Source organism: Loxodonta africana, chromosome 12 (genome assembly GCF_030014295.1).
Source record: "Loxodonta africana isolate mLoxAfr1 chromosome 12, mLoxAfr1.hap2, whole genome shotgun sequence".
NCBI classification, from domain to species: domain Eukaryota; kingdom Metazoa; phylum Chordata; class Mammalia; order Proboscidea; family Elephantidae; genus Loxodonta; species Loxodonta africana.
Genome location: NC_087353.1, coordinates 43,291,100 through 43,362,214, shown reverse-complemented (window position 1 = coordinate 43,362,214; position 71,115 = coordinate 43,291,100). Strand labels below are relative to the sequence as shown.

At 49.0% G+C, this 71,115-nt stretch overlaps 1 protein-coding gene across 2 annotated transcripts; it reads right to left on the bottom strand.

Moving 5' to 3' along the window:
- Positions 1 to 36,708: 36,708 nt before the first annotated feature.
- On the bottom strand, positions 36,709 to 61,847 carry FOSL2 (FOS like 2, AP-1 transcription factor subunit). 2 transcript variants are annotated; one of them, XM_064295173.1, is made up of 5 exons: positions 60,840 to 60,936; positions 55,635 to 55,732; positions 49,527 to 49,778; positions 44,525 to 44,632; positions 36,709 to 42,062 (listed from the first exon to the last, which is right to left on the bottom strand). In XM_064295173.1, the coding sequence occupies exons 2-5, from the start codon at positions 55,635 to 55,637 to the stop codon at positions 41,544 to 41,546; spliced, it is 882 nt and encodes a 293-aa protein (XP_064151243.1). In that variant the 5' UTR covers positions 55,638 to 55,732; positions 60,840 to 60,936; the 3' UTR covers positions 36,709 to 41,543. The 2 variants fall into 2 exon arrangements, with proteins under 2 accessions (XP_064151243.1, XP_003411999.1); XM_003411951.4 differs by lacking the exon at positions 55,635 to 55,732 and having other exon boundaries at positions 36,857 to 42,062; positions 60,840 to 61,847.
- Between the last annotated feature and the right edge of the window lie 9,268 nt (positions 61,848 to 71,115).

Below are 71,115 nucleotides of genomic sequence, written 5' to 3'. Positions count from 1 at the left end.
TTTATCTACCCTTCTTGGCTTATTTACTTATGGTTACTTACTACAAAATGACTTGTAGGGCAATTAATAGCATCCATTTTCCACCTCATGAAATAGTACATGAAATAATAGAGGGAGTCCCTGGATTACAAACCAGTTCCATCCCTAAATCTGTCTTTAAGTCTAATTTGTACCTAAGTCAGAACAGTTAGGTACAGTTCATATCTAACGTCAGGTAGTCAAATGTTTGTCTCAGAATATAGTATACAGGGTACTTTTTATGCATAAAAAACATTAAAGAAACACCTTCAGATACACTAAAACATTTAACATAACAATACCGCAATAATAGTAATGTTTTCGTGTACATTTGTTTTTACAAACCATTATGTTTACCTCAAATTTTTAATATAATAGGCTTTTCAGGGGTTGGTTCGTAACTACAGGTTGTAGGTAATTCAGACATTCGTAACCTCGGGGCTGCTTGTAGTCCTTGTATTCATTCTAATATTATTGTTCTCCTTCCTCAGAGACTGCCTTTTATTCAGGTATTTGTGATATATTTGAGAGAACGGTGAATATTCCATCTCTTCTCTTCATGATCCTACAGACATCGACTTTCTAGACGAAGGGCCCTTATTTATTTTTTCATTCTCATGGAAACGTGTATCACAAGAAAGTGGCAGTGACCTAGAGGCATGCTCAGAATGGCCAGCTCCTCATAACATGAGCCAGAAATACCTCCATGACAGGTAATGAAATAGGCAGAGTCTTAGGGGAAAGGAAAGGAGGGGTACAAACAGAGTGAAACCAGTTGCCACTGAGTCGATTCCAACTCATGGCGACCCCAAGTATGTCACAGTAGAACTGTGCTCCATAGGATTTTTAATAGCTAATTTTTTTCCTGAAGTAGATTACCAGGCCTTTCTTCTGAGGTACCCCGGGTGGGTTCGAGCTGCCAACCTTTTGGTTAGTAGCCAAATGTTTACCCATTTGCGCCACCCAAGCACTCCAAAAGAGGGGTCAAGGAGAGAAAATAGGATGAAGGAGGAGTGATATCCCCTGGGACTGACTGGGGCTTATGGCTGGAAAGGTCACCTTTGGGGCTCCTGCCTGAACATCTGAGTTCTGCTGGGGGAGGAAGGCTACCTCCCAAAGGACTGTGGGCACCCAAGCGTGAGCATATGGGGGAGGGCAGTGCCCCCTCCCCACCCACGCCAGAACCAGGGATGCCTCGGGTATGGAGGCTTCAAGACCAAAGCCTTCTGCCAGGTTCCCATACCCCGTGCTATTCTCCATGGCCCAGACCCTCTCAGTAAAACGCCCTCCTCCTTCCCCACCTGCATCTGTCCTCCCAGCTTCCTACTCAGTTAGCTTGAAAGCACCAGGATCCTGTTATTTGCAGCAGAGTCTCCTCATCCAAACCAAAGTGTCCCACAGGAATCTTACCCAGTTCTCATCTGGGGCTGGGGCTCATGATTCTGTCTCACAATTACCCAAGAGCCTTCTAATTGATGAAAACCATGACAACACTCTATGACAGTCTGGACCAGCATTGCCTTATTTAGATGAGCCGCCCCCGGAGGAGAAAGAAAAGGAAGGAGGAGGAGGGGGTGAGAAGCAGATAGGAGCAAAAGGAGAAGAAAGAAGGCATGGGTGATTCTGAGAATTAAGGGTAACTTAGTGATGTCATCACAGTGAGCATTTTGCCCAGGTCAGTGGGTGGGGACAAGACACGGTGACTTGGGCTCTGTGACTCATTCATAAGACTGAGCCCCCAGGACCCAGGAGAAGTCATTCATGTAGTAATTCATTCATTCTTTCAACACATGTTTATTCCTGTTGTTACATTTCAGACACTAAACCAGGCAATGGGGAGGAGAGACAACTGACAGGACTGGGAACTGATGGCCTAGAGGGGAAGGTCATTCAGAAGCAGAGTGTAGGTGTGCCAGAAAGAAACAGAGCTGTAGAGAGGACAGGGACGTGGCTGACAGGGGTCAGGAGAGACTCCCCACGGAGGGGAGGGCATGTCGGAGATAAGTTGTGTAGGAAGAGTAGGCGGGAGCCAGACAAAGGGAGGGGAAGGGAGTTTCAGGCAGAGGGAGGAGCATCAAGTTTGAAGGCACAGAGGTGGGAGTGGGGTGGGGAACTGGAGTCATTCCTGAGAGCGTGAACAGAGAGGTGGTGGGAGAGAAGATTGAAGAGGCCAGCAAAGCCAGACCCTAAAGGAGTTGAGATGCTGTTCTACAGGCAGTAAGGACCCCTGGAGGCATGACCAGATCCCCTCTTCAAGGAAAGGACTCTACGTCCGGAAGAGGCAAGTACAACTTCCATAGATTAACAACTGCCTCTCTCAGTTAAAATGCTCACCTGCTAACCAAAAGGTTGGCGGTTCAAGTCCACCCAGAGGTGCCTTGGAATAAAGATCTGGCAATCTACTTACAAAAAATCAGCAATTGAAACCTCCATGGAACACAGATCTATTCTGACACCCATGGGGTCGCCATGAGTTGGAACTGACTAAGTGGCAACTGGTTTGGCTCTCTCAGTGAGAGGGTACCAGGGCCAGGCCTGTGCTGGAGGCCTTAGCACATGGATCCTCAGAAGTAGGCACAATGTCCCTCATGACATATGAAGAGGCCGAGCTTCAGTGGGTGACATGACTTGCCAAGGTTCCTTAGCCAATAAGTAGCAGAATCAGAAGTCAAGGCTATCTGAGCTCTTAACCACTTCCAAACCAATCCCCACCACCACCAGGCCCCCTGCTTCAGCTCCGCGTTCCACCATTTTCTACAGGTCCTTCCTGGCCACTGCCAGTACCATGAATGCCTTTAAAAAAAAAAAAAGCCAGGCTTCACTGGGACATATTGCCCACCCAGCCTGACCCTTCACCCATGTCCTACCTGATCCCAGTAAAGGACCAGAGGCCCTGGCTTCCTGAGTCGGTGCCTGTGGGCTCATAGCTGTGTGGACGCCCATCATCTCTCCTGGCTCAGACCTCCGTGCCTTCTGGGAAGCCACCAGGGCTTTCTCCTGGGGGAACTGGAGCCAGGTCCTCCTCTAGGCCACAGCAGTGACCAAGACGACAAGGGCCCCCAGGAGGGACTCTCATCCCCAGAATTCTCTTTTTGAGATAGGAAATCCAGGTGGGAAATACAAAGATGGACCCTGGATGCCAAGAGGTTGTTTCAATGTAAACAACAATGGTATCAGACATTGCTCAGGTACTTGACGGCTCCTGTTCCAACTCAGAAAGAAGGAAAGACCATGTCAACCTGGCCTTGGACATTGACATGGCCAGCATTTCCTTGCTGGTAATAAATTCCCAGACACATTTTTGCTTCTCCCTCTAACATTTAATCTTGGGTGTATTTCAAGGGAAACGCAAATCTGCCTGCTTCTGATTCATACCCGCTGAGCTCATCAAAACCAGAATTATTTGGTAATCGTTGCTGGGTTTACTGGACGACCTCTGGGATCTGTAAAAAATCTCTGTTCTTCAGAAACAGGAAGTTTCAACAGGGGTTGATTGCGAAGACAAAATTTGAATTCTCTCTGCCTGTTAGAAAGGAACTGTATTGGTGGCTCTTCCTTCCCTCAGTCAGTGGACAAACGTGTGCTCCGTGCCTACTGTGTGCAGGTGTGGGGAATGCAGCCATGATGTTTTTAAAGGGGCTTTTAATCTCAAGTAGTCATTTTCCCACAACCAAGGCTTTCTCTTTGGTCATTATCTGAGGGTAGTGTCCAAGATGAGGTGGTTTAGGGTGCATTTCCTGAGCATTGGAGACTTGTGAAGGCAAGATGATTCAGGGGGACAAACACTGGAGCCACTGGATCTGGATTCAAATTCTGCCTCCTTCACTTAGTAGTAGCAGAATTTACATGACCTCGCAAGCCTCAATTTCCCCACCAGTATAACAAGAGTACTAAATGCCTACCTCGCAGATTTTTGTGAAGATTCACACAGATAACACATATAAAACATAGCACAATCCCCAGGAACATAGGTGGTGCTCACAAAGTGGAAGTTCTCTTCCTAGGTATGTTTCCTGCAGGGTTGCCTCTTCCAGGGAACTAACGATGCATTCCAGTGGCCCTCTGGGAAGTAGCATACTGGGAAATATAAGAAACTGAGGTAAAGTGTTAAGATGCCAGACTCTCAGCCAATCCAGAGCCAAAATGCCTGATGGCTGGTTTTGCTCCTTAGACTTGGGCCACAGACCCCGGGGGCCACCTCGCACAGTTTTGGCCAACCCGCTCACCAACTCTTCATCCTACATTCAGTTTCCTTGGGTGAGTGCTGGGGGCGGGAGGGTGGGGGAGTGTTGGTTATAGGACAGGGTCCTGGGGCCCCAGCACTCATCCATGTCAGTCCAGACTGAGCCAAGCTGGGGAAAGCTGATTTTCAAAAGAAAACAAGTTCAAAGCTTGGCAGAGTTCTGCATAGGGGAAGCCCTCAGGTCCAAAGGTGTAGGTGCCGTCACTAAGGAACCTGGGTTCTCATCCCAGTTCTGATAGTTCCTGACAGTGGGACGCTAGCAACTCCCATGACCTCCCTGAGCTGCAGTTCTTTGGCTATAAGATGGAGATGGTGATAGGCTTCCCTTGCAGGGCCAAACAGAATAAAGTACTAGACAATTGTGAGTTTATATTTTATCAGTAAGTCAGAAAGGAGCCCTCCTTTCTGGCATCCCTCCTGTAGGCTACCACGACTTTCTCAGCTGCCTAGGAATGAAGAGAGGTGTTCTTGTTGCCTTGGTCTCCGGTTTCCTTAAGGTGCCAGCATTCCACACACACACCTCCCTCTTGTGAGCAGTTAAGGGTCCGTCCCTTCTAGTACGAGCAGCATTTCCAGCTTTGGAGTAAGAGACATGAGGGCACTTGCTGTGTTCTGGTTCATTCTGGACCACATAACCTCTCTCAACATGGTGCCACTCCCACCCAGAGTGCTCACCTCCTCCCCCCCTCACCGAATGACTCAGACTCCTGGAAACAGGACTGATGACTTCTGCATGAGTAAGAGGCCCATGCGCGTCACAGCCTGGCTGCCAGGAGGGTGAACAAGTTCAATATTCCCTCAGGGCCACTCTGTGGGGAACAGACATGCACCAGGAGCCCATGCCCACAGGAAGAGGGTCCCAGGACCCCAGAGAGGGGCCAGGCTTTACTTAGCAATGAACCAGAACCTGACCCTCTGCCACACCCCGAAGTATGATGATGGCTTCTCAGCTTGGAGTGACAGCCCCCGCACCTTCCTGGCTTCCAGAGCAGTCAGCACAGGGGCTTTCACTGAGCCTCAGGAGACAGTGCTGCCCTGGACCCAGGTATCCCTGGCCTTACCCCACACAGCTAGGTCCAGGGGCAGCCCTGAAATTGACAACCCAGCTATGCTGCTTTGAAAGGGCCCTAACCCTGGGCCCAGCCTGCAGGGTGTGTGTGTACAGTGGGTGTGCGTGTTTATGTTCTTATGCGCACCCTGGTCCAGAAATTCAGTCAAGCAAATATTTTTTGTCTGTTTTCTATTTTCCATGTGTCCCACTTTTGACCATTTGGTTGAAATGAGATCACAACAAAGGAATGCATTAATTCAGTGAGGTTTTGGAATTTCTATTTTACGTTCTTGGAGTCACGGTGCAAGCTGAACATGTTAATATCAGCAAAACAATATGCACACTGGACTGTCCCAGCATTTAATAAATAGGGCTGAAGCATCAGTTTCCCCATACCTATAATGGGCGTAGGAAGGACATGAATGGCACGGAGCATAATGCCAGTACTGTGAAGCACGAGGTAGCCCCACCCCAACGTTCTCTGCAACCAGGACAAGATGGTGTCCTCTCTCTGAGCCTCAGCTCCCTAAATGGTCTCTCCCATGTGGGCAAAGGGGGTCACCTCAAAGCTCTGCTCCTCACAGATCCTGAAGGGCGTGGCCTGGAACACACAGCAATGTCCTTTGAGTTGCTCAAGATGAGAGTAATGTTGTTAGTTGCCATCAAGCTGGCTCCAACTCATGGTGACCCCATGTACAACAGAACGAAGAAATATTGCCCTATCCTGTGCCATCTTCATGATCGCTGGTATGCTCAAGCCCGATGTTGCAGACACCGTGTATTTTGAGTGCCTTCCAACCTAGGGGGCTCACGTTCCAGCACTGTATCAGATAATGTTCTGTTATAACCCATGGTGGTTTCACTGGCTAATTTTCAGAAGTAGATTGCAATCCTTCTTCCTAGCCTATCTTAGTCTGGAAAAAGATCCACTAAAACCTGTCCACCATGGGTGACCCTGCTGGTATTTGAAATACCAGTGGCATAGCTTCCAGCATCACAGCAACACACACGCCACCAAGGTACAACAAACAGACAGATTGGTGGTGGACTGCATTAAATAGAAACAATTAATTAATATATTTCAGGACAGAGGAGCTGGAACTCAGAACATGTCATGAGGATGAATTGTTTGATGGAATTTTGACATCCTAAGTGCAGGGGCTGCAACATAGTTGAGGTGGGAACACGCTGGCCAGAAATGCCCCGGTTCCTTCCTGCCATCTCCTTTCCATCAGAACAGATGGGTCCTCTCCCCCAATATCACTCTCTGTTAACATTAGACTTAGTCATTTAAATGTAGCTTGCAACAAGTTTTATCTAAAGCCAGAATAAACCTTAAGCAACAAATTCAGGTGTCCAAAAGTTATTGCTTTCTTTCCTTCCCTGTAGCTCAGCTGAAACACCTCTTCATCAGAGTGGCAGAAAATTAATTGTAGCCAATTCAGGAATCTCTCCCCTTTCCTTAGTGTTGCGAGTGATTTTCAGGTAGCTCACAGAAAGCCAAGGCATGGGAGTGGCTTTCTTTAGGACCTCCTGTCTGTCCTGGAACAGCCACTGTCCTTGGCCCCACAGCCCCTCAGGACACAGCTGGCCACACTGACGGTCCAGGACTCATTCTGCTGCTCCTGGGCCACCCAGGGATAGGATGTAAGGCTACAACATCCTGCCCTGAGGTCTTGCTGGCTCTCTGGGGCCCTCACCCAAGGTGTAGGAGTATACAGCTGCTCTGTCTCTAATTCTCTCAGTTCTTCCCTCTTCACTCAGCCAAGCGGACTTTTCTCTAGTCTTAGAAGCATCGCTGGCTGGAAGTGGGGAACAGAACTACTCCCTATCATGCTGTTTTCCCCAAACTTTGTGTCTCTGTTCCCCGAAGAATTTGGGCTTTGAAAACCAAAGCCAACAAGGCCCCTTTTTTTCTCCCCTGCATCCTATTGTGTCCACCTCCCCTTGGCAATCAGCATAATACTGCTTGAGTGGTGAAAAGGGAAAAGGATAAATGCTGGGGGGATGCTCGTAATTTCAGAAATATACTACCCCATGGAGGATTTTCACTACCCAATTTAGGACTTGCTGGAAGGGTACAGTGATCAAGACAGTGTGGTATTGGTATAAGGATTGATGAGATCAATGGAACAATAGAGAGCCCAGAAGTAGACTCACACATATGTGGTCAAGCAATTATCAACAAAGGTGACAAGGCAACTCAATGGGGAAAGGAAAGGTTTTTAAAAATTTTATATAGTGCTAGAGCAACTGGATATTTGTATGGAAAAAAAATGAACATTGACAGTTAACTCACAACAGATTCAGAAATTATTCTGAAAGGATCATAGACCTAAACCTAAAACTACAAAACTTCTAGAAGAGAACAGAGGAGAAAAATCTTCATGACCCTGGGAAGGCAAATATTTCTTAAGCAGGTCATAAAAGTCACAAAACAAATAGAGAATACCAATAAGTCAATAATAAAAATAAAAAACCCAATATGTAAAAGATAGCAAAAGACTTGAACAGACATGTCACAAAAGAAGATTACAAATGATCAGTAAGCACATGAAAAACTGATCAACGTCATTATTAATTATTAATTAGGAGATGCAAATTAAAACCAAGTGCAATACCATTCCACACCCACTAGAAATGGTTAAATTTAAGAAGGCCAACAACACCAAATGCTGGTGAGGATATGGGACAACTGGAACTCTCATAATTGCCGATGGGGCATAAAATAATATAACCTTTTTGGGAAGCTGTTTGGCAGTTTCTTATAAAAGTAAACATATACCTACCTTATGATGTAGCAATTCCACTTCTAAGTATTTACCCGAGAGAAATGAAAACATGTTCACAAAAGAACTTGTAAAAAAATCTTCATAACAGTTTTATTCATAATAGCCAAAAACTGGGAAAAGGTGGATGAATAAACAAATTGTGATAACTTTATACAGTGAAAGATTACTCAGCAATAAAACTCAACAAACCACTGATAGATGCAACAACATGGATGAATCGTATCAACATTCTGTTGAAAGAAGCCAGCACAAAAGAGTACATACTGTATGATTCCATTTATATAAAGTTCTAGAACAGGTAAAACTAATCTCTGATGATAGAATCAGAACAGTGGTTGCCTCAGGGTGGGGGTGGGGATTGACAGGAAAGCGACAGAAGGGAACTTCCTGGGGTGATGGAAATACACTATAACTGAGTAGAGTCATGGTTACACAGGTGTATACGTCTCTCAAAAGTCGCATAATTGTACACAAAAGATCTGTGTCTCTCACATGTATGTAGAGTGTAACTCAATAAAAACCAAAATATGCTACCACATAAAACCTAGCAAACTTGATTCATAAGGATTCAAAACACAAGCCACTTAATTCCTTTAAGCAATATTTAAGTAGTCTCTAAAATAAAACAGGTAAGTATGGCTGCGTTCTTGCTCTCATGGCACCTAAGCCTTGACCTTCCCCCGTTTGCTGACTGTCTCGCAGCGGCGTGGTAACTTTCCATGTCACACCACAGTGGGTTTTGAAGGGAAGAAGTTCTCGACTGCTGTTCTGCTCGTGCTACTGTGATGAAGATGTTCTAGAACTACTTTCTGATTAATTCCTCCCAAAAGAACTTGTTTTTTTGTGTCTCCATATTGTTCTCCTCCATTTCCATCCCACTCTTGGGGCCCAGACACCATCCTGTGTATTCAGTAAGTACTTGTCAAGGTGAATATGACCCTCCTATATCCCATCCACTGAGCCCTGTAGGAAACCTTGGTGGTGTAGTGGTTAAGGTCAGCAGTTCAAATCCACCAGGTGCTCCTTGGAAACCATATGGGGCAGTTCTTTGTCCTACAGGGTCGCTGAGTTGCAATCAACTTGACAGCAACGGGTTTGTTTCTGTTTTTTTGGTGGGGGGGCCTAAAGGGCTGGGTTAGTGAGGGGGCTGCCTGTAGGGATCATCGGCTCAGACTGATGGTCTGTGCTTGCCACATGAACCCCGTGACAAGGATGCTGTCTAGCCTTCCCTCCCCTCTGTCCCAGGCTGAGGCAAGATGGCTCCCTGTATATGACTACAATGCCTAACATCTTGCATATTTTGCAGCTGATCCAAGAGAAAGTGGCATTGGGGAGGAGGTTGTGCAGAAGGGAAGCTTGAACTTTCGAGAAGGTTGAACTTGCTCTCTACCTAAATTGCTGCTGTACCTGTGCACTCAGTTTCCATTTTCTTCATTCCACTCCACCCCAGCCCAGTGTCTTGTCTATAGCCACCCACCTCATGGTGGGCCTGGAAGATGGCAGTGGAGAAGTAAGTGGGGGTGATGTGGATGTGAGGGTAGAACCCTGGTCTCCACAGAACTGCCTGGCACTCAGGCCGAAGAACATTGTGAACCCTTTTAAATTTTAAGCAGCCTCTGCCCACCCTAGCTTCCCAGAAAGTCAGGGAGTGATGGAAGCTAGAAGGTTCAGGAGACCTCACCCATGAGCCTGTGTTCTGAGAACCTGGCCCTGCACAAGCTCAGCAAGTCCCTTAGAGGTTTGGAGGAGGAAGAGAAGGCCCCAGCATCCAGCGCTTAGCTTTGCCCTCAACCCTGACTCCTCCCCAAGGCCTGAGGAGGCACAGGTGTTTTCCAGATGAAAATGAGTGAGAATCCCAAGCTGGAATCTGAGTTTTTAGTAACAGGCTGAGATGAGCATCGGAAGTGCTGTTGGGGCTGGGATGAGGGTATCTTCACAAGATTGACCTGGCTTGAGGGGACAGGCGGGCCCTGCGGGGTGTGCTGTGCGTGTGGGGCAGAGGGAAGAATGTGGGTGACAGGAGTGTGGTGAGCGTCTTCCTGATCCCCTGCACTGGAGCCCGAAGCCGTTCAGACTGGACTCCACCACTCACACCCTGTGTGACCTTTGACAAATCCCCATCTGTTAAAAAAAAAAAAAAAAAGGCGGGGTCAGCTAGCCCAGGGTTTCCTACACAGAGTTCCTCAGTACACACTCAGGTAAAAATCTCTGGCTGTGGACTCTGGGATAACCCCTCTGGTTCTGCTGGACAAAGAACTGAGACTGAGGGAGGGGTAGGCTGTGAGAGGGCCCAGGGACTGAGGTGACCCAACTTGGGCCAGGTGGCCAGGCCTCTCAGTCAGCCTACCCCGTCCACATGAGGGCTGATGTGGATGGTGGGATGAGGGTGGCAGCAGCTATTAAGCCCAGGTAGAACGAAGGGAAACAGAAAGGGAATCCATGGGAAGCAGGGCATCATAAAACGAACTGCCAACCTTTTGGCTAGCAGCCATAGCTCTTAACCACTACTCTACAAGGGTTTCCATTCTGTTCGTTAATTTAGCCTAAGTAAGAGAGACAACATGGTGGGCACAGTCCCCATCACCCCTGCTGACTTGGCCCCTCTACCTCCCCTTGGTTCCTAAAAGCACTGCTGGGACAAGAAAATGCATCTTTGTGATTCACAGAATCTCGAGGCCTTTAGAATGGACTGCTGCCTTGTGGGAAAGGGCAGAAGAACTGACATTTATTAAGCATCTCCTACGTGTTGACAGCTTTTTTTTTTTTTTTAATACCACTTGGTCTTCATAATGCCCTGAGTATGGAATGCATCATTCCCTTTTGGTAGATGGGAGAATTGAGGCTCTAAAATTGAGGGGTAACCTAAAAAAAATTTAAGCTCTGCGTTCCTTACCTTACTCTCTTCATCATAATATGTGATTGTCTCACTTGCAAGATGGAAAATACTTTTAGATTTTCTACTCTAACTTTTTAGTTAGCAGCTATAGCTCATAACCACGTGGCGTAGTGGTTACGAGCTATAGCTGCTAACTAAAAAGTTTGCCGTTGGAGTCCACCAGGTGTTCCTTGGAAACTGTGTGGGGCAGTTCTACTTTGTCCCATAGGGTCACTATGAGTCAGAATTGACTCGACAGCAACGGGTTTGGTTTTTTTTTTTTTTTTTGGTACTCTGATCCTGCTTTATGGCTACTCCCTACCCTAGCAATATAACCTCCAATTCCTTCCAACAGCCTTCTTCCCTCATTAGCAGTGTAAACCCCTTCCATTGAGTCAGATTGTAAGGGTATGGCTGAAGAGTGCTCTCCCAGAAGAGGGAAGGTAAGATTTTAATTTTTCTGACATAAAAATTAGAAAAATAATGGCAAGAAGAGAAATTACAGTGTGATGCACCTTTCAGCTATAAAGCAGCTATGTCCTCTCTAATCTTCACATTGACTCTGAGGGTTGAGTCCTAAGAACCCACTCTTACATATGAAGGACCTGGGGCTCAGAGAAGTGCGGTGAGTTGGCCATAGCTATTCAGCCAGTATACGAGTCTCAACACTGGGGCTTTTGACTGCAGATTAGGGAAATCGAGATGACAGTGATTTGCTTGAGCAGAGACCAGTTCCCAGCCCCTGAGCCTCCACCCAGGGCATGACAGTAGAAACCACAAATAGATTTTGGGAAAAACCCAAAGTAAAGTGGGCTTCTACCCCGCTTCCCTATTTAATTTCTGGGGAGAAAAGTCCATAAAGTGTGCTTTGTTCCAACATGAGGTGGCCAAAGCAGAAATGGCAGGTGTGTTTAGATAGAAAAGTCACCTGGAGTTGAAGCCTCTGGTTCTCTATGGTCTGGTGGCTGAGATTTAGAAGTTTCTGTAAAAACAGGTGGCATATGCAGAAGGTAGGAGTATAGGCAAGAGGGATTTGTAGCAGAGGCTGGATGGCCCAAAGCTAGGGACTAGACAGAGGGTATAGGTGCAAGAGCTGAGGGCTAAGGGCTGAGTTTCCGGGGAGCCATCCTTGTTCATTGCCTGGACCAAGCAACTAGACCATGAGTTTCACTAACTCAGCAGGACAAGACAGCAAGAGAGGCTATATGGACAGTATCAACACCAGCACCAAGGTGAGATGCCACCCTTCTGTGGAGGTCAAAGGAGTCTGCAGCGCAAGACATCATCGCAACTGCACATTCTTCCCCACCTCCACCACATTACATGAACCTGTGCCCAGGTGCTGCTGAGAGAGGGGGGCAGGAAAAGCGGTAGGCCAGACACCTGAAAACCTGTTTACCCCAAAGAGGTGCATCTGCCTGTAAAAGAATTTTAAATCAGAAGAGGCTGTGTTACCTTGAACAGACAAGGTTAAGATTTTTTTCCTCTGATGCTGAACAGGTGCTCTGGCAAGGTGAGGTCAGATATAGAAAATAAAGAAGCACCATTTGCACACCTGAGTCACATGTTTTGACACACTCCTCTCCCCAAACACACACACACACACACCCCGTATGTAATTATAAAAGGTGTGAGGGGTAGGGAGATTGCTTTAGATTGATGGGTTCAGGGAAGGCCTTCTGGTCTGGAGTAATATTTAGGATGAAATCTAAAGAATAACAGCCAAGAGAGAACATCCCAGACAGAGATTACAGAATGCACATTCCCCTGATGGAAGAAGGAGCCTAGCGTGCTCAGAGCTTGGAACAACCTGTGTCTGGAGCCCAGGGAGAACTGAGCAGGGGCGTGAAAGCAGTGGCTGCACTAAGAGGTTTGCCTTTTATTCCAAGGACAATGACAACATTGCCGTGTTTCCAGCAAAGGAGACAGTGAGCACCTACTGCCTGTGGAGACTGGATTAGTGATGTCAGGAGGGCAGCTTCACAGAGTTTGGGGCTCAGAGGGGAGACGGGCTGGAGATAGATGGGAAGTTGTGTTGACAGGAGATTTCCCAAGGGTTGCTGTTCTTTTAATATCCCCAAGGCCTACCACCATGAGCCACAAAATTGTCTGGCAAAAGAAATACCTAAATGAATGAATTTAGCCAATGGCTTCGCTTGTAGCCTGGGTGATTATAATATTAGGAAGAGATTCCAGAAGAACAGCATCCATCCAGGGCCCATCCCACTCTGCAGTCTGATGTTTCCAGATCACCCCTCTATGTTGCTAGACCTCAGGAGCATCCGGAGTGACTCCGAAACCAATTTCTAGAATCTCAGATTTCTTCCCAGGCCCCCCTTCCCTTGTTCTCTCGATGGCTTTCCCATCAAGACCACAATCCAACTGCTTCCAAGCTGGAAACTTCCCAACTAGCAGCAGACCCAGAGGCCAGATTCCAGGTGCTCACACAAGTATTCAAGCGATGGATAATGACAGACCCACCCCTGGGTACCAACCAAGCTAAACGCTCTGAAAGGCAGGAGAATGGCTTCTCCAACAGAGAAATAGTCCGTCAAAGACACACAATGGTAAACAGCCGTTACTTGGAGGACTGTCTAGGTCCAAAACAGCCTGAGCCGTCAGAGATCTTTGCTAAAAGCCCTACCCATGAAAAACAAGCAGGTCCGGGAACTCCACCCTTCCATCATCAAGCCCTGTGCCAACAGTTTTTCAATCTAGAAAGCAGGCCAGTGGGCTGCAACTATGTTTCCGGGCAGCGAGCCAGAGAGCAGGAGGTTCATCGTCAACTGAGGCGAGGCCGGGGACAGCTAAGATGTGAGGCCCACCCCCCGTACGCAATCCCTGTGTGACTTCATAAGGCTCCTGCTTTTGAAGATGGGGGGGCGGTTTAAAAGGAGGGAGGCAAGAAGCCACTTTTACATTTCACCCCCTTAACTTGCATCATCTTTCCCAATACAATAGAGTCGGGGGTTTAAAAGTGTTGACATGTCTTGGAAATACTTAGAAATACCCTCTCCCTCCCCCACCCCCCCACCCCACACACGCACACGCACAAAGCTGAGCATTTGTTTTTTAAAGCAAACCCGGGGGGGAGAACACTGGAGGCGCGCAGCCTGCAGGGAACTCTTGCGCAAGCCCACCGCCCACCCGCGTGGGTGGGACCTGCCCACCGCCTCACCTCGCCTAACAACAACTGCGGGCACACCCTGCTCATTAGGCCCCGCCACGCCTGGCCGCCCAGGCTCTTGGTTTAACCAGAATGCCAGGAGCGGGTGGCGTCTCCTTGAACTCTGAACAATGGGCTGTGAAGGAGTTAACCTAGGCCCAGGCCTCGGGCTCCAGAGAGCTCACCGCTGGCGGGATCCTCCCACAGGCAGTGCCAGGGCCTGTAGGTCCAACAGCCGACTCGTGTCCTGTGGGGGCCACCGGGGAGCAGCCAGGGGCCCCCAAGGAAGCCGGGCTGAGCTCCAGGCCATAAAAATAGACTCTTTACAGGCTGCCTCCCTAAGTGGAGGACCAGCAGAGCAGACATTAGCTCACTTCTGTTCACTGTCCCCCCAGGCAGGTAAGGATGAGACTTGTTCCTGCTTTATAGCAGAGGACAGGCAGGCGGAGCCTGGGCACAACCGGGCACCTGCCCTATATCTGGCCCCCACCTGGGCAAACACCCCTGCCAGGCCGTGCTGCTGCCCCCTGGGAATCAGCGCCGCCGTCTCTGGGTGGGACCGTGCCCCAATCAAACAGGCTGCGTGTGCCCCCTCCTCAGCTCACACACACATCCCAGAAAAGCCGGCCCGTTTCCCTTCCTTCTCAAGGGCTGCCGCCGCCACCTGCCTTGCCCAAGGCTCCCTGGGCAGGGCCTAAGGCCGTCACCGCCACTGCCGCCCTCGCCCTCGTGGCCTGTGTGGCATGAGGAAGGATGGGGCTGCCCAGCCCCACCAGGGAAGTACACTCACAGGTGTCTACTAACTCAGGATAAACCGGATTAGCGTTAGGCAGGTGGGGACATGCTGCTATTTGTGGCGGCTCCTGGCCTTTCCGCTCCTGTAACACCAGTGAGTGAGGGCGGCAGCCACCTCTGCCCAATCACAGGACTCCCTTGCGCCTGCCAAGATGGAGCCAAGGAGGGGTCTGGGAGGCAGCAGAGGCCGATGCTTGGGATCCCAGCCTGATCACTAACCAGGGGCAGTCTGTCCTTCCCGGGCCTCACCTTTTCAATGAGCGGGTTGGATTCAATGAGATCCTCTCACTTATTAGTTTCTCTGTGCTCACTTGGTTGGCTCCGCACTCCTGATCCCTTCAATGCTTCTCTCAGTAAAACCCTGCCTCATTTGGGGTATCAGAATTAACCACTGTCTAAATTGAAAACTGGACAAGGAGGGACAGTGGCAGTGATGAACAGAGGCTGTGTGGGTCCAGCTCCACCAGCCTAGGGAAGAAAACTGACTGGCACCCTGAAGGCCCCCAACCCAAAGCCGGACCTCAGTGGGCACACCACATTCTTTTGTTGTACCCAGAGCAAGAGCAGAGCCAGTGTCTGGGGCTGGTGGGCCCAGAGTCCTACCCTTGAGATGTGGGCAGAGCGGCTCCGTGGGCAGCCATGCAAGGGGGACTGTGAGCCCACAGTGGGGAGCTCTTCGGGTACCAGGATCAGCCACAGGGCTTGAGGAGGAGTCCACAGGCTTGAGGAGTTGGTCCAATACTGAAACCAACTCCAATATTATTCAGCCATGAAGAGAAATGAAGTCCTGATACATGCTAGGACATGGGTGAACCTTGAAAATGTCATCCTGAGTAAAATAAGTCAGACACCAAAGGACAAATATTGTGTGATCCCACTTGTGTGAAATATCTAGAATACACAAATAGACACAGAGGTTTATTAGAGGTCACCAGGGGCTGAGGGGAGGAAAGACAGGGAAGGTATTGCTTAAGGGGTACTGAGTTTCTGTTGGGGGGATGAAAACATTTGGAAGTGGTTGGTGGTGATGATAGCATAGTGAATGTGATTAATGCCACTGAAGTGTACACTTAAAAATGGTTAAAATGACAACTTTTGGTTTTATATGTACGTGTAACCACAATAAAATAAAACAAACAACTCTGCCACAGACTTTTCACCCACTAACTAGGGAGGCCCAGGACAAAGAAGTTCAAGCTCCAAAGCTTCTTTGTTTACCGTTTAAATCAGTTAATCATTTATAGAGTGTGTTTTGGTTTACAAAGTATTTTCCATTAGTGATGTCATTTCATCTCATAACAACATAGTAAGATACTTTCTCATTTTATAGGTGGGAATACTAAAGCTCAGAGACTTTAAGCAACTTGATTAAGGAATCCCCATCAGCAAGTGGTAAAACCAGGGCTGGAAGCTGGTGGTCAAATGACAGGACAGTGCTCTATCCAGGATACCATGTCCCTCTCTGCAGACCCCAGGGACCCAGAAACACCTCACCAGGACTCAGCCAGTGGGTTGAGTCGCTTCCAAGCAGTCTTGTGCAGCCCCTCCATCCTGCTGCTCTAGGCCCATGTGCGGGTCGTGAAAAAGAACGTAAAGCAAAGCCGCTCCATGTGGTGGGCCTGAATCTTGGGGCAAACCTTCCCCAAGCTTGTAAAGGGCTGACTTTCTTTCTGTTGCTAGACCCCACAATGTTCTCTCTCAGTTGGAAGAGACCCATTTAGCTGCCTTCAAATATCTGAAAAGCCATGAGGAACAGGGAGTGGTCATCTTCATGGCGACCAAGAAGGAGGAGTGCAGGGAAGCAGATGGACACAAAGTAAGGAAGGACCACGTAAGGATGAAACACTCCAGTCATGAGGAACTGCCTGGGGATATTATAGGCCGCTTTGGAAGGTCATAAGCTCCCCATCACTGGAGGAGTTCAAGCAGAGACTAGGTAACCATTCTCCACTGGGAATATTGTAGGGGAAATTCAACTAGTGGATTACCAGTGGGGAGAGTGATATTTAGAATGTTTTCAACACCAAGAACCTATGATATGAGGTGGGAACGATGTTCTCAGCTTCTATTCAGGCCCCTGATTCCCCTCTACTGGTGCTATATTGGGTCAAGATAGAGTTTTTGCTTAGTGTCTTTGTTTCCTGCTGTTACAGACTGAGAGAGTTGGGGGAAGGAGACAGAAAGACCCATAGCAAGCTGAGGGTCTGACACAAGAAGGTTTGTCTAGAGCCATGTCCTCTGGGGGGCTGGGTGTTTTGAGGCTGTCATTATCTGCCCCCCACCCCCAAGAGGTAGCTAGGGCACTGCCATCGATTTGGGCTGCCGATCATAAGACCTGCTGGGCCCTGTGGGCAGCTGTCCCCTTTGTCACAGTGACCAAATAAATCGCTAGGCTGGGTCAAGGCAAGCCTTGCCTTAGCATGTGGGTGTTGGCCAGCCACCTGCACCCAGGAGACAGCTGGCCAAGTCACCACTATCCCTCCTGTGCACTGCGGCTGGCCTGGCCAGATCTTTCAATGCAGGGACGGGCTATCTTGGCACATTCGAGTGTCTGGAATTGGAATCTAGAATTTCAGGGGGAGGGATTTGACACTAGCATCCCAATACTGTCCATGGGACACCCCAAGCTCCAAAATTGTCTGCCACACTTTTCTGAGGATTAGGAGAAAATGGACCAGACCATCACCCTCCTCCAGAAAGTCTCTGGGACTTGTGATCAGTTGGTGAATAGAGGGGGCACCTCACCTCCATACCACCCCTCCTGCTTGCCCCCCTTCCTGCTTGGTTTTTGGTTTTCCTTTGGGGCATTCACTGCCAACCTGGCTTAAGGGAGTGTGATCGGACTGGCCCATGTTCTTCTAGGGGTCCCAGGAGCTGCTGCCATTCATTCCTTCAGTCAATAAATGCATAGTGAGCACCTATGGACCCTGAAACCCATAAAGAACAACCATCTCATAGGAAAAATGGTGTGTGAACAGGCAATTTCCAGATCTGGTTCTAACACTTGCTGGGTGAATCTGGGCAAGTTTCTTAACCACTTTGTGGTTCAGTTTCCTCATCTGTTAAATTGTGGTAATAATGGCTTTAATTCACTGGGCTACTGTGGAGATTGAATGAAATAATCCACATAATGGTTTATGTTATGCTAGAACAGTGTCTGGCATATAGTACACACTCAATAAATGCTAATTACTACCATTAATAAGGAGCCCTGGTAGCGCACTGGTTAAAGTACTCAGCTGCTTTCTGAAAGTTCGAACTCACTGCTCTGCAAGAGAAAGATGTGGCAGTCTGCATCCATAAAGATTACAGCCTTGGAAACCCTATGAGGCAGTTCTACTCTGTCCTATAGGGTTGATAGGAGTCAAAGTAACTCGATGGCAATGAGCTTGTGTTTTTTTTGTTGTTGTTGTTTACCACCATTAATATTATTTTTTATCTCATCTGTATACCCATTATATTAGTTTTCTATTGCTGCTGTAATAAATTACCACAAATCTATTAGCTTAAAACAATATAAAGTTATAATACTATAGATCAGATGTCTGAAATCAGTTTCACTGGGCTAAAGTCAAGGTGTCAGCAGGGCTGGTCTTTCAGGAGGCTCTGATGGGAGAATCTGTTTCCTTGGTTTTTCCAGTCTCAGAGGTGTCTGCATTCCTTGGCTTGTGGTCCCTCCCTTCGTCCTCAAAGCCAGCAGTGTAACATCTTGGAATCTCTTTCTCTCTCCTTCTATCTGACTCTGACCGTCTGGCTTTCCTCTTATGAATACTTTATGATTACTTTGGGCCCACCCAAATAAGCCAGGGTAAGTAACTTTCCCATCACAAGACCATTCACTTAGTCTCATATGCAAAGTCACTTTTGTCCTGTAAGATCACATATTCACAGGTTTGGGGGATTAGGACATGGGCATCTTTGGGGGGCCATCATTCTGCCTGCCACACTATAATCTATTATTAGCTGAAAAAGCAAGCCATAGAACAGTGTGTATAGATGAACCCCATTTGTGTTAAAATAAAAAAAAAGGAGAAGAAGAAAAAAGCCCTACTAAATAAATTTATACAGGAAGAAAATAAATACCTGGACAAAGAAACTCACCAACTATTAACAGTGGTATTCTCTAGGGAGAGGATTGGGTTTACACGTTTTGTGTATTTTTTTAATATTTTACAATATGCACGTATTCATGAATTTCATGTGTAATTAAAAATGGTCCCAAAGAAAAAAGAAGAAACATGTACCCATCTTGTGGAGCTCAGTCTAGGGACATCAAACAAATCAACAATCTTAAAACCTCCCAGTAACTATCCTTCAAAATGTGAGCAGAGCACTGTAGAAGCTGGGGTGGGAGCCCCTCGCTGCCCGGGGGATCCTGTAGGCTTTGGAGGAGGTAACACCTCTGCTGAGTTGTCAAGGGTAAGACAGGTTTCCCAAGTAGAGAGCAGAGAGAAGAGGATTGCAGATGACAGAGGGCGCAAGGAGTCTGCCCTTACCCTGTCATGTAGGCTACGTGGAGCCTGGAGTCCTCTGTCAGGCCCATGGAGACAGGGCGGGCTAAAGGAAGGGCAACTTCCCTTACTGAGCCCCTACGGGCCAGGCACTATGCTCAGCATGTTCTGTAGGCATGACCTCAGTAGCTGTGAGCTGAGGCTGTGCGTTTTGATAGAAAAAGAGAGGGTCTGGATGGATGAGAAAGGGCCTGAGAGAAGCTGGCAGGGGTTTGGGGCGGGGTCTGCTCCTAGGGCAATTTGTGCAGACAGGGGAGGGGGTGATAAAGGAAGCAGGAGACTGGGCCAGAGCCCCATTCAATACCCTCCCCTGTCCCACCACTCTGGGCCCCTCACAGTTCCATCCACCAACTCAGCCCAAGGCAGGTCCAAGGTGCAGGAAGAAAGGCTCAGAGAGCCTGGTGGGCCTCAGTGCTGAGGGAGCTTGCCAGGCAGCCTGACTCCAGACTGGGTGCCTCATGCAGACCGCCAGGTATCCAAGTGGTGCTGAGCCAGCTGGCCGCAGACCTGAACACGCTCATCCTGGCAGCTGGGTGGCTCTGCACTAAACCCTTGGAGGTCCCCGAGCCGGGGTAAGGCTGGGCCTGCAGGCAAGAAAAGCAAGCAGAGGGACTTGGACCTGCAACTGTCCACTGCATGTGGCTGTCCTGACTTGAAGACAGCACACAGTCATGTCTTGAGGATCCAGCCCTGGACTTCGTGGCAGTCACCCAGCGGGAGGAGAAGGGAAGAATTGGTGGGGTCAGAGGGGATTATATTGGGGACTGGCCAACTCCAGTGTTCCCATGGCACTCTGGCCCAGAAAATGGGCTAAAATTCCTGCTCTGTCACTTTCAAGCTGTGTGGCCTTGGACAAGTTACTTAGCCTCTCTGTGTCTTGGTTTTCTCATCTTTAAAATGGGGTAATGATAATACCACTTCATAGGCTATGGTGTGTTAAGTGCTTAGAGCAGTGCCTGGAGCACTGTGAGGCCTGCTTAAGTGTTGGTCCTCATTCCTTGTGGACTCTCCAAGGACCTCCCAGCTGGGCCGTGGGGGTGGGGGGAGGGAGGATGTAAGGGGCAAGGGCCCCTTCGGTGTCTCCATCCCCCCATATTCCTATCCTCAACTTGTCACCTGCTCACACCTACATTCCCAAGGCCCATGTCTGGCCCTGGCACCTGTATTTGTGGAACAGGTAGGGGAAGGGGTGATGGCTATGGAAACGGTGGCGGTTATGGGGTGGGGCTCTAAAATGGCAGTAGGCCTGACCTTTGGGGCAGAAGGAGGGAACAGGTGGAAGTGGGGGTTCCAGAGTGGCAGAGACACTAGTGGGGGAATCTGCCCAGGGCTAAGACTGCTGGGCACAGCTGCTGGTCGTCAAATGCCCGGCTTAGGGCGTCAGAGACAGCTTCCCATGAGCCGAAGCTCCTTGGCTCTGTTTCACAATATCGGGTCATCTGTCATTACAGGATATTGTGCAATTTTCCAAATAGAATTACTTTTACTTCACCTTAAATGGACACAAGATCTGTATGTCAGGCAACACATTTGAAGAGGTCATCTTAGTTTCTTAGTGCTGCTATAACAGAAGTACCACAAGCGAGTGACTTTAACAAACAGAAATTTATTTCCTCATAGTCCAGGAGTCTAGAAGTCTGAATTCATGGTGCTGGCTCTTGAGAAGGGTTTCTGTGTCCACTCTGGGGAACATCCTTGTCTCAGCTTCTCTAGCATTCTTGGCTTCCTTGGGGATCTCCATATGGCATCTGTCTTCCCCCATTAGTGCTTGCTTGTCTCTGTGCCTGATCTGCTCCTGTTAAGTCTCAAAAGCGACTGGCTTAAAACACAGCCTACATTGATGTGGCCTCATTAACATAACAAAGAAACCCCTATTCCCAGACAGGATTGCATCCACAGGTATAGGAGTTAGGATTTACAACACATATTTTTGGAGGATACAATTCAGTTCATAAAGGAGGGGGTATGTGTCACAAGGTCAGAGCAATACCGATGAGCCTGGTTCCGCTCAGGAGAAGCAAGGTGAACGAGGTGGGGTAGGGGGAGCCTCTGGAGATGGAATCTGGCGGCAGGACAGACAGGCCAGGAGCTTTAGAATCATAAAACCTCTCATGCAGAGGGAGCGGTGTTCTGATCCATTCAGGAACACAGACATCTCCCATAGAGAGGCCCCCTCTTCTGTGAGGAGGGTGGTGCTGGGGGAGCTGAACCAAACCCTCCCAGTTTACCTGGCAAATTTGAGGCAGAGCTGGGAAACAGTAGCAGCCTATGGCTTTCTAATGCCTTGCCAAATGGGGTTGAGGGTGTGAAATGCAAGGCTCTCTGTTCATCTGATCTGTTAGGGATTCTTGGACCAAGATAAGGGTTGAAATGATCGCCCCAGAGGAAGTGCAGCCTACTGCTGGATAGCTGTGTAGCCCTGAATATGCCATGACTCTCGGAACTCCACCTCCCTGACATTACAATAAGGAAGGGTGGCTAAATAATGATAGCTTTAATCATTATGTGGTGTTTAAGGTGTGTGAGTCACTTTAAGCACATTATCTCACGTAATCCTTACAACAACCCTATGAAGTAGGTGTTATAACCCTCATTTTGCATATTAGAAAATGGGAATTCAGGAAGGTTTAGTGACTTGCCCAAGGTCTCTCAGCTAATGAATGGACAAACAGGGATTTAAGCCCTTGAGTGGCGAGTTCCTGCTGGGATCCCTACAGGTCAGTGCTGTACTCCAACCTCGGCAGGGACTCAGGAGGGGCTGCCTGCACTCCATCCCACCGCTATTGTAGGTCCGGCTCTGGGCTAGATGTGTGGGGGACAGGTGAGGAGGGGCCTGGCTGTGCACTAGTAGCCTGCAGCACGTGGAGAGGAGACAAGAGCCCTGACGGCCTCATGAGAAACCTAGCTGAAAAAAGGCTATAAGCAAACCCACTGCCATCCAGTCCACTCCAAGTCATAGGACAGAGTAGAACTGCCTGTAGGGTTATTGTTCTCAGGTCCTGCAATGACACACTGTCTTCAGTTGCTCATTGACCTGAACCTTTCTTCCCAAGAGATTAACACACAGGTCCTTTACACAGCAACTTTCTAATCTCCCGCTTCATGAAATAATAACATTTATGAAAACCTCTTCAGAGGACCTTTTCATGCTCACAACCACGCAAGGGGTGTTATCATCATTATCATCAACTTGACAGTCAGCTGACGCAGAAAGGTGACCGAGGGGAGGTGTTGCGGCATCACTTGTGCTCAATGAACAGCTGGGTGGCCTTGGACAAGCCACCCATCCTTGGAGCACACATTTCCTCAGCTCTAAGATGGGAACAGTTGAGACTAAAGGGGAGAGTGGATGTGTAACATTAGCACTGGGGGGCTGTAGAGTAAGTGCTCAAAAATGACTGCTTTCATTTTTATTCAGAGAAGAACAGTGACTTGCTCAAGATTACACAGCCATTAACTGGCAGGGAAGGGAGACCCAAATCTAGTGCTTCTGGTTCTAACTATAATTTGGGTGGCTTTTGTTTGTCCACACTGCCTCTCAGCGAGACCAGCCGATCTCTCACAAACCTTCACAAACACACTCACACTTACTTACCATTGCTCCAGAGACCTTGCTCTTGGCACAGAGCGTCCAAGGCACTCCCCTCCTCCCCCATCCAGGAGAGCCTGCCTGCCACCTAGTCCCCATGTCTGAGGTATTTGTGATGCTCTTGCACAGCACCTGGCACATATGGGGACTGTGCCCAGGTATTCCAAGCTTATCCAGGTGTACCCAGAGAAGAACCAGGTCCTCTAGGAGGCCCTTTCTCCTGTCAGAGCAGACCCGGCCCAGCCCCAGGGACCAAGGAGCCACTGCCACTCCACCAGGGACCGGCAGAGGAAGATGAAAGACTCCATAGCCCTCCCCTCCAGATCCAAGTGCATTTCTCTTTCTTTTAAAGAACTTTTTTAAAGCAGAGACTCAAATAGAGACTTGTGCACCAGTGTTCATTGTAGCATCATTCACAATAGCCAAAAGGTGGAAACAACCTAAGTGCCCATCAACAGATGGGTGAATACACAAAATGTGGTACATACATACAATAGAATACTACTCAGCCAGTAAGAGAAATGAAGTCTTGACACATGCTACAATATGGATGGAACTGGAAGACATTAGGCTGAGTAAAATAAGTCAATCACAAAAGGACAAATATTATATGACCTCACTTATACAAAAGAACAAGAAAAGGCAAATACAGAGAGACCAAAGTTTATTAGTGGTTACCAGGGGTGGGGAGGAGGGGGCGGGGGGTGGTTAACAGTGATGAAAAAAATCACTTTGATTGAGGGTAGGGTTGCACAGCTGATTATTGTAATTGCTGTCGTATACCTGTAAAAAGTTGAATTGGCAAAATTTGTGTGATAGATATATTTACAATGGCTACCAAAAAAAAGAAAAAAGAGTAGCTACTAAGGGTACTTATGTATTGTTGTTGTTGTTATTAGATACCATCAAGTCAGTTCCGACTCATAGCAACCCTATGTACCACAGAGCGAAACACTGCCCAGTCCTGCACTATCCTTACAATCGTTGTTATGCTCGAGCCCATTGTTGAGGGTCTTCCTTTTTTCTGCTGACCCTGTACTTTACCAAGCCTGATGCCCTTCTCCAGGGACTGATTCCTCCTGATGACACGTCCAAAGTATGTAAGACTCAGTCTCGCCATCCTTGCTTATAAAGGAGCATTCTGGTTGTACTTCTTCCAAGACAGATTTGTTTGTTCTTTTGGTAGTCCATGGTATATTCAGTATCTTTGCCAACACCACAGTTCAAAGGCATCAAATCTTCTTTGGTCTTCCTTATTCATCGCCCAGCTTTCACATGCATATGATGTGATTGAAAATACCATGGCTTGGGTCAGGTGCACCTTAGTCTTCAAGGTGACATCTTTGAGTTTCAACCCTTTAAAGAGGTCCTTTGCAGCAGATTTGCCCAATGCAATGTGTCTTTTGATTTCTTGACTGCTGCTTCCATGCATGTTGATTGTGGATCCAAGTAAAATGAAATCCTTGACAACTTCCATCTCTTCTCTGTTTACCATGATGTTGCTTATTGGTCCAGTTGTGAGGATTTTTGTTTTCTTTATGTTGAGGTGCAATCCATACTGAAGGCTGTGATCTTTGATCTTCATCAGTAAGTGCTTCTAGTCCTCTTCACTTTCAGCAAGCAAGGTTGTGTTATCTGCATAGTGCAGGTTGTTAACGAGTCTTCCTCCAATCCTGATGCCCCGCTCTTCTTCATATAGTCCAGCTTCCGTATTATTTGTTCAGCATACAGATTAAATAGGTATGGTGAAAGAATACAAGCCTCACTCACACCTTTCTTAACTTTAACCACTCGGTATCCACTTGTTCTGTCTAAACAACTGCCTCTTGATCAATGTACAGGTTCCTCATGAGCACAATTAAGTGTTCTGGAATTCCCATTCTTCACAATGTTACCCATAATTTGTTATGATCCACACGGCTGAATGCCTTTGCATAGTCAGTAAAACACAGGTAAACATCCTTCTGGTATTCTCTGCTTTCAGCCAGGATCCATCTGACACCAGCAATGATATCCCTGGTTCCACGTCCTCCTCTGAATCTGGCTGGAATTTCTGGCAGTTCCCTGTCAATCGATACACTGCTGCAGCTGCTTTTCAATGAACTTTAGCAAAATTTTGCTTTCGTGTGATATTAATGATATTGTTTGATAATTTCTGTATTCTGTTGGATCACCTTTCTTGGGAATAGGCATAAATATAGATCTCTCCCAGTTGGTTGGCCAGGCATAGACGAATGTTGAAACATTTTAATTGATATTCTGTCAATTCCTGGCGCCTTGTTCTTCACCAATGCCTTCAGTGCAGCTTGGACTTCCTCCCTCAGCACCATAGGTTCCTGATCACATGCTACCTCTTGAAATGGTTGAACGTCGACTAATTCTTTTTGGTATGACGACTCTGTGTATTCCTTCCATCTTCTTTTGATGCTTCCCCTTATGTATTAATACAACCCAAAACTTTGTGGGAATTTGGGTTTCTTGGTTTGGAGATTTAGGGTCATGGTTTCATGGGACATCCCAGTTAATGGGTCCAATAACAGGTTTAATGCTTCAGTTCTACCTCCAAGATCTTTACATAGTGCCTGGGGAATTAAAAGCTTGCAAGTGGCTGTCCAAGACATAACCACTGGTCTCTATTTGCCTGGAGCAACATAGGAAGAAGGAGCATCAGGAATAGGAGGGGGATATGGAAAGTGTGACTAATTGCCTCCATGAACAATTGCCTGCTTTGCCATGAGAGCAGAAAAACTAAATGGTCCCTGGTTACCATTACTGAATACTTTGATCAAAGATTCGGTAGAAGAATCTTTGATCAAAGGGGGAAAAATGCAGAACAGAGTTTCAGAATCTCATTGTCTTAGTCATCTGGTGCTGCTATTACAGAAACGCCACAAGTGAATGGCTTTAACAAACAGAAATTTATTCTCTCACAGTCTAGGAGGCTAGAAGTTCAAATTCTGGGTGCTATCTTCAGGCGAAGCCTTTCTCTCTCTGTCGGCTCTAGGGGAAGGTCCTTATCATCAATGTTTCCCCGATCTAGGAGCTTCTCAGGGCTCCACTCATGGCTCTTCTTGCTTAGTAATAAAGAGGCCCCTCACCTCTCTGCTCCCTTCTCTCTTTTATATCTCAAAGAAATTGACTCAAGACACAACCTAATTCTATAGACTAAATTCTGTCTCATTAACATAATTGCCTCTAATCCTGCCTCATTAACTTCATAGAGGTTAGGATTTACAATACATAGGATAATCACATCAGATCACAAAATGGTGGACAACCGCACAATACTGGGAATCATGGCCCAGCCAAGTTAACACACATTTTGAGGGATACTAGTCAATCTATAACACTCATGAACTCCAGAATCCCTGGAGCCCTGAAGGTTGGATGAACCCCTGAAACTATTGCCCTGAGATAATCTTTAAACCTTAAACCAAAAATATCCCCTGAAGTCTTCTTAATACCAAACAATGGTTTAGCTTAACTAGTAGAAAATGTCTACCTTGAGCATTATGCTCTTTTAAGAACTATCTATACAGGATCAAATCGACAACAGCAACTTGAAAGGAATCTTAGGGGCCAGTGAATTTAAGTTAATGGGAGGGATCAACTCAGAAAAAGAGGGTGAGAATGATTGTACAACTCAAAGAATGTATTCGGTGCCACAAAATGGTACATGTAGAAACTGTAGAACTGGTGTATGCTAGCTATGCATATTCTCAACAACAAAATAAATAAAATTAAAAAATAATTTTTAATCGAGGTACAACTCACATAGCATAAAATTAACCATTGTAAAGTGTAAAGTTCAGTGACAATTAACACATTTACAGTGTTATGCAACCACTACCTCTGTCTAGTTTCAGAATATTTTCTTCACCCCAAAAGAAAACCCCATATCCATTAAGCAATAACTCCACATTTCCTCCTCTTCCCATCTGCTGGAAACTACTAATCTACTTTCCATCTCTATAGGCTTACCTATTCTGGAGATTTCCTGTACATGGAATCATACTGCAGTTACCTTGTATGTCTGGCTCCAAGTGCATTTCTTGGATTACACTTCCTGTAATTCCCTAAGGAAGGAGCATGAAAAGGAGCCCAACTGCCTTTGCCTCCCCCCCCCCCGTCCCACCGTTTCCAACTTGACCTGTGCCCCACACCCACAGTGCCACAGGGCCAGCTCCTCCATTCTATGCCACTTCTGATTTCTTTTTTACTACCCCTGGCAGAGTACTTTGAAATTCATGGGTTCATTTAACAACTAGCTCACAGGCTAGCAAGACAGACAGGCAGGTAAACAGTCATTATGTCAGTGATAAGGAAATGCTTCAGAGAGTCAGGAGAATCCAGAGGAGAGGCACCTAGCCCAGCCTTGGGGTGAGGGTAGTAAGAGAACATGCAGATGACTAGAAGCTGATCTGCCTTCTTCACCCCATTTCCTCAACACCTGGCAGATTTCTAGTGCTAGAACAGGGATGAATGAATTAGTCAATCAATCAATCGGTCTCTCAACTTACAGCTGAAGGATGAAAAATTGTTGTCAACCATATTTTATGCAAATAATGTGCATGTTATAAATTTTTTGCCAACCACACAACCCCCCTTGTGCATTATCTTCCTAGGTGTGCTGTGCGCATTACACATGCGGGCGTGTTATTTACGTGGACGCATTAGTTGCAAAAAAATATGGTATACAGAAAGCAGCAATAGCATAGCTGAAGACTTTTGGGCAAGAGGTTCAGCCCCTTTAATACACTAAATACATTTCCGTGTAGATGAAAGTCGAAGGGGCAGGAAGGCGGTGGGACAAGATGGGGCCAGGTTATGCAGGACTTTGGAAGCCAAGTGAAGGATTTGACTTTGACTTGAGTGCAAAAAGGAAGCACTAGAGGGTTCTAAGCTGGTTTGCATTTCAGAAACTCCTCTTTCTAATGGAGGTGAGAGATGATGACGACCTGAACTAGGGTGGTGACAACGAGGATGTGCCAGGCAGACAGAACTGACATAGTTCTTGCGCTCCTGTAGCTTAGGTTCCAATGGGGAACACAGGTTCTTACCACATCATTGAAATAGCCAAATAACCACATGAGTGCAAGATTCTCCGAGGGAAAAGGATACCGTGGGTCAGAGAAATCCTCCCCAAGGCCGAAAAGACAAACCAAACTCTTTGCCGTCAAGTCCAAGGCAGTGACCTTTAAATCAAAACCTGAGAAATGAACAAGAGTTATCAAATTAAAGAGAGAGAGGCAAAGAGCTTTCCAGCCTAGACTAAGGCTTTTGTGAAAGTTCTGAACAAAATGTATCGAAGGAACTGAGAAAAGTCCAGTGTGGTTGTAGTGAAAAGTGTGAGGCTGGGTGCTTGATCAGATGAGACTGGAGAGTTTAGTAGGGGTCAGAACTGGAAGGACCCTCTTACACATTTTGGACTTACCCTAAGCAAAATAGAAAGTCCTTAATGATGTAAGCAGGACTCTATTTTGAAAAATATTATTTGAGTTTCTCTTTTGCATTTCTGTGCGTGTGACCTTCTTCCTGGTTGGCCAGTTACCCACTTGCCTTGGAATGGTTTTTTCAAAGACAAAATGCAGAGATAATTAACATTTAGCTTCTGAATCCAAAATAGGATTTTTCAGCCAGAAAACAGTCTTGGGAAAGTGGATATTCTGGATGTCTTTAACTAGCTCCTTAAGATATCAAGAAGCAGGCCTGGTAGAAATTGATCATAGAACTCTGCTTAAGGAAGAGAACTGGGAAGAGGGAAAGCCCTGACAGTCAGGTTCAGAGAAGGCAAGAGAGCAAGCAGGTGCGAAAGAAAGTCAGGTGTGTGTTGAATCTTCCAACTCCCAGCTGAAGTCCCAGACAGCTAAGGTATGTTAGCTGAAGGAGGGAGAGGTGTCCCTTTTAGGGCCCTGGGAGGAGATTTCTTCACATATCTATCTAGAAGTCTTCACATCACATCACAGTAAACTTGGTGATTTGTGCAATTAGACACACTTTTCAAGCCACCCTGAGTTCCCATAAAGTGTCTACAGTAGATCTTTAAAGTGTCTACAGTAGATCTTTAGCTACAGTTTTTGGACAAGAAACTAACCAAAAACAGAAGGATTGGAAGACTACTAAGCTTTTAAAGAAAATACATTGAACAAAAATAATGCATTGACTACGGCTTGCCAGTCTTAATAGTTAAATTTTAAAGCAATCCCTTGGCCCCAGCACCTGTAGCAGCAGGAAGCAGAGTGAATACTCCAAAGTACCCTGGTAGGCCTACCCACCAATGCCCATTTCAAGGGTGGCCGTACGTACCAGGCCATAGGACCTGGCTATAGGGCCAGGAAGAACCTTCCAGATGGAAAAGCCCAGAGACACAGACAACGATCAAGGAAATTCTTCCCAGAGAGCAGAATAGGGGCCACTAGATAGGCTAACCAAGGATTTTACTCCACAGCCAAGAAAGGGAGAGTCTTTACTTCTCTAGCCTATTAGTATTTGATAGTTGCTCCGAGCTGACACGTGGTGTGTTTCTCATGCTTCTCTTTTCTGAATGGGGGTTTTTATTGCAGTTATTCTGCCTATTCCATGTGGTATATTGGGTATGGACGGGGTCTTTTAGTTTGTACATTGTCAGATCATTAGGAGCTACAGCTGAAGCTCACTGAGAGGACTGCTCATCTGGATGAGACTTTGGAATTGTCTTCCCTGGGAAGGAAGGAGTAAAACTGAAAGTGTGGGAAGAGGAAAGAATATAAATTTTGGGGTGGCCAAAGGTGTAGACTCTGGCAGAAACTACTAATTGCTTACCCCAGTACCCATTCTTCCTCAATAATACAACCCCCAATTGTATTAATAAGGCTGTAATAAAAATTACATTTCCCAGACTCCCTTTCAGCTGGCAGGTTCTAGCTGATAAAAATATAAAGAGTCATAAGGTTTTTCAGGGAAGTCTCCATAAAAGGGAAAGGGTCAAAATAAAGCAGGAATGGGGGCCCTTTTCCTCCCATTTCTCCATAATGCTTCTTGGAAAGCAAATATGATGGCTAGAGTTTGCTAGAACTTGGGCCATGAAAACAAGGGCCACCCCCCTGGGAATGGCAGAGAGAAAAGCTGGAGAACTCCAGTCCCTGACAACTTCAAGAAACCACCAGGCCAGCCTTCAAACTCCCGGCTCCAAATTTTTATATGAGAGAATAAAACCTTGTATTGAGCAGGGGGATTACACAATCAGTCTGGTGTTTCAAAAGACCTGTCTGGCTGCAGAGTGGGGAATGGATTGGGGGTGACCGTAGTTGTCCACGGGAGAGATGACAGCTGCTTGTACTAGGATGGTGGCAGTGGGGCTGGATAGAACATTCAAATTTGAAACATATTTAGGTGAAATAGCCAGAACTTGGTGGTGAAGTGCATTGATAAGGGGGGATGTCTTGATTTCTTAGTGCTGTTGTAACACAAGTACCACTAGTGGGTGGCTTTAAAGAACAAAAATTTATTTTCTCACAAATCTGGAAGCTAAAAGTCCAAATCAAGATCTCAGCCATATTGATTCTTTCTGTGAGCCTCTCTCCTAATTTCTGGTGCCTGCTGGTGATCCTTGGTGTTCCTTTGTTTGTAGGTGATCCTCACTTACCGTCCATCTTCCCCTGTGTGTACACATGTCTCTGCGTCTAATCTGCTCTCTTTATAACTCAGGCATTCAGGACTCACCCTACTTGAGTATGATCTAATCAACGCAACAAAGAAAACCCTATTTCCAAACAAAATTATATCCACAGGTACAGGGGTTAGGATTCCAACACATATTTTGGGGGGAAAGGTGGGGGGCACTATTCAATCCAGAAACAGAAATGAGAGTCAAGGGTAGGAGGAGGGAAGGCAGAGAAAATGGCATCTCAAAGGAGTGGTTAACTGTGGACTCTGTGCAGTGGTCAAATAAGATAAAGCCTGAGGTGTCTGTAGGATTTAGTCACAAGGAAGTACAGAGTCTCGGGGCAGTGGGGGTGGAAGCCAAACCTCAGTGGGTTGAGGGAAGAGTGGGAGGGGAGGAAGTGGAGACAAGTTTAGACAACTCTTTCAGGACTCTAGGCTGAGACCCTGAAATGGGAGGCAGAGTCAAGGGAAGATTTTTGTCATTTTTAAGATGGGTGAGATTTGAACTTGTTTAATGCCAATGGGAAGGGACTCTTGGAGAGGTGGAGGTCAATAACATATAAGAAGACGGGACGCTGAATGAAGAGGATCCCTGAAAAGAAGGAACGTGGGCCCAGGAGCTTGGTGGAGAAATGAGCCTTGGGGAGCTGGAAGGATCATTCTCTGCTGTAGCAGGTGAAGGAGATAAGACAGAAGACATGCAATAGGTTTGTAGATGATGGGAAGTTGAGATCTCCTTCTGGTGGCATCCATTTTCTGTAAAGTGAAAGGAGATGTCATCTGTGGAAAGTGAGGGGGCGGGGGTAAGGTTTAAGAAAAGAGGAGGCAGTTTGAATCTCTGGGGTACGGGAAAGAGACCTGGCCAGGAAAACACAGAAGAGCTTCTAGGCACACCGAGGCCCAGGGCAGGTTGGAAACATGAATTGATGGTGACACCAATCTGCAAGGATGTGTGATTTTCTCCAGAAGAAAATTTTTAATCTGTGTCTCCTGTCTAGCCTTTCCACTGTAGCTGAACGTTGACACCTGTAAATCCTGCGAGCTCCTTCATTAACGTGTCTAAGACCAAATTCAGGACTCGGGCCTCCCCATCCCCCAACCAGCTCCTGCTCTTGGCTATCAGTGTCTATTCCTTGAACCAGACATCTTGGGCTCCACCTCCCCAGGACACCTCCTTCGTGTCCTGGCTCTATCCCAGGCTGTTGACAGAGCATCTTTCCCTTCCTGCTCCCCACCTGCACACCGGCTGGGTTAATCTTCCTAACTTAAGAGTGTGGTCGTGTCACTTCCCTATTCACAAGACCTTTGCAGCTCCCAATACGTAGAAACAAAGCTTGGATTTCTGCTCACTATGGGGGTCCCAGCTTAAAAACTACTTGTTCTGAGAAGCCCTCCCTGAACACCGGTGGCATCTGCACCCACGGCACATTGTACGTCGACTTAGAGACATTCAGTGAACTTGGAATTCACTACAACTACACTGGGGGAAGTCTTGATTCTCCCCCTGACGGCAGTGGGTTTTTTTTTTTTTAGACTATAGGTCAGAGGTATGGCAGGGGTGGGGCACTAGGGCTTCCTTGTTCCCTCTGCCTCCCCAGCACCAAAGACAGTGCCTGGCATAACTAGGCACTCAGTACATTGTGTTGATTGACTGACTAACAAAAATATTCAGGCTTGTCATTCAAAGCCCTCAAGATCTCAGCTTAAATTTCCATTATCCCTAAATCAGCCCATGTTGCAGGCATCCAGGTCTCCTCCATAAACCCAAGCCACGCTTTCCTCCATCCATGTCTTTGCTCAGATTCTCTATTCTCCCAGAATGCTTGCTCTCCACTGCATCTTGTCTACAGATGTCTGCTCATCCTTCAAGGCTCAATGACCTTCCTCCACAAAATCTTCTTAATTCCCCCACCTGCCACCCTCCGTGCTGCAGCCATCATTACTGAAGGCCAAATTCCGTTGTGTCTTCTACCTTAAACATCTGTGTCCCCCCCGCCCCGCACCCTTTCACTCTTACCAGATTGCAACCACCTGGAGGGCAGCTTCTAGCTTGTGGTTATTTGATATTTCAATTTAAAGCATTTGACCATAAAGCAAAGAGACACCTTATATAATATTTGTATAAATAGCATCTTATACAACTGTGTGTTCCCAGTAGTGCCTTTTGTATGGTCGTGCACTTGGTAGGAACAAACAGAAGTACTTTTTGAATGAAAGAGATCGTCTCTCCCTCATACCAGTAAGAATGTGGTGGCCACTCTCTCTTTTTGCACACCAAAAACAAAACCAAACCCAGTGCCATGAGTCGATTCCGACTCATAGCAACCCTACAGGACAGAGTCGAACTGCCCCATGGAGTTTCCAAGGAGCATCTGGTGGATTTGGACTGCCAACCCTTTGGTTAGCAGCCGTAGCACTTAACCACTACGCCACCAGGGTTTCCAACAGATTTCTTAAATGCTGTTCTCTTATGTTTGCAGCATGAAAAAGGTGTCTGTTTTCATCAGTGAAAGAAGTTTATCTTTTCAGGTTTATTCCGTCTTTACTTGAGAAACAAACACATGGCTTATGCACTGGAGTACCAGACATACCACTACGTAAGGGAGAAGGAATTTCTCCTGGAGCTGATGTTTTTCAACACATTCAGCAGTGTTTCTCTCTCGGGCTGCTGAATGAGACAGCCTATGAGAAGGCATAGGAAAAGGTGTGAAATTCAGAAGAGGAAACAATATGACTATTGATAGTTATTAGTTTATTTTCATGTTACTGTTTCATGATTGTTTTTTAGTTCAGAAAATAGTCATTGAGAGTCTCAAAAATATTGCCTAAATAATATGGTCCCTTTCTAAAGGTCCTAGGGACAAGGGAGCACTATATTCTAGAATAGCACCAGACCTAAAGGTCCCACCACCCCCTGTACTTCTCCTTTTGGTAAGGAATGGGGTTTCCCGGGTACAAACTGGGCCATGTCCTCAGAGACACCATTAGAGCTGAACATCGTTACAAACCAGGACGCTGCTGAGTATTTATATTTTGGTTTGTTTTCTCCTTTGTTTTACATAGGATTTGTTAAGGTGTTTAGTTTGATTAAGGACTTTCTAGTTCCAAAGATGCAGCCTGAATTAGGTTTTTGTTTTTTTTTTTCCTTTAAATGAGTGGAACTTTCCAGTGATAGCAACTGACAGAACATGGATAAAGCTTCACAGTGGCCATCTGTCCACCAGGGACTCCGTGGGGAGGAGAGACAAGGCTCCTGCCCAAAGGGCAGAGTCATGGGTTACAGCTTCTCTCCGCTCCAGGCAGGTTTGGCAAAGGCAAAGCCTGACTGTAAAGAAGGGTGGGTGGACTCATCCCAACAGCTCACAGCTTCTCTGGAAACACTGCTTTTGTTGTCTGGTCAGAGGAGGAGCAGAATTTCTGTCAGTGAGCACAAGGGCAGGTGCAGCAGCAGCGGCCCGGGTCAGGTGCACGGCCCCACCTTGGGCTGGCCCAGAGAGGCACCCATCAGCCCTCCTCCTCACAGGGGCCTGCTGGGTGTGGGCCCCACCCTGCGGTGAGCCGGAGCTGGGCTGCCCACATACAAGTACCCCCTCCACCCTTTAAACACATACAGCCAAAAGGAAAATCACAGCCTTACATTTCAAACAGCACTGGAGCCCAGATCCCCATGGCTGTACTATAATCAAGCTGCATCAGTCATTTTTACAACCAAGGTCTATGGGTCTTAACTGCTATAGGAAATCGTCTAATGAACACAGAAAGCCTGGTGACCAAGTTGTGTTCACTTGGGGAGCTCTGGGTTCAGCAAAAGAGGGCTTGTCTCAGGGGCCTCTCACCAAGACATCTTTCCTAAGAGGAGAATCCTGTTTAATCCTTTAAACTCCAAGTTTGTTGGAAATATAATCAATAGCATTTACCATCAACCCAGGTCAGTGAGCTGGACCAAGACTGCCTAGAATTAGAGGTGACTGCACAATTGTCGCGACAGACCCTGTCAGGAGTGAGACCCCAGCTCGTTGCCCCTGCTTGTTTTCCCAGTAAAAGACTGCGAAGCTGCCTGAGCGCTTTTAAGGCATTTACAGCTGCACAAGCAGCAGGGCTGCTTTTAACTCCATCTAGTCAGGGCCTGGCAGTCACGGACCCCTCTAACTGTCACATGTCATAGTAAAGGTGGACATTCAAACAGACCAAGTGGATGTGGAAGTGTTACTGGGAGATGAGAAATGTTACAGAGTGCAGAGGGTGAGAGGCAAGCATAGAAACATGAGCATGTGCTTCTCTCCGGGTAGCGTAATCCCAAAAGCCTACAGTGGCCGAATGGGAACACTCCGTGTCCCTGCCTCCTTGATGTTTACACCACAAGGAAGCACATCAGTTGATCAAGGAAGTACAGGTGCTATTGAAACACCCCAGACTCCTTCTGCGTCTCCCGGTCCACTTGGGCAGAAGAGGTCAACGGGAAGGCTGGTGCGGACACTTCCGAGTGGCTCCCCTCCTTAATACTCCGGAGCCCACCGGGAAAGAAAAGGAGATGTTGCTATCCTACTTAGGTGGGTGCTCTTTTATTATCACTATCCTTCCTTTTACAGATGAGGAAAAAAGGCCTGGTGATCTACTTCCAAAAATTAGCCAATGAAATGTTATGGATAACCATAGAACACTGCCTAACTTGTTTGCTTTGGACACATCATCAGGAGGGGTCAATCAATAGAGGACTTCATGTTTGGTGAAACAGAGGGCCAGCCAGGGTATGGGGGACCCATGGTGAGAGACATGGCACAATAGCCACAGTGATATACTCGAACATTCTGGTGACTGCGAGGATGATGAAAGGCCAGGCAACATTTCATTCTGTTGTACATAAGGTCACCATGAGTCAGAGTCGACTGGATGGCAGCTATCTATCTATCTTACAGACGAAGGAAGGAAAGCTCAGAGAGGTTAAATAGCTTTCTCAAAGTCTTGACAGCCAATGAGTGGTGGGATGGGTCTAAGACTCAGGGCTCCTCAGAATCCCAGTCCAGTGCTCTGGGGTCCTCCAGAGAATGAGGCCTGCACGCCGAGTTTGTCGGCTTGGAGCAAATGGTGTAGTTTCTTAGGGCTAATTCTCAGCCAGCTTCCAACCACTATGGGCATTAACTGATGAAAGGTTTACCTCCCTACCATTTACCCTGCAAGCAAGGAGCATACCAGAACAGATGCCACACCATCACCCGGGGCTTCCTGGTCTACATGAAGATGGGGCCTATGCTGACACTTATGAGCATTCCAAACCTGAACACCTGTGTCTATTCAAAAATGAATCTTGAGATGTGACAATCCCACTCATTTGCAGGCCTCAGTCATTCTCAGAGCCTGTCCCGAACATTACCTCATTTGACCACCACCACAACTTTCAAAGAAAAACCAAACACACTGCCGTTGAGTCGATTCCAATTCATGGCGGCGCCTTGTGTTACAGAGTAGAACTGCTCCATAGGGTTTTCTTGGCTGTAATCTTTAAGAAGCAGATCGCCAGGCCTTTCTTCAGTGGTGATGCTAGGTGGGTTTGAACCACCAACCTTCAGGTCAGTAGTCAAGCACAAATGTTTGCACCACCTACGGACCTACAGCAACTTTAGTGATACATCTAATTGGTTTTTTGAAGATTTCTGGGCTTCCAGTGTTAACCTGTTCAAACAAAACACCCTCAGGAAGGCACAGCAAGTTGAGCTTTTATTGGCAGTAGTTGGCAGTTGGCTGAGAATCTGGCCCTGAAAAGTGGGGAACAGATTGGGAAGCGTGGGAGAAAGGTCAGAGGAAAAGAGGCATGACAAGTGAAGGCAGGAAGACTTTAATGCCCCTCCCAGCAGCCACCTCATAGTTTTCCCAAAAGAGATTTCAGGAGAACCATTCCCTGATATCTCCCCAGCCAGAGGCACCAACTTTAACCAAGAGGGCCAAAGGTGGAGGGGACGAGGAGAAAAAGAGAAGCTACAGGAGAGAGAGGAAAAAAAGACGGAATAAACCAACCATCAGAGGCTCTTCAATCTTAATCCATTTTATTCTACAAAATGCTACTCAGTTGAAAGTGGTAAAGCTAACCAGGAAAGAAAAAAAAAAAAAGTGCAGGGGAGAGAAATTTTAATATGTTCTTTCTTCCATAGCAGCAATCTTTTTCTAACAAGCTCTCTTTAGTGCAAATACTGTAGGCTTGTATTACAGTAAAATTACAAAATAAAGAACAACAACAAAAAATACCATCAGAGATGCTTCCGAGCAGAAATACTCCTCAATTTTCAAAACTATACAAAGACTTTTGAACTCACGGTCCTGTCTTGACAGGCCTATTCAGGAGCCTCTCCACTGGGACCATTTCACTACTACTTTAAAAAAAAAAAAAAAAAGTGGTGCTCAGAAAGGTAATTAAGTTCCCCATAGAGCTATATGAATCTCATACAACTTGCTTGCCCCCAGGGTCTTATAGCAGACTTCAGTCCACATCACTGACATACCTCGGATACAGATACACAAGGTGTATGATTTCCCACTATATACCAAAATACTATATATACATCTCCCACAACAGAAAACAACACCCTGATACCTATTGTCTATACAAAGTCAAATATTTTCTTCCTCAACATCAAGTAACCACAAACTAAAATAAATGGAATAAACTTTTAATTATACAGAGAAAACAACTTTTGGAGGAACAGGGCAGGGTCCTGCGCTGTGTTCTCTCATCCTGCAGACTTCTCTGTGACCACTGTCCCCAGAAGAATGACACTCATCTTTGAAAACAGAAGCTTTTCATAGTGTACACAGCACAAATCACAAATTGTTTTCGAAACAAAAAAGCGTCATTAGCCGAAATTTTAAAAGATAAAGAAGGAAGAGGGGGAGAGAGGAACTATTTTAATGCTATCTGTTTCTATTCAGGCTTGGTGTAACACAAAGAAGATGTAAACATTTAAAATAAATAATAAAATAAATGTCAATTTCTTCACCCCTACCCTTCCCCATGCCTCCCTCAAAATCTGACATAGCCCCTCCTGAACAAGTCAGCATTAGAAAATGAAAACCTTTTGTTGCTGTATGGCCAAAACACTAGAAGCATGAGAAGATGTCAAATTAGTAGAGGGATGGCTGGGTTTCCTTTTAAAAAGCTGCAGGACAGGGACACCCCTGGAAATGTACACATACACACATACACACACATACCCCAATTTGTCAATAAATAGCGAGATGCTGGCTTTTAAGATGAAGCCCAAGAAGACTTAACAAGCAGAAAGCAGCAAGACCCCTCTACTTCAGTTTTTAAAAGTTCTACACACCACGTATTCTATTGGTCCACGAATTCTATAAGGACTCATGTGACGCCTCCCACCATCTATGGAGGTCAAAGGAGCACATCACAGGGGTGGAGGGACAAGAGGGAAAAGTTTGGAGGTGGTGGATATTGTAGGGGATAGATATTTGAGAACAAACCTCAAGCTGAAGGCAATCTTGCCTCAGAAAAGAGAATGAGAAAGACCTTCTCACTTCCAAGTGCTTTTGTAGTAGTTCCTCAATTACTTGGGGACCTTTCATAAGGGGTGCCCTCATCCCTTACTATCTTCCTAAGGAGGGTATTTAAAAGTGCCTAACACAGTGCCTGACACATAGTAGGTGCTTATTCTTTTCCTTCCTCAAGGGGCAATGTGGTTGTCTGATCAGCGAAGAAAATCAACCTGAAAGGTAAGTGGGGAGATTTCAAGGAGCACTGTTGGTCCATCAAGAAAAGGGGAGAAAGGTCTCAATGCTCCATAGAGTCCAGCCCACTTTCCACTTGTAGCCAAGTAGCAGCAGAGACAAGACTCCTTTCCCCACAGCCTGCTAAGAGAAGCTGCAGCTTCTGATGGCCCTTGGCTTTGAGATGCTTGTGTGACGGACCCAGGGGACATGCCTGGCCTTCTGCACAGGCAAGGTCTCTTTCTGAAAGCCTCCCCAGTGAATTCGCTGCTTGGAGTTGGCTCCGGCAATTTCCAAAGCTTCACCTGAGATCTCTTTCCTTTCCTGTGTTGGCAGCTGTCCCCACCCACCCAGCTGAGAGAGGACTGTTCCCAGAGAGGCCAGCCAGGTGGCCCAGCAAGGAGTGCCTCCCCTGTGCCATCCCAGAGCTGCCCGCAGCCCAGCCGGAGTCCACACCAGCTGCCTTGCGGCTGGAGCACAGGGGGTGCACGGCAGTCCCAGACCAAGCTCGGATGCACCCCGCCTCCAGCTCTTCCCTTAGATGGAGCCACAAAGGAGGTGATTCTGGAGCAAGGATGCAGGTGTATGTGAACTTGGAGAGCTCGCCAGAAGGAAGTAAACTGTAGATATGTTCATGACTTAGGTGTAAATTCAGCCTTTCCCCAAATAACCTCTAGCTTTTTTTTTTTTTTTTTGAGAAATCCCTCCTAAGAACAAAGCCAGAGAGAGCCAAATAGGAAGGCAGCTCAGAGGCCTCTGGCAACCCTGTTGGTCCTGAAGTCAACATAGCTTGAGACCTGAACTAAAGCCAAACTCTGTCTTAGGAAAGTCCAGTCTGGCCCCAAGTCACAGACTGTGACCAAGCTTAGCATCAGTGCTGTGCAAAGTGGGTAATAAAGAGACCTTTAGAAAGAAAAGACCAGAAAGCAGCTTCATTTAAGAAACAAATATATGTACGCGCAAAGACGCAAATAGCTCCCACTCAGCTACAAATACTTGAGATGATGAAGCCTCTCAGAGCTGAGGACACCCAGTCTTCTTTCCCCGTCTCCTCCTACTCCTGGCTGACTCCTGCTTCTCTGATTAATCTGAAGCCAGACACCCAACTGCCCAGTCTCATTAGAAGCACCCCTCCCAGAGCCTCTGAGAAACCAGGAGAGCAGCACCGCAGGTGAGGAAATGTGGGAATACATTTTTTAAAGTTTTTGAACAAAATTCTTTATCAAAAGCTCCTCCCTCAGCAGCGTCTATCCCTCCACATGCCTTGCTCGGTCATCCTGGGATGTGTATCTAAGTCCTCAGGCTGTCCCATCTCAGTGTTTAATGCACATTAAACAACAAGCACGCACGAGGCTCCCTGCGGGAGAGGAGCAGCCAAGCGAGGGTCTCACTGCTCCCTCCAGAGTCTAATTTTATAATTTAACCCACACTGGGTTTGATTTAAATAATAGATACTCAGTTTTACATTATCATACAATCACCTCTACAGCTGAATCACCGATAGCAGAGTCTCCCTCAGAGCACTAGCCGGCAGAGCCAACTTTGACCAGAAGCTGCTTCCCAGGACAATGTGGACAAGAAGGTCAGCAGGAGCCATGCCTACAGAGAAAAGGGCTCAGAGGGGAGGCAGGGCCAAGCCAAGCTGTGTTCATGCTGGGAGGCCAGGGAGAGACCTTTCCTTTGACCCCCGCTGTGGGAAGGGGCAGCTCTCCTGCAGTGGGTAGCAACACGTCTCAGATTTCAGCAGCCGGGGAAGGTTCCACTGACAACCAGGAATCGGGCATAAGCCACAGCAACAGCTCTGAGCCAGCTGTTCACAAGTCATTGACTGGACCAGAGAGAAGACTAGGGGCAGGGGGTATGAAAAAGAGAAAGCACTCAACCCATCAGGTATCAGATGACCACAAAGTGTAGAAAGGCCCAGTGCCTCACTGAGACCAATGAGCAGCCAGGGCAGGGAGAGCCAGGTGCTGGGGCTGCTGCTACTGCAGCAAACGCCTCCCAGACACCTGCCTCCCAGCTCTCTCCCCACTTTTCCATCCACAGCTAAGGCTCCTTTGAGGCTTAGGGAGGGGCCACCTGGCAACAATCTGAGGAGGGTCTAGGCCCACGCTCATTAAATTTCCGTGGGTGGCATCACCTGAGCCAGAGAGGGGAAGGGCAGGGACTTGGAGTGATGTGTGGCTCCAAGAGAGGAACGTCTGCCCTGACTGGAGAGAAGGGTCCAGGGGCAGAATGGCGAGGCAGTAATTACAGGAAACACCCCGCTCAGCTTAAGACAGTGGGTGAAGGGAAGCCAGCTAGCAAACGGTGTGGCTTTGTTGGCACAATTCCTGGCCTGGTAATTAGGTGTTTGGCAAACCCAACCTGTGCCCTGGCTATCTCACTCACACCCTGTTTTATGGTCAAGCCACTTCACCAAGAGCCGTCTCTGAGGATGGGGAGGAAGGGTCCTCAGAGCCCCCCCACGGTGGCAGCATCTCCACGCCAGCTCAGGGAGCTCTGTTGTGGTTCTGGAGGTGGTGGTGGGCCGGGGAGTGTTAGGGTAGGGAAGGCTCTGTATTGCACATTGATTGTCCCCGCTGGACGAGCCAGCCCCTGTACAAGAGTCACCTGCTGCCCCATCTCCAGAAATGAAGAGCTTTAATATTCAGACCACCCAGATGAAATGTCATGGCAAATTCGATAAAAACCAAGAAGGAGTGAAATTGACACTGGAGGAAAGGAAGGGGCCAATAGAAGGAAGGTGAAACCAAAAGGCACTGAGCATGCTGGGTGGGGTGGGGCAGGACACCATCACTCCAGAGACAATGCTGTTACAAAGGGACAGGAATGGTCCAGGCAGCTTCAGGCTCTTCAGAAGCCAGAGGCATCACAGTCTACCAAACCAAGTTCTCCGAGGCTTTTCAAGAAACAGGATTTGCTTGCAAGATGAATGAGGGAGGTCCTATGACTTTCAAGAGATCATCCCAAGGTCCTCCAGTGCCTCACGACCAAATCCCATCTGGGTCTCTTCAGAGCCAGGAAGCTCTCTGGCAGGCTGCCCCTGTTGCCCTCATGGCCCTGGAGTGCTTGAAGGTGCTGGTCCCTAGGAAGGAGGCAGTGATGAGGCCCCCCTCCAGAGCTGGGGAGGAGAGGTCCACTGGTTACAGTGCCAGCAGAGTCGGGGAGTTCAAGGAGTCTGATGACTGGTCCCCACTGCTACTGCTTCTGCGGTGAGCCTTGGAGCAGGACTCAGAGGGTGACGCAGGCGACTCCTGCTCCAGGACGCTGGGGTAGGTGAAGACGAGGTTTGAGGTGCCTGGAGTGATGGCGGGTGTGGAGGTCACCACGATGGGGGTGTGGAGAGGCTCCTCCCCATAGAAGCCCCCTGCGATGCTGATGGGCTTGATGACAGAACGCTGGGCCTTGTCCAGCCCTGCTGAGGAGGACGAGGGGCTGTCCTCTTCCAGGGGCTCCTGCTTCACCACCACCGCACCCACTCCACTGCCCCCACTGCGCAAGGGCTGCAGCCCAGGGGCCGGGGGCGATCGGCGTTCCTCGGGGCTGATCTTGCACACGGGCCCGTGGGCCACCAGCATGAACTCCAGCTTCTCCTTCTCCTTCTGCAGCTCAGCGATCTCCTTCTGCAGGCCCGACTTCTCCTCCTCCAGTTCCTCTGTCTCCTGTTGGGGAAAAAGGGGCGTGTAAGGAACAGCAACATGCCAGGGACCTGCTGGGGGCAGCTCAAAACCAGGCCAGAAAGAGAAGGCTAGCCATGTTCTGAGGACCACGGAAGCAGCTGGCTCACACAGCTGGCCTCCAACCCTGTGGGTTCTGAGTCATCTGGAGGCTGGAGATTCCTTTTATTTCCAAGGTTCAGGATTGAGAAAGGAAGAAAGTCGGCTTGGATGAGGGGTGAGTAACAACTGTAGTTGCCATGATTGGACACTTATTTAGTGCCAGGCACTGTGTTAAGCACATCATAGGTGTTATCTAATCCAACCCTCATTTTGCAGATGAGGAAACAGGTTTAAAGAGGTTTAGTACTTTCCCCAAAGTCACAGAGCAAGCAGGCAGAGCAGTCTAGATTTCAGCCTCATAGTGTCTGACTCCAGAGTCCACTCACTATCTGCAGTGCTCTGCTGCCCTGGCCCCAGAACTGCCCTCTGGGTGCCCCCCAGGGGGCGATTAATGGGAAGATTTGAATGGAGAAGGGAGCACAGCACATGGCTCCACCCCTCCTTCTCTCCTACCTCTTCAACCCTGTGCCAGCCCCCTGTGGGCACACAAACACCACACCGATAAGCTCCACGAGAGCGCAGACTTGGTCATACACACTGCTATGTCCCTAGTGCCTAGAACAGTGCCCGGCGTGGAGTAAGTACTCAGTCAATCCTTGATGGATCATCACACATACCCCTCTTCCCTTTTCTGCTCCAGTTTCTGAAGAATGTGTTTCAGGACTCACAAGACCCTTGGAGAACATTCAGTTCAGCCTCCTTGCTCGACAAATGAGGAAACTGTCAGTCTGCGAGGGCGAGTGAGGATGACAGGACCACAGCCAGCACCAGAGCTCCTTCTCTGACACAAAGCCAGAGAATCAAGCCCGTGAGGGTGCAGCGAGTAGTGTGGAAAAGGAAAAGGTGTGCGTCACCAGCCTCCTCCCCACTTTTTCCTCAAAACGGATTCGTGTTCAGGAACAAGAAGCTATGGGGCAAAGCTTCACCAGAACACAGCACATTGCACAGTAAAAAAAAGTTTCCATCTGTCTCAAGGGTCTGATGAACGTCATGAGCCTGTGAGAGGTTTCCTGTGGAGGATGTGGCTCTGGGGCCTGGGTGGCTGGCACGGGGTTGGGGGGAGGCGGGGGAGTAGGGTGTGAGGTTTCTGGGAGGAGGGGAGGAAAGCAGAGGACCTTGGAGTGGGGGGGCTACCCCAAGGCTGGCGGTAAGGAGTGCCCAGAGCGTACACTGAGGGCACAGCTCTTTGCAGTGCTAGAGTGGAGAAGAGTTAGCCGAACCGAGGGTCTCCCGAAAGAGTTCTCTATGGAGGGCTGATCACTGATGGAGCCTGGTGCTAACACCTCCATGGGGCATTACAGAATCCACCCAGCAGCCATTCAATACCCAAGTGTGAGGGTTCCAGGATGGACAAAGGGCAGCTTAAGCAGGGGGATGGTGCCTGTGAGGATTAAATAAAGTGATGTGGGGTGCAAGGCACTCTGTGACATCCATAGCCTCACGTGGCTGGTCATTGGAAGGACCACTGACAGTCTCCCTCATCTCCTCATTTTGAAAACATTCCACACAGGAGAGTCAGCCTGGCTCTGGGCTTCCTCCACATGGCACCCGGCCCTTCCCGTAGGGCTAGACTCTGGCGGGGTTACGGGGTTACGTGCCGTTGGTCAGGTCTAACTCTCAAGAGGGAAGGGCAGGGCCATGGGCCCCCACGTCGGGGCAGTTAAGCAGCATGAGAGTGTGACTCACAAGGACAGCATGGAGGTACGAAGGCCACAGCTCCAGGCTCAGAGCAGAGGCAGTAAACCCTCCTGCATGCAGGGTATGAGAAAACGCCAAGAAAACAAGCCTCAGTTGGCATGTGACCCATCTCCATCAGGACCAGGGAGCATCCAGACCTCTGCAGAGATGAGGGAGCTGAGAGGGCAGGTCTCCCCGCTGCCCACGCCACAGCACTTAAGTCAGGCTGGAGCCCTCCTGCTGGAGGTAGGATGGAGGCAGCTGGAACCTTGGAAGTAGCCTTGGGGGGCGGGGCGGGGGGGAGGGGGACAGGTCTGGGCCTCTCCTGGCTCCTGGGAACCAAGGATGCTGACACCCTCTGCCACTCTTACCTGGGACCCCTGCACATCTAAAAGCAGGGAAGGCTCTGACACGGAGTGCAAAAAGGTGCCAGGCCCAAGAAAGCTATCTAGTTCTTCTCTCTTTGGGCCAGGCTCGTGCCACAGGCCAGTGTCTTTTCTCTTGTTTTAGTCGGCACAAGCTAAGCCATGTGCTCACAGGAGGGAATGTCTGTCTCCACTGACTCATCCACGGTACAAGTGAGCAAGGAGGCGGCGGGAGGGCCAGGAGCCCAGGGGCCCTCACTCCGGCCCACCCAGAAGTGCCCCCACCCCACACAAGCTCCTCACCGCCTGCAGCTTCTCCGTCAGCTCCCGGCGGCGGTTCCGGCACTTGGCAGCAGCCAGCTTGTTCCTCTCCCTCCGGATTCGACGCTTCTCTTCCTCTTCAGGAGACAGCTAGAGGCCAAGGTTGAGAAGCACAATTAGGTTGAGGCAAAGCGTTCACAAGCATTTGTTTAAAAACTGTCTTTGAAGTAGGGCAAGAAGCCCTCCTGGGACTGGGGAGGGAGAGGTAGGAGGGCCTGGGTCCGGGGGCCTAGGAACGTACATCCCAGAGCTGTGTAGCTGCATCGGAGGGCACTGTGAGCTGAACCTGCCCTAGAAGGTGATGGCCCTGTTTTAAGGGCTAACAGGGCAGCAAGTGGGTCAGGGATGACCAGCCCAGACATGATGGCAGCATGTCATGTCAGCCCTGATTCAGTGCCAAGGCCAGTGAGCTCGAGCTTAGAGTGTTTTCCCAAGAGTCCCCTCTTGCCAGCCAGCGGGGCCCCACCCACGTAAGCAGCTTCTTCTAAGCCCTGGCTAATGACTGCTCCCCATCACTCTGCCCGCTCTGCAAGGCTCATTATCCCCACCTGGGGAAGCAGCTGGGCCCCGAGCCCCCACACAAGCAAGAGCCGCCAGGGGAAATATTCCACTGCCAGTGGGAGGCTAAGGGTGTCACCTCACTCCTGACTTCCTCTGCCAGCCCTGGAGTGCCCACTGCTCACAGCCCATCCAGAGGACTCCCCTGGATACCTGGCAGAGTGCTAGGCTGGGCAGGAGGTACAGAAGGAGGAGGAGCCCTCAGGCACGTTGAATCCTCCTCCCACCATACCCATTCACTCGTTCAACAAACGAGAGCCTCCTATGTACCAGGCACAGTTCAAGGGGCTTGGGATTTATCTGTGAACCAAACAAAGATCCCTCCTGCAAAGAGCTTACAGTCTAGCTGCTTCCAATGAGGATGGTTAGGTATCTGCCAGGCTCCCCCACCAGCTCAAACCAGAGGGCAAGGACTAGTGCTCTGCCAACATACAGCCCTCCCAGAGCTGTGACTCCAGTGCCCTCCCCAGGAGAGGGGATGCAGGAGACGGCTGTGGGCCAAAGAAGAAAGCAGCTCAAAAGGAAAGACCATCCTATTCAGTTATCAGACTTTGACCTCATACCCACTATATGCTGAGTGAAGTACTGGTGCCTTAGAAGGGACCAAGGAGAATAAGACCTGGGTTCTGCCCTCAGGAACACACAGGGAAGAAGACCAAATCCACTTTGAGGGGGCAGAAAGCTGCCCTGACTGTCAGCCCCCCATGAGGGAGGAAACCCCTCTCCTGGCTGGCCAGGCCAGAGTCCCTAGGACTCTCCCTGAAGCCCTGGAGGTCTGTCACTGTGATGTTCCGAACAGTAAAGCAGGCCCCAGCACCAGAGAGGACAGCCCCATGCCTGTTTACACTGAGGTGAACACACAGCCCCATGCCTGTTTACACTGAGATGACCCCGCAGCCCCAGGGTGCCAGAGCCCCTGCACCTCACTGTCAGGAAAATGTGCCAGCCTGAGGCCAGCTGAGCACAGAGAAGCTCATCACATCGTCCTCCATCAAATCCTCAACCGCCAGCCAAGGAACATGATCCAGAGGGAGGCAGGCAGCCTGACAGGCTGAGGAGACACCCACGGCCTCCTGGTGCCACAGGTCCTGCCTCTCAGGGCTTGGGCCAACCTGTGCCTCTGCCAATCTGTGCTCTCCACCCCAAGATGGTTGTTACCATGCTTTGCCTTCCTCTGCCTCCCCCACCTCACTGTGAAGAAACAGGCCTAGCTGTCCTCTCCCTCACTGTCTCCTTCCTCAGTGTGTCACTCAAACCCCTACAGAGGCCTCCAGGTTGGACAAGACAAGGCCACTCAGCTGCTAACATCCCTGCCAGTCTTCAGGTCCCTTCCAAAGACTGGCTTTCTGAGAGCACTGGTCTTAAGTGTCCCACATTCGAGTCCCAGCTCCACTTCCCTCTCAAGTACCCATCCTAGGTCCAGGGCTTTGAAATCCTCCATTTCCACTGGGAGGGCCAAAGGCTCCATGTTCTCTGAGAGGTATGAGAGTAGAGAGGAAAGAGATAATACAGATTGGGAGCAACCCACAGATATATCATATTATGCGGTCTTGGAGAAGTCACTTAACCTTCCTGGACCTAGGATTTCCCATGTGTAAAACGGAATTCATGATACCTGCCCTAACTTTCACATAAAGCTTTTATTATGCCAAGTGAGACACAGTGTGGAAGTTTTCTCTAATCTAGAAAGTGCTAGAAAGGCGGAGATTTCCTCTCTGATGGTCTGAGTCCTGACAGTATCTAAAGAGACTTGAGACCCACAGTCTACAGACTCACGCACTGTGCTCTGTGTAGGGGCGGGCTGCCCGGCCCAGGTCATAAGGCCACTTGGCAAAGGCCCTGAATACTTGCTGCTCCTAAACTTGTCTGAACCTGTGCCCAACAAAGTTACCAAGAGAGCCTTATGCCCGTGCTGCAGTCCTGGGTTCAGGGTTCACCCCTGAAAGGGCCACCAGGGCTCCCTTGAGGCCTGGCAAGCTCCCCCAGGTCCCTCACTGTAAGGGGCAGAAAAGAGGGAGGACAGGTCTTGATCCACTTCAGCCTCCCTTCCCCCTTGGCCTTCCAACTGACCTAGAAGCCTTTCCTCCCCACATCCCTCCAACCTCCATCTAATGGGTGTGGGGCAACTTGGGGAGCTGTCGACATAGGAAGTATTCAGGGGCGGTGAGATCAACATGGCCACGGCTTGAGTATGTCAGCATGCAAAGTACGCACCCACAAGCCACACATACCCTCCCTTCCCTGCCTCCTCAGCCACTGCTACTGGCCTCAGAGGGAGCCTCCTGGGCAGCCTCAGGAGGGTAGCTAGGGCACCAGGCTGGTTCCCTCTAAAAGGCTCCTCCACCATGTGGGGAGCTGGGCAGCAGAAGTAGGCTCCAAAGAAAAAATCCCAAAAAGCCAAAGCTCTAGGCTGCTATGCCCAGGCTTCCTCAAAGCTGAACTCCTAACTGATGTGGGATAAAATGCTCCATGTTCTCTCCCTCCCTCTCAAAAAAAAGGAAGGAAATTCTCCAGACAGACTGTCTTAGGGCACGCCTAGGTGAAGTGGTGGGAAACCCACAGAGCTGAGGGTCAAAGGAGGCGGATTCCAGGCCTGGCTCTGCTACAAACTCACTGTGTACCCCTGGACAGGGCCCTTCTCCTTTCTGGGTCTCAGTCTCCTTATCTGTAAAATGGGTGCAGATGGAAAACTAGAAAAGATGGTCTCCAAAGTCCCTTCCAGATGCAAGCTTTTAAATTTGGTGTGATTGGGCCGAAACGGTAGTGAAGCACGTTGAGCGGATCTTGCTTTGTTGTCCTCTGGTGCAAAAGAGTCCCTCAAAGACCTGGCTCTCACTCTTACATTCTGGGAGAATCCAACTCAATAGTGACTATTCAGCTTTGTACCTTGGACTCCCTGGAGGAGGCACATTTGTAAATGACATTATGATCACTACTGCAATATTTATAACTGCAGTTATGGAAAGCAACAGCAAGAGGGATATCAGCCACTGTCCCGGCAGCAGAGGCCAAGACGTGGCTGTAAGCTGTATCTACCACGGTATCTGCTACACACACCTTCCCCTGTCACCCTGCACTGTGGGCCCAGCATTAGCAGAACCAACCAACAGAGGGGTGGATGCAGGCCCAGTTTTGTCCTGAGAGGAGCATCTCTCCTGAGAAAGCATCCAATTCCTTGGAGCAATGATCCAGGTAATTGCAAGTATCCTGAAAACAAACAGCACCAGTTCCATGATTGCCCAGTGGGGAACACATGGTCACATGTTGGAAAACCGTGGGCCCTACGGATTCTAGAGTGGAGGTGGACAGGGGTCGAAACGGGGAAGAGTTCCAATGCCGTCATCGAGTAGTACTCCGTGTTAACCCTTCATGTGAAGAGGGGATTCTACTGCTAAAGTATTTCCCCTCCCTGGGCTCTAGGTGGCAAGGCATCGTGTGGCGGGCACCGCACAGCGAGTCCAGAGAGTTGGGCTCTAGGCCAGACTTGCCCACTCACTTCTAAGTGGCCCCAGGCAGGTGTGCCTGGGCCTTAACTGTACCATTTGCGAAGGGACGGGTGGGGCTCTGTGAAAACAACATTTCCTTCTTGCTAGAATTATGCATGGCTGTGATTTCTCTCTCTGGAATGGGGGGCTGATCGCTGCCCTGGCTCACTGTTGATACTGACAATGGGCCTTCTGAGTGCTGGGGAGACACTGTCTAAATGCAGAGGCCCCCTGTTTCCCGGCTTCCCTCCTGGCCAGGCTGACTTTCTCTCAAAGCCAAGCCCCTTGGGGAAAAAAAGGCCACCCTTAGCCCAACAGCTAAAGCAGGTGAGCAGACTCCTAAGACCCCGGAGTCACTGTACTTCTGTCACTGTACTTCCAACCATCGGAAACCAGCTCCTGTTATAAGTTGGAGCCCGGGATGCTAAGAAGGAATGGAAAGTAATTTGGGCAGTGTGGCAGCTTAGAGTCTGACCCTTTAAGTTAGCTGGGTGTCTGCCTGCACCAGATACTGGGAGACAGTTAAGGGTGAATCAAACGAGCCCACAGGCAGGGCTCCATGGCTACTTGCCCCATATCCCAAAGGCCACTGCTACGGACAGGATTTAACACTCCTTCCCATTTGTTGACATCCAACCATTTAAACACGCTTTCACACACATGGTCTTATTTGAACAACAAGTCTGTCTGGCAGGTACTATTATTTCCCTTTTTCAAGGGAGGAAACTGAGTCTCAGAGATTCTAGGAAATACGGGAGAGATGACAGAGCCTGGCCTGACTCCTGGGTCTCCGGCTCTGCCTCCAATGATGAGGGCGATGTGTTCCTGGTCCCCTCTTCCCCCTCTCCCTGGTCCTCCCAGCACGTTAACCTGTTCCCCCAAGTCTGCAGAAAACACTGTGTGTGTGAGGCTCCCAAAGGCCTCACTGTTCTGAGCTGTACCTGCTCATCTCTCCTCCTGCGTCCCACAGTAGTGCCAATGGTCTTGATCACGCCAGGTCTTGGGAGAGCCATGTGCCCGGGGACGGAGGCCAGGCCTGGCAGGGGGCTGTAGGGGTGTGAGCGGGAGTACGGGTTAGACATGGAGGTGATCACTGTGGGCTGCACCATCCACTGCAGGTCCTGGCTGGTCGTGATGGCGTTGATGGTGGGGATGAAGGCACTGCCTGAACCAGGCATATCTACCCGGAATTTCTGAAACAAGGAGAAAAATACAATTGAGCCAATAAATACTGAGCAGAACAAACAGGACAAGTAGATCCAAGAGGTGAAAACCAGCAGAGAAAGCAGGGTCAGTGCTTGCACAGCAAGGTCAGGACACTAGGTGGGCTTTCCAGAACAAGTGCCGGGCAAGTCCTGCACATCCAAGATGTGGGGCAAGCTTTATGTTCCTGGGGCTTCATGTCAGCTCTGCTCCCTGCCTGGGGTCCCATGAGCTCCATGCTCAGGGGGCTCAGGAGAATGCTGTCACATGCCAAACAACCTCCAAGACAGGTGCAGCCCTTAGCCAGTGGCACTCAGCAAGCCCTCTCTGCAGCCCCCCAGGCTAGCTATGCCTACACATGCAGGAGGCAGGCCCCCCACCTGGACCCACCAGAGCCTCTGAGTCACCTGCCAATTCCTCCCCAGTGTACCAGCTCAGGCACCTTGAGGAGACTCATATACCAGCAGCTCTGCAGCAACAGGAAGCTTTTGTGCCTTCATTTGTCACTTTCCAGTTTCAAGATGGGACTGTGACCCCATGAGGGTGATACCAGGTCCCTGAAAAAGTGTCTTCCAACCCATGAGACCGAAAGGTGGTGGCACTTGTGGCCAGATTTCCTCTTGCTGTCCTTGTCCCTCTTCCTCTTCCCCTGGGCAGGCACTGTGTCTATCTGTACCTATCTTCGTACCTATCTGTGTTCGCAGATGGGAGACTCTGGTGTCACTAGCTCAGAGCTTTCTCCCTGTCTCAATTTATGTCCAGACCATGCTGCACAGCTCCCTGGGACATGCTGCAGAAGACACTCTATTTAAAATCTACGATGATGACAGAGTACAAAACCTAAAATGGACCATGCTCCTCAACAGCTGGCTTGACCTTTCTTCATTGCAGCTCCTGGAAAGTGGGAGGAGGGAGGAGAAAGGGATCTCCCACTGCTAGCTTTTCAGGGGAAGGCCCCTCTAATGGAACCCAGGTGAACCCTCATCCTCAGACAATTCCTATTTCCACGAAAAAGTTCTCCAAACACTTTCTTTCCTAACCTAGTGGGTTAAATGACGGCACCTAACAACAACAAGAAGTGACTAAGTGACAGGCACGTGCTAGTGTTTTACATAGATTATCTCTCATTAATTCTCCCTCTGAGGTAAGAACTGTCATCTCCGTTTCAGAGGAAGAAATTCAGGCTTAGAGAGATTAACTTATTCAAGGCTACACTGCTAACAAGCACTGGAGTCAGCACTCAAGCCCAATTCAGCCTGACAATGAAGCCGAGCTCTCAAACAAGGTGCCACACAAGCTGCTTTAGCACTGCTTCCTTCTTCCTGGAAATCCAGACCCAAGTCCATCTAGTCAGCCTTGCCATGGGTCCCTAGAGACATTCCCTCTTACCAAGAAGGCCGCATAGTCTGTTTGGCCCCAAATGAAATCCCATTATCATTATCATGGACCTCCCTGGGACTCAATTATAGCATCCCCCCATCAATTCTAGCCCAGTCAGACCAACCAGGATTAGAAGAATCAACAGCAATGGCAGCTGCCACCACCACTGTCTTTGCCCCTGTGGAGACCTGGGTTCCTACTGTGTAAGTAAAGTGAAGCTTAGGGTACCTAACTCTAATTGAGGGAGCTGGGGACCCTACCTCGCTCACTCCCCTGCCACCTGCCTACCATCAGTCTGGGTGGTAGAATGTGGCTGCTTCACCTCACAGACCACCCGGGGCCCCAGGGCAAGGGCATTCAGTGAAGAGAGCTACCCAGCACGATGGTTCCTGGGATTCAAAGAGAAGTGCTCAGTGCAATGGATTCTGGGATTCCATGAGGCAAGCTGCCCAGTGCAACAGATTCTGGGATTCCATGAGGAGAGCTGCCCAGTGTGATAGATTCTGGGATTCCATGAGGAGAGATTCTCAGTGTAATGGATTCGGGGATTCTGTGACGAATGCTAACCAGTGCAATAGACCCTAACCTTGGATCTCTGAAGGCAAAGGCAACTGGGCTTTATCAGGAGCTGACTATAAAGAAGTGTGTGGGTGTGCGTGTGTGTGTGTGTGTAAAGGAGGGAAGGGTGTAGTGGACAAGGAAGGATCCAAGTGGGAAATGGTCTTCAAAAAGAAAAGACAACCAGGGCTGGGCCGTGAGGAGGCAGAGTATGTGAGAACACATGGCCATGGATGAGTAGGTGCAGAAGCACCAAGTCCCAGAAGCTATTTTTCTCTTGGACTGCTGAAGGGGCGGCAGGGGTGGCATAGCACTGCACTTGTTAGTGGGTGTCCTGGGTTTGAGGCCTACCTCAGGCACTACGTGCTTTGCCCTTGGCAAATCACTGAGGACTCAGTTTTCCTGTCTATAAAGGGGAATACCAGCACCAAACCCACCACACTGTCATGAGGATTAAATAAGTAGCTACAAGAAGAGGTAATCACAGACTGTGACGCATATACCAGTGGTTGTTCGCTTTGGTTACACATTAGAATATTCTGAGGAGCTTTTAAAAAATACCAAAGCCGAGCCTCACCATCAGAGTTCTGAAATAACTGGCCTGGGGTGGAGTACTGATAATGATATTTTTTGAAAAGCTCCTAAGGAGATTCTAATGTACAGACAGGGTTGAGAAGCCCTGCTCCAAACAAATGGAAGGTTGTACCATCATCATCATCATCATCATCTCACCATCATTATAAGTGTCTCTGTGCTCTGCGTGCAGAGACTCCTGGGAGAATTGCCAGCTTCCTACTCCAGGGAAGCACCCAACATTTTTATTTCTTTTCTCTTTCCAAGTCAGGATCTGTCTCAGCAGGTAAGCCTGGGGCTGGTGCACCCAAGGCACCCAGTACGATGTTTGATGTGACCCCCACCTCTGTGGGTGACTGTCAGCTTTTGTCTCAGGAAAGCACCCACGAAATTCACTCTCCATTCCAACAAGCAAACTTGCTCCCTGTTTAAGTTTGAGGAAGCCAGCAAGAAATCTGAAGCTACGCTTGGAAACTAAGATCCCTTAGGGAATTAGGGGATGGTCCTTGGCCCCTTTTGGGCCCTCCAGCCCATTTGCTGTGTGGACGGCAGATCTACAGAATATGCTCCCCAGCATACTTCAGCCAGATCCCTTGCAGCCATCGGCTTGGTCTAGACAAAACAAGACAGCCATAAAAACAAGGCAGTAGGTAATGACTGCTTCTGAACTGCGTGTACACCTTGTTTCAGACAGGAGGTAAAGCCATCTGGATAACACACGGGCTCTAAACTGCTAGGAAAACAATGTCCCATCCCTAGAGGGGACTGGGGCCCTGATAAAGAATGCTTTTGTCTCCAAGAGGAGCCTCTCCAGGAGACACACACAAGTTTAAATTAGATCTGGCAGATGTGTCTGGCCTCAGCTCTCAATGTATTATTCAGAAAGTGACACTGGGTGGGAGAGAAGTAGTGAGGTTAACAGTTTGTGGCCCCAGAAGTTAGCCTGGCATTCTTCTATGCCAAGAGAACCCCGGAATCAGCCAAATGGCACGTTGGAAGTAAGTCAGGGGTCTCTGGGCCTGAGTTAACATTAAACAGAAACTAAGAGAGCATTGCCCAGCTGTGTGCATCGGGGCAGCTTTACCCCTACTGCTGCAGTGCTGGGTGTGTTGCCGCAGTGCTGGGTGTGTGTTGCCCCAGTGCTGGGTGTGCATTGCTGCAGTGCTGGGTGTGTTGCCACACTGCTGGGTGTTGCTGCACTGCTGGGTATGTGTTGTTGCACTGCTGGGTGTGTGTTGCTACGCTGCTGGGTGTGTGTTGCTGCACGACTGGCTGTGTGTTACAGGTGGGGACGTGGAGGGGGTTACCCAGGATCTAAGTTGACTCCCCCTGGGGCGCTCCAGCCCCCCTGGAAGTTCCTCTAGGGACCGGAATGAAAATGCTAGATGGCCGTGTGACACTTCAGCCTGGCAAAGCCTCCAAAGGCTTTATTGCCCTGCGTCACCCTGTTAACATCTGGGTGGGAAAGAATGCCTATAAAAGGGCAAAGTGGCCCCCACCAACCTCCTGCAGCAAAATTTGGCTAACTCTTGCTGTAAAAGACCAGACAGTAAATATTTTAGGCTTTGTGGGACATACTGTCTCTGTCACCATCACTCAGCCCTGCCCTTGACACGTGAAAGCAGCCACAGACAATACACAAACACAAAGGCGTGGCTGTGTTCCATTAAACTTTATTTACAAAAACACTCAGGCATAGTTTGCTGACCCGTGTCCTAGAGGACCATTATCATCTCCTATGCTCAGGTTGGAGGAGAAAGATGAGAAGAAATAAGAAAGCAGAAAATCAGAACTGAGGGATTCCTCCCACCCAGGAGATAGACTCCTACTCATCAACTTGAATCTTCAGACCCTGAGGCTGAAGTTGGAGCCTTGCTGCTGGTGTTCGGGCACCAGAACCTGCTGTACCCGGCGGCACCCTGAACCTAAGGATGCTGACGGGCTGCTCAGTAAACGTGTGTGTGCTCCTCCCACTGCCTGTAAGAAAGACACTCAGAACACAGAGCCTCCTCATCAGCTCAGAGGCCCAGCACTTGCCAGTTTGGGAAAACGGCCTTGGACTCAGAAAGGAGGGTCACAACCACAGCCACTCACTGAAAGGTCCTATAGCTAGAGTTTGGGCCTTATTTCCCACAGGCATGGAGAAGATAAAGGGTTTATCCCAGAGACTCCTGCACTGGGCAGAAGTGGAAGTCAGGGTTGATGTTCTTGGTCTGTCCCCTCAGCTAGGCATTTCTCCTTCAGACTGATTCTTGACTGGGCCACCAAACACTGAAGCCATGAGCCCTGTGGGCTCCTGTGACCTATATCACTAAGCAGAGGTCTGATTGTGCATGTATGGAAGGAACTGGGTTTTTTTCTCTGATGTTGTTAGGTGCCATCAAGTGGGTTCCAACTCATAGCGACCCTATGCACAACAGAACGAAACACTGCTCAGTCCTGTACCATCCTCACAATCGTTGCTGTGCTTGAGCCCATGGTTGCAGCCACTGTGTCAGTCCATCTCATTGAGGGTCTTCCTCTCTTTCACGGACCCTCTACTTTTTCTCTTAAGAACCCCTTTTTTACATTTCCAACACGGGCAAGGTGAATTCTGACATCCCGGGAGATTGGCTCATGGGGAGAGGAGAAGGTAAGGGCAAATGCCATATCATGTTTCCCATAATAACCCTGTTAAGGTCCAGTTTGACTCAACTGCTCTATATTTTTACTGAACTTGGGATGTTCTCAAAAGTCCTCTATACGGAACTGAACCATACTTCGTAGATTCAGCATTGGACATCACAGAGTCCTCATTGCACTTTGGGCCTTCATTTGGTCCAACAAATGTTTAAGTGCTTGGCTGCTAACTGAAAGGTTGTAGGTTTGAGTCCACCCAGAGGCATCTTAGAAGAAAGACCTGGCGATCCACTTCTGAAAAATTAGCCACTGAAAACCCTATGGAGCACAGTTCTACTCTGACACACATAGAGTCGTCATGAGTCAGTGTCGACTCAACGGCAACTTTTTCTTTTTTAATCTGAGAAAATGCCGTTTATGTCACAATGAAAACCGATGCTAAAAAAGTCATAATTTCCCAAGTTTTACAGGATACAAATACTGCCTCAGGTGGCCTGCCTGTTTCAGCCTCTTTTCCCCAGGTTCACTTGAAAGAGTCACTCTATCTTCCTTCACCTAACTTCCAGGCAGAGCAGAGGAAAGAAGAAAGTGGCTGAAATGGAGTCATCCTCTAGTTTCCCTGGCTTCCTTCCTCCCAGAGACTCCGATGGAAGGAAACTGTGGCAAGGCCCTTCTAGCCAGAAGCCTCACCCCAAAGCCCTAGGGAATTCACTTACCATTCTGTGAACCTCTCCTGTACCCCACCAGTCCTCAGCAACTATGTACTCAATGAGAAGGGCATGTCATTTCCTCTTCCCTTAGATCCACAGCATACCTAGTGCCAAGTGGCAGAGATGAGAATGACAGTGGTGGGCCAAGAGAAATCTTACCTTCTCTCTCGGCCCAGTGAGTTAACGGAGGATAAAGTTGCCAAGTGGGGTTGGAACAGTAACAGATATATTTGCCTCAATCAAGGCAGATGCCATCCTTCTGAAATGCTGTGGCCACCACATGATACTTACTATGCACATAGAAGAAACACATCCACAAAATAATGAAGCTATTTTTTTTTTCTTTTAACACATCAACCAGAGAGTTAGCTTCCTTAACTCTCAAAAACAATATTTTTATTCCTAGTTAACAGAGGGAAAATTCCAAAGCATGGATGGCAAGCATACTGTCATAAAAGGTACCTGCTCTGGTGTGCCTGGCCTTGGGGAACACTTTCCCAGTCTCACTCCTGAGACTGAGACCAACAGGCCCTCAGGGTCACATGTGGACCCAGCCTGATCACATGGTAGACTTGGTTCCATAGATCTTTTGGTAATTTCCAAAATTCTAATTGACCCTCAAAGGACAAAGATTTGTTGGCAGGGAGGATTTTCAAAAGAATTTGCTAAAGGCAATTCCAAAAAAGGGGCTTTGCAAAACCTTTCTGAGTCATTTTGTCCCCTTGAGGAACAATTACAAAAGGGACAGCAGTGATCTGGATGTACAAGGCTCCGGTATGCTTATATTAAGACAGAAAGTTTAAAAATGAGTCTCCTAACTTACACTCACATCAAATAAAAAGGCAGGCAGGAATAAAGAAATGGAAATGCATTCAGGGTTTTGGATAGAAAAATTCAACTGCCATTCAGACAATACATGACTGCTATTTCACCCCATTCACTTTGATGAAAAAGTGACGCTGACTTCCACCATCAAGAATCAGCGGAACAGACAAATTCCTGGTATAACATTTTGTTTGATCCTAATCTACAACATCTGCAAGATCAAGGCCAAAAAAAAAAAAAAAAAATAGCATCAGAACCTTAATATATATCTTTCCTCTTCCCACCAACTCTGAACCTTCCACCACCCTTCTCCCCCACCCAAAAACAATTCCCAGTGTCCTAATAAAAACACATCAAGAGATCAAGCCTTGGTTATTCATTCATAAAGAGCAATGATGTTCTGATACATGCTATGATGTGGATGAACCTAGAAAACATTATGCTGAGTGAAAGTCAGACACGAAAGGACAAACACTGTATGATTCCACTTATATATCTAGAATAGCAAATGCACGGAAACCAAAGTGATGACCAGGAGCTGGAGAGGAGGCAGGAACAGGGAGTTACTGCTTAAGGAGGCCCCGAATTTCTCTTTGGATGATGAAAAGGTTTTGGAAATGGATAGTGGTGATGTTTGCACAACATGGTGAATGTAATTAATGTCACTGAATTGTACATTTAAAAATGGTTAAAATGGCAAATGTTTATTAAATGTGTTTTACCAGAAGAAAAAAACAGAGAGAGAACAAGCCTTGGGAATTTGAAGGTATTGTGCCGGCACCCTAATGAACAGACAGACATCAGAACAGGGAAAGAGAAGAGCGGTCCTTTCTCAACCAGACTTTATTTGTTGTTGTGTCTAAATAAAAAACTTTATTTAGAACAAAATAAAATAGAAATAAAAAAAAAAGAAACTGCATTGTGAAGTTAAAGCAGTTCACAGTTAGATCCTCTTAAATATATGGCATTTATTTGTCCCTAATTAAAAGGAAAAAAATCCTAAGAACTACAAAAACTAACCTAGTTAACACTCTTCTGGGACTGGAAAAATACATTCCCAAGATGGTTCTTCTACTAATGTCCTGTAGGGGGCACTGGAGAGGTATGACTGGGGTTGACTTGGGAATCACAGTCATTTCTGGTAAAAGTTCTTTGATGTGAGGAATGTCCCAGCCTGGTACAGTTGGCAAAAGTTCACTCTGGGGAATTTTGAGAGTGTGTGTGTGTGTGCGTGCGTGCGTGCGTGCGTGCGTGCGTGTGTGTGTGTGTGTGTGTGTGTGTGTGTGTCTTGGGAGGGAGTGGTTGCTGAAGAAAAGGGAGCTAGTCTGATATTCCTCGATTCCAAAAAGGAAATAGCCCCCTTGATTTATTTTCACACGTTATCTGAGAAATGACAAATGGCAGCCTTGGAAAAGTTCTGGGTCTTGTTTTTGTTTTGATTTTTATAAAAAGGGGGCCCAGCTGATGAAAACAAGTTATGAAATGACCTATGTTTGTGTAACCGGCTGAATTGCGTAATACTCAGGCCCTGAAACGGTAATAGTCAAGCAGCCAGGCAGGGCATACATCTGGGAGGTGTCTTCCTAGGAAAGTTAGGACAGAGAAAATAACAACAAAAACAAAAAAATTCAGGAGGGGGAGATACGTGGCACAGCAACTAGTATTGACAGAACGAAATCACCAATGGCCAAACTTTGAGATGAAAACTATAACCGGAACAGGAAATATTTTTCATGCTTCAAGTTCCAGTCCTATTCAAGAACAGAGGGTTTCAAAAATTTATCTGCACATCCCCAAAGTCACTCGAACTCAACGCCATGTGTTAACACCAAACTTTAGGAGCTAGAGAGGAGGGAAAATCTCTGGGGTGGGTAAACAGTTTTCTCAGCAATACTGGATCCCATGAAGAAAGAGATCAGGGAAAAAGAGTATTCACTTGCCCAAGGGAAAGCCAGGGAACCATCTTACACTGAGGCTCTGTAAGGAGGAAGGCCCATCCACTAACTGCTATGAAAGACTCCCAGTAAAGGACACTGAGGGAAATAAAGTGAATACAGGTTTTATCTGGTATACAGTAAGGTTACCTTGAGCCCAAGATTGGGCGGAGTCATAGCACAGACTTGTGAAGTCTCTCAGGTCCTTATGACCACAGAACAGCTCTGAACAGCTCCACTCAACGTTGGAGAGAGGGTGGAAAAACCCTCCCCTGCTCCTAAGGAGAGGGCGGGCTATGAAACTTGTCTAAAGTGGCACTACCTTGCCAACCCTTTTGGTTTGAAAGGAGCCTCACTCTCACCGCTGGGCTGAAGAGACATGCTTATATGCAAGAACCCCGTGCACTGGTTATTACTAATTGCAAAATCTTCATGTGTTACAGCATGCTAGGAATTGGCCAACAGCTGCTTTTTGCTTTGGTAATGAGTCCCCATTACACTCTGCTGGACTCAGATCTCTTCCTTCTTCCTAGCACTAGTTTCCTGTCTGATTTTCTTCCAAAACAGGGAATTGCCCTCACTCACATCCTGGGCTCCAAGCCCTAGTGACACAGATTATTCAGTCGGGGCACTGATGTCCGGTCTAACTTCCCATACAGGCCCCAGGGTCTGAGTGAGGCCAGGCAGCATGACCGTAATACCTAAATGCTCACCATCAGAGAAATGGCAGCTAGAACAACAGGGAAGAAATCAAAGGATCCCTTCCTGATATGGCGGCGGTGGTGGAGGGCGGGGGGAACTTGTTGCATTGGAGATTGAGGCGATGGGTATAATGACTCCATCCCATTGCCTAATGAAGTTTGAATCCAATAAAATCCACCATAACTGGAAAGCAAACATAACAAACCACTTTTAGGGTAAGATTTTAAACCCATCACGTTGCTACACGTTATTAAGGGTACAGTGGCTGCACCCTCAATGCATAGACCCCAACTGGCTTTCTTCAATGGGTGATTATGGAGGCACCAGGGGAGGCAGAAGGAACCCCAGTGGCCCAATGGTTAAGAACACTCAGCTGCTAAATGAAAGGTCAGCAGTTCAAACTCACTCAGCAATTCCATGGGAGAAAAATCTGGCAATCTGCTCCCATAAAGAGTACAGCCCAGAAAACCCTATGGGTCAGTTTTACTCTGTCACATGGGTCGGTAGAGTCAAAAATTGACTCCACATCACCTAAAAACAACAACAGGGGGAGGTAGAGGGAAGACACTATTTTGTGAACTCACCAGGTATGGGGAATCTCTAGAACAACGTATCCCTTTCCAGGTCCAAAACAGGGCTATGTTTCCATTTTATTCCCCAACTCAGTGTACCCCTCCCTGGAGCCCACCCCAGGCCCCACCTGTCTGGCAGGCTTCTAAGGGCCAAAGGCACGACCTGCACAAGTTGGCTGCCTAGAGAGTCCACAGATCCTGCCCAAGGTGGGCTGCACATTGTGGTGGGCCTTCTGTGTTAACCCAGCCCCCTCACAAGCCTGGGATCTGCTGCAGAGAACAGGCAGCTAGCTCCACCCGCCAGGCACCCAACCACCACCCCATCAGCACCTTCCTGGTATTTATAGACACACGGAGAGCACGCACAATCCCTCCAGTGCAAACCAGTCTGGCTGCTTCACAAACAAGTTGTTTTTCCACTTCCAGAACTACCCAGGAGCCCAAGTGATGTCTCTTTCCCTCAATTCTCTCTGCTGGGCCTCTTTGCCCTGGTAACCCCAGACCCTCAAGGCGCCTCTTCTGTGGGCAGTGCAGGTTCCTGGCCCTGACCACTACAGAGGATGGGATCGGTCACATAGGTGACCACCGGAGCCATTCAAGGCTGGCCTCCTCCTTCCTGACCTTGACACCTGACTCCCAGAGGAGCAACCCTCCGTCTCAATCCGGATTACTTGAATGAACCCAATCGTGTTTTCAAATCCTCTTTCGGAAATAAACTAAGACATGGAGAACCGGAGAAGGGAGGGAGAGGGCTTTCCCACAGGAATGGGGTCCCTGGATCTTGGAAGGGGCCAGTGGGTGCAAAGATTTTCTGAATTTCTTGTCTGTCCACCACGGGGTGGGGGGCGGGTAGAAGCAAGAAGAAAGTTGGGGGGAACTGTTTCTGGGAGGGGAGCTATCAGGCTCCCGGGAAAGGGATATGCAATTCCAGAACAGGAGCTAGTCTGGATAAGATGTAGTGAAAAGGAAAGGATTTGTTGGCTCTTCAAACCCCCTTCCCGCTCCAGCTTTAAAAAAAGGGGAGGGGCACAGGACGAAAATCCAGAACTTACAACCGTGGACTATAGGTACTTTCTCCCAAAATCAAGCAAAAGGGAAAGAAAGAAAAAGATGCAGTGGTGGCGACAGGAGGGCGAGGGTCCGCTCGCGCAGCCAGGTGATCAGAGGCCGGCACCTACCTGCTGGCCGCCGCCGACGCTGGAGTAGGACTCGGCGTGCGCAGGAGAGCCGCTGCTGCCCCGGGACGAGGTGTCAAAGTTCCCGGGATAATCGTGGTACATGATCCGCGCTGGGAGCCCGAGAGGAAACAGGGTGTTTTTCTTCCCCCGCCCTCGTCGCGGCCGCGCACTGGCTGCTGCGCGCTCCTCGCCGGCCGGCCGTGCCTCGGGTCTAGCCTTCCCGCTCGGGCTTGTCCCCCGAAGCGCCGGGCGCGGAGCGGCAGGTAGCAACAACGGCCGCGGGAACAGTGTCCCCCGAGCGCCTCTCGCTGAACTTCTTTGCTGCCCTGGAAGCGCCGCGGGAGCAGTTGTCCACCCGGTCCCTCCCTCTAAAAAAGTCCTTGCGTCCCTGGGTCCCTCCCCCACGCGAGCCCTCCCGCCCTCGCCCGCAGCCGGAGGCCAGCCGGCAGCGATGTCCAAACCAGAAATTGGAAATTAAAAAAGATTTGGGGCCCAATGAGCCCTGCCGGCCAGGTCTGGGGGCCCCGGATTTCAGAGAAAGCCAAAAAATAAAATGAAAGAGAGAGAAAAGCAAGGCTGTCCGCTTTGAAAAACTTCTGCTATTTCCTCCTTTTAGAAAAGGAGCCCCAGAATAAACTTCCTGTGGCTAGACTCGCCGCCCGAGTTGCGAAGCCACTCAGACTAGGAGCAGAACAGCAGCCGGCGCCTGTCCCGCAGCCCCGACGCGCCAGAGGAGATGGCCCGGGGAACGAGAACTGAGCCGCCCGTGCGCGCTGAGAGGGGGACGCGGCCCCGGCTTCCCGCGCCGCAGTTCGGGTGCCCCGGCCCTGCACTCCTCCCGGGCGCCAGCTCCCGGAGGGGCCGCCTCGCCGGTCAGCCCGGGCCTTGCCTCTGCCCGTCTGCGCCTCTCTCTCTTTTTCTCTCTCCCCGAAGAGCGCCGCTCGCTTGGAGCCCCTGAGCTCTGCCCGAGATGAGTCACTACAATGGCACGAGTTCAATTCCACACTCTTTATTATCCACCCCTGTACCATGTGGATTCACTCACGTCAACCCGACTCCACCTTGCAGGGAGGAGCGCGCAAGAGGAGGCGGGGGAGGAGGACCAGGAGGAGGAAGAGAAACGGGAGGAGGCGGGCGTAGTGCTCCCCTCCCTGCCCCGGCTCCTGGCCGCGCTGACGCCAACTGCACACCCCAGCGTGAGGAAGGAAGGGCTGGCGAGAGGTTGGGAGCGGACAGGCGGCGCGGTTCGGGGAGTCCAGGCAGCCCGGTCCCTTCCCCACTCCCCGCCCACCCCCCAGGCCCAGGGCCCTTGGTCTGTCCCATTGGCGCACGTTGCCAAAGATGGTCATTTGCCTTAGAGGACGTGAGTGCGGGTTTCCTCGCTTTCGGGTGACGTGGAGGGAGAGGGATTCCCTCGCCCGCTCCCGAGAGTGCGGCTCCAGTCCTCCCCCTCCAGCAAGGGGCGCGGGGCGGGGGCCCAGAGAGCGGCCGCGCAGACCTCGGCTGAGTGTTTTAAAAAATAATCACAGTCCCGAAGAGCGAGACCGGCGGTTAGCGAGGCGCCACCGCGAGGCCGGGAGCCGGGCGCGCAGAGCCGCTTGCAGGGAGGGCGCGGCCGCGCGCTGTCGTTCTGCGCCCATCCAGGCGCCGCCCGGTGCAGTGGGCGCCCTAGGCGCGCAGGGCACACGCGCCGCCCTGCGGCCGGACCTTGGCGGGGCGCGGCGCCGCTGGGCGGGGCGGGGCTGCCTATTTTTCCCTCTGTGGCGAGCTGCCCACTGCTGCTGCTGCTGCTTTTTTTTTTTTTTTTTTAATTTTTTCCCCCCTAGGTCTTATAATTGGTTTGTTAGGAGTAGCCTGGAAGACGAAAGACACTCCCGCCGCTCTCCATGCGGGGCAACTGTAACATTTCTAATAGGAGTAATCGGGCATTGGAAACAAACTCCAGACTGGTTGGAATTAACAAGAAAGGAAGAAAAAAAATGTGGGGGAGGGAGGCCAGAGATAGGGTGTGCCCCAACTTTGTCTTCAGCTGTTTGGAGCGAAGTTCAGGGCGCCGGTAGTCCCGACTCCTGGATCTTCCCGCCTCACTGGGCGGGGCGAGGTGCAGGGTAAAGAGCACACAGGCCTTTGAGTCTGAAAGCTGGGCTGTGTTATTTACAAGCTGTGAGACCTTGGGCGAGTCCCTTAACCTCTCTAGGCCTCAGTTTCCTCTTATAAAATGAAGAGGTTGGGCCAGATGACCTTCTAAGGCCCCTGTCAGCTTTGGAACTTCAATCCTCTGAGAGATGATATGATGTGGTGGGAAGAACAGCGAACCTCCGATTGTACTGAGTCGAGGAATTTGAGCTCTGGTCGAGCATCTGCCTAGCATCAGTTTACCCAACGCTTAAGTGGCGCCCTCTGTACCCCCTAAGTTTTTTTTTGTGAGGACCAAACGGGAGGATGTTGCTGAGAGTCCATAGTGGACTGTGAAGCACTGCACTGTAACACATCACAATTCCGGCCCTCAGTTTCCTTATCTGTAAAGTGGGGGTGTTGCTAGGAAAGAAAAATAGAGCCGGGAACTCGAAGCTTTCCCGGGCCTTTATATAAAGCGCTGGCGTTTCCGGGACGGCTGGCGGCATCTGGCCGCCCCAATGGCCCCAAGATACAGTAATCCCGAACAATACTCGGGGTCATTGTTTATGGCTATAAAACACATTCTGTCCTGAGCTCCATCCCCAAGGACCCGCTCAGCGAGGCGACGCCAGCCCCGTTTCTGACACCTCCGCCGCCGCCCGCTGGGCAGAGTCCCCAACTCCGCAGGACAGCGAGGGGTATGGGGCAGGCGGACGCGCACACCACGGTGGGTACTCGGTAGTGTTTTTTTTTTAATCCCTGCGCTCTGGCCTGCCTGGGTGTTTACGCGCCTCTCCCAGCAAGACTGAGTAAATGCAGTCCTTTGACGCAAAACGGATCAGCCCTTTCCCCAGCGGCAGCAGCAAAACCCAGAAAACTGGGGGTGGGGGGGGGGAGGAGAGAAGAAATCGTGACACTTTCCCACTCGCCTCTCCGCCCCTCTCCGCGCTGGCAGCCGCAGCCCAGCATCCAAGACACGGGGAGGGGGGGAGGAGAGGAGAGAGAAGACAGGCCTCACGGGCTCCCAGGCGCCCCAGCGAGGTCTTGTAGGGGGGCAAGAGTAGGCGCCCGGGGCGCCCAGGGTCCTACCCCGTGCAGCCGCGAGTCGAGCGCCGCGAACAGACGCACGTTTGGTTTTTCTTTGAGCGGCTGCCCTGCCTTCCCCCACCCCGCAATCGAAAACCTGGGTGCTTCTGGGTCTCTCCCACACAGTCCTTCCAGTAATGCGGGGGAAAGGAGGTGGGGAAAGGGGAGCGGGAGCTTCCTCCGCGGCCTCAGCAGTCCCTGGCGCGCCCAGGCCTGGACAGGGGCCGCCAGGAGCGCGCGGGCGGACGAGCCCACCCTCGCGCCCTCGCCCGCCCCCGCTCTGCGCGCTCCCCCGGCCGTTTCCTTTCTTGTGGGTTCCCGTAAAGCCCAGCAGCCCTGAGACGTCTGCAGAGCATCACGGAATCTGTGCTGATGCAAGTCGCCAGCCTCCCCTTGGTGCGCCCCGGCCTTCCTCAGAGTGCTTTGATCCCGGCCTTCACCTGCTCCAGAGCTAGTGTTGGGTCCCTCTGCCTGCCGGAAGGCCTGGGTTCCGGAGCCTGCCCTCAACCGTCAGTCCTTGGAGCGCCAGACACACAAAGCGGTGCCCTGGTGCTGTCGAAGGACTGACTGCGTGGTCCAACCGGTGCCTCTGCTGGGCGACTTCAGTCAGCCGAGAATTCAGCCTCCAAGCCCAGCTCACTGCTTTTCCCTCGGGCAGGATCACCCAGTTAGAACCGGGGCTCTCATTGAAGTCCTCCGGCTCCCCGCAATAACCAAACCGAAGGCGGGGGGGGGGGGGGGCGGACACAGACCCACTGCCATCGAGTCAATTCCAACTCATAGTGACCCTATAGGACAGGCTAGAACTGCCCCATAGAGTTTCCAAGGAGCGCCTGGCAGATTCAAACTGCTGACCTCTTGGTTAGCAGCTGTAGCACTTAACCACTATGCCACCAGGGTTTCCCTCTGGAATAACAGAGGCTAAGAATACAGGCTAACATTTATTGAGCCTTTATCAAGTCAGGCACCTTGCCGAATGCTTTGCAGGGCTTGTCTCATCTAATCCTCACAACAGTGTATGAGGTGGGCATCGTTCCCTAGTTGCAGGTTAAGTAAGTGAAATTAATTCACTTCCAAGAGAACTGGTTAGTAGGTTAGTGACCCATTCGGGAGTGCAGCTGGCCCTCTTTGACTCCAAGCTGTTCTTACCCAGGACACTGCATTACCTGCCTCCTATCTAGACTGTCTTTGTTTCTCTCCTACTGGTCTCCTGAAAGCATGGAATTCACCTGGTTTGTGGCTTTGTCACAATTTGTGCTCATTAATTCTCTGCTGAATAAATAAACAGCCCGAGCACCGTCACCTAGCTTACCGAGGAGGTAATGGCGAGCAAGGGAAGGAAAGGAGGGAAGCTGGGATGAGGAAAGAAGAGTGGCTCGGGCTGTCTTCTCACTACCTCACTTGGTCTCTAGGACCTCCCTGCCCTGCCTTTGCCAGTTTCATCGTTTGTCCATCCAGCCAACATTTGGTTCCTGAGAGTGACACCAAGAGATGACTCCCAGAGTAGCTTCTGAGCGCCAGACAGTTCATGAGCCTTTTCAAACACATGGTCTCGCTTATCCTCACAACATCCCTGCAAGGGATGTGGACGACAGTCAAGGTACTATCTCAGGATTGCCAAAAAGGAGGCTAAGGAACAGGGTGGCAAAGCAACCTACCCAAGTTTTCCCAGGCCTGAGCTCGAACCTAGCTCACCTGGTTTTAAACTCAGTGCTCCACCCATTACCAATTCCTCCAACCATGAAAGGTTAGAGGCAAGCTCCATTTCTTGATGATTAACTGCCTTCTATCCATCATGCCCAAATGGATCTGCCATCATTTCTCTATAGCAAGCATCATAATAGTAATATTAAAATTGAATGTTTTTCCTCTGGGTGGTAGTAGAATCAGACCTTTGAGAATCAGGGTTTTCAATGGCTGGTTTTGGTAAGTAGATCCCCCGGCCTTTCCTCCTAGCCTGGAATCTCCACTGAAACATGTTCAGCAGCGTCAGCCACACACAAGTCTCAGGTGACAGACAGGTGGTGGCTGTGCATGGGGGGCATTGGCTGGGAACTGAACCAGCATCTTCCACATGGAAGGCGAGAATTCCACCACTGAGCCACCTCTGCCTTCTACACTCAAGACAGTTGTTGCTGGTAGTTGCCATTGAGTCAATCACTTTATTCACTTTACACATGTTATCTCTAAACTAAAAAAGCAAACAGCAAACAGCAGCAACAAAAAGGCCTTCTTGTTGCCTCAGACAACATTTAGAGCTATATTGAAGTTTATGAAAGACTTTTAAGAAAGCACATGCAAATAAAGCCTTTCCCTCAAGGGCACCTGCTTGAGGCCCCTGGGAAACTCTGAGCAGAATTACTGCCCTAGAAGCACTCTGGGCAGGAAGAGGGCACTTCCCCACAACCAGTGTGTGTGTGTGTGTGTGTGTGTTTTAAAGCCGGATACATTCCAGAGATAAAGTGACTGGTGGTATTATTCAGAAATATCTTTATGAGTCAGAACAGAAGTCACCCCTGGTAGGAATGTTTGTCGAGTCTGGAGAAGCAGAACGGGACAACTTCCTTCACTTCTCCTTCTGGGTCTAAGATCTGTACACAGAGACTGGCGCAATGTTGGCCTTCGAGTGGGGAAATGTGGCTGGTTGTGTGGCCTGGGCCAAACTCTGGACACCTCTGGACCTCTGTGTCTTCATTTGCCACCAAGAGGCTGGATTGGGCCATCTCTGAAGACTGCCTCTGAAACCCAGCTGGTCCACTACCGGCATCTGTCCACTACCGGGGGAGGCACAGAAGTGCTAAAGAAGGAAAACTCTGTCCCCACCACTCCTCCACCCAGGACCAGTTTCCTCCCAGGCATCTCCAAATCAGGTGTTTGAAAAACACCTCTCCCACCCTTCCCGCTCTGAAGGCCTGGGAAGTCAAGAGAGGGCTGTTCAGGCCCAGTCTGAGTTTCCTCCCTGCTCTTCACCCAGGCCTGGAGCTCCAGGAGTCTCCATCTACTTCTAATCTGGTCCGAGCCCAAGACACTGCCAGGATCTCACAGCCGTCCCTCAGCCTGGCCCCATGGATTTGCTGAGCATGTCCTGGGGAGGGGCAGGCATAAGAGAAGCTGGAAGCCTCATGCAGCTTACAATCTAGCTGAGAAGAAGAACGGGTAACACGGGGGCATGAGGCAATAATGATGGTGACACCTATAAAAACCTTTTATGGAACTTTCTTTGCACCAGACATTGTTTTAATTGGTTCATATATATTAACTCATTTAATATACACAAGAGCTTTGAAAGGTAGTTACAATTATTATCCCCACTAAACAGATGAGGAAAACTGAAGTCAAGAGAGATTCAGTAACTCTCCCAAGGTCCCAGAGCCAAAGAACAACAGAGCCGGGATTAAAAAACAGGCATTCTGGCCCCAGAGTCTTGGTACAGAGGGTGAAAATGAATCCTCACATTAGCATAGTGTTGAACCATTACAAACCCTGTCTACACACACAGATACTTCACCCTGCAGGGTTTCATCTGATCATCTCAACAACTTGTACTATGAACAGGACCACTATTTTCCTGAGACAGAAACTGAGGCTCTGGTAGGGTAAGTCACAGGCTCAAGGTCACCTAGACCTTGTGTGCAGATGATGGGCATACCCAGGTCTCTTGACTCCCCATCTGCTAGTCCTTCTGCCTTTCTCCTCCACCACACTGGGCCCATAGGGGATATAGGAGAAGTTCAGAGGTAGGCCAGGAGCAGGAGACCCAGGTACTTGCCCCCAGGGCTTCTTCCAACTCTGTTGAATCTGTCATTTTGCTGGCTCAGCACCCATTCCCCCTTCTTTTGGTAAGAACATCCTGATATCCTTTGAGGAAATTCCATATAGTGTGGGTTGACCCTACTCTGGAGCTCTGGGGTGGGCACTTGGACACGTGACCCAGTCTTAGCCAATCATAACACCTCGCTTCCCTGGCTAAAGTCATTAATTGGTTCAAGATTGTGTGTATGGTTGAGCTAAGACTGGCCTCTGAGAGTCAGACCTGAGAATTGGCTGAAATCTTTGGGAAAGAAGTATTCTCTTCCCCAAGGAGAATGAGCTCCTTACTACCACTTGTGGACAGGCTGCTGGGAATAAGGCCAGTCCAGAGGGAAACAAAGCCAAGTAGTGGAGAGCAACAAATTTCTGATGACGTTGTTTAATCACCTGAACCTAATCATGTTATACAAGTGGTTGAAATCCTTGTCTTTCTAGTTATATGAACCAAGAAATTCCCTATTTTGTTTAAGCCTGTTGGAGCTGGGTATCTGTCACTTGCAACCAAAAGGGCCCTGACTAATGCATCAGTGAACACATAAAGAGCACCTACTGTTTGCCAGACATTTCAAGAAAAACAAAGACAGGTAAGAAAGTGTCTGTCCTCAAAGAATTTGGAATCTGGTGAGGGATGAGACAGGTTGTTAAATAACTTTCAAACAAGTCAGAACACAGCAAAAGCCACAAGGCAGCTGCCAGGTTCTCTGGTTACTGCAGAGGGTGAAAATATACCAGATGGAGCACATCAGAAAAGGCCTTGCTCAGGTAGCTGGTGGCAGTGACATTGGCCTCAGGAGTCTGATAGGTTGTTGACAGGTGATGGTGGGGGAGGTTGCAGAACAGACAGCAGCACTTGAAGGGCCCAGATTCAGGAAAGTATGGGTATGTGGGGGCAGGAGCCAGTTGACTGGATTCATTTCAGCTAGGGGGATAGTCTAAAATGTATAGTCTGGGTGAGTAGAGGGTGGGGATAGAAAGGTCTTGAGCTATCCCCAAATATCTGAAGGTGTTCCCTGTGGAAAAAGTTAGGCGTCTTTGACATGGCTCCAAAGGGCAAGGCTAGGGCTAAGGATGATGGTGGTGCTGGGGGAGGTAGATTTGACCTCAGTTTAAGAAAGACAGCATTGTCTGAAAATATCATGAAAGCTTCAGGGAGACTGTCACAAAGAGGCTGGAGGTGCATGGTGGAGGTTGTAAAGGAGAATCAGAAGCCAAATGGGAGTCTGAATCAGCTAGCTCTTAAAATCCTGTGGGTTTTGTGCCAGACATAGGAATCCATTGTGGAAGGCCTTGGAGGGGGTTGTATTTAATCCCAAAGACAATACTAATGAATATACACCACCTTTAAAAAAAAAAAAAAATTTTTTTTTTTTTTTAAGACCATGGTTACCTCAGGGAGGGGGTGGGAGGGAGAGAAAGAAGGCAGGAGAGGCGATGGGGTCAGAGCCTCAGCTGTATCTGTTAATTTCTTTCATAAATACACAAACTTTTAAAATTTATTCCTTTTAAAAATATACAATTTGGGAATTTTTAATACAGACTGGATATTAGATGATGCCCAGGAATTATTTTTAATCTTGTTATTAGGGTGATGGCCTTGTGTTTATGTAAGATAATGTTGTTTTTTAGAGACACATAATAAAGGACACAGGGATGAAACGACATGATGTTTGGATTTTGATTTAAAATATATCAGCAAGAAAAGGGAGGTTAGGGCAGATTATATATATACGTATATACCGATATATACAGATGTATATACACATACATGTGTATGTGTACATGTAATGTCTCTCTTTATGCACACACACACATCCCACACACACATATATAGTGAACATAATGTTGAGCAAAAGAAGCCAGACACAAAGTAGTAGTTAATATATTATTGTATAGTTTATTTTTAAAAGCTGGCGGAATAAATCTGTGATGCTAGAAGTCAGGATAGTGGTTGCCCTTGCACGGGGGTGGTGGGGGGAGGTAGAGACTAAGGGGGTATGAGGGGCCCCTGGTGCTGACCACATTCTGTTTCTTGAGCTGGATGATGCTTACACAGATGTGTTCATTTTGTGAAAACTCACAGAGCTGTGCACACAATTTGTGCGCTGTGTGCATGTTTTACACTTAAATATGTTTACCAAAAAAAGCTGCCCTCTACACACACACACGCATGTGCGTGTGCGCATGTGTACATACACAGATCTGAAGCGAACATGACTCCCCAGAGATGCTATTGACAACGTTTTGAGAAGAGGGAAGAAGACATGATCTGGGCTATGCTTTAAGCCTGAGTTTGTCAATTTTGATGAATACCCTTAGGGATGAGATTTTTTTTTTCCCCCATGACCCAGGGGGCTGGGCTGTAGCCTAAAGCTGGAAGATCTAGCTTTAAGCTGATCACCCTGGTGGCAGAGTAGAGGATGGATGGGAGCGGGAAGAGCCCACGATGGAGAAGGAGACTGCCACCACAGTTTAGGAGAGAGGTGGGAAGGGACAGCAGCTGGGCCAGGTGAAGGGAAGCAGGTGACTACAGGTACCCGGCAGAGGAAGAGTCCACATCCCTTGTACCTTCCTGGGCAGCTCCTGCACTCCAACTGTCTGGGTCGTGCTCTGATGGAGACAGCAGACCTCCACAGGCTCAGCCAGGTACCCCAAGGACAACCCCCACATAGCAGGGCCAGGAGCTGCCAGACCCCTACTGAACACCCCCCTGTGTCAGCACACCCCACCCTGGGCACCCTGGTCTAGTGTGGCAGCTAAGGGTCAGCTGCTGTGGGTCGCCGGGCGCATGGGCGTTGCTGTCTGACAATACCCACCTCTTCCCCCAACCTCTAAAGACACACACAGCCCGCAGAGTGGTGCTCTGTTATCTTCACAAGTGAGCACATCATGCAATTTCCTGCCCAGGACACGTGAGCGCCGAGAGGGTAGGGGATGTTCCTGGAAAGAAGGAAGCAGGGGAGAAAGGAGAGAAGGAAGTGAAGTAGGGAGGGAGGAAGGAATGAATGGAACGATGGTTTTTCTTTTGAGACAGCTGTGATGTTTCCAGAAACAGCCCTAGATTTGTAGGCGAAAGGCTGGGTTTTGATTCCTGGCTCTGCCACTCAGAGCTGCAAACCTTGAGAAAGTTACTCAATCTCTATATACCTCAATCTACTCGTTTGCAAAGTGGGGCTATAAATGCTGATCTGTGCATAGATCAATGCATCAGAGGGCCTGGGTCCAAATCTTGGTTCTGCTATGTGACAGCAGAGGGACCCTGGGT

Bases quoted from the DNA above. Each gene is read 5' to 3' on its own strand.
- FOSL2 (XM_003411951.4), bottom strand. From the start codon at position 60,941: ATGTACCACGATTATCCCGGGAACTTTGACACCTCGTCCCGGGGCAGC. The intron at 49,779-60,839 runs GTAGGTGCCGGC...TCCTTGTTTCAG, and splicing joins GCGTCGGCGGCGGCCAGCAG to AAATTCCGGGTAGATATGCC. The intron at 42,063-44,524 runs GTGAGGAGCTTG...TTTCCCCAACAG, and splicing joins TGACGGAGAAGCTGCAGGCG to GAGACAGAGGAACTGGAGGA.